General features: G+C 35.5%; 1 protein-coding gene and 1 long non-coding RNA gene across 7 annotated transcripts in view; both read left to right on the plus strand.

The window, feature by feature from the left end:
- The first annotated feature begins 3,272 nt into the window (after positions 1-3,272).
- Positions 3,273-53,187, plus strand: TTC6 (tetratricopeptide repeat domain 6). 5 transcript variants are annotated; one of them, XM_015865044.2, is made up of 33 exons: positions 3,273-3,388; positions 3,742-4,614; positions 4,783-4,839; positions 10,386-10,466; positions 11,282-11,359; positions 13,687-13,826; positions 17,157-17,366; positions 23,153-23,309; positions 23,786-23,890; positions 24,861-24,959; positions 25,746-25,808; positions 27,253-27,662; positions 29,085-29,565; positions 30,865-30,994; positions 33,631-33,806; positions 34,188-34,324; positions 35,491-35,660; positions 36,148-36,268; positions 37,479-37,629; positions 38,874-38,956; positions 39,369-39,445; positions 40,244-40,404; positions 41,385-41,519; positions 42,765-42,914; positions 43,134-43,274; positions 44,053-44,166; positions 44,588-44,707; positions 45,867-45,940; positions 46,355-46,562; positions 48,304-48,456; positions 48,653-48,823; positions 50,615-50,840; positions 52,141-53,187. In XM_015865044.2, the coding sequence occupies exons 2-33, from the start codon at positions 4,057-4,059 to the stop codon at positions 52,314-52,316; spliced, it is 5,313 nt and encodes a 1,770-aa protein (XP_015720530.1). In that variant the 5' UTR covers positions 3,273-3,388; positions 3,742-4,056; the 3' UTR covers positions 52,317-53,187. The 5 variants fall into 5 exon arrangements, with proteins under 5 accessions (XP_015720530.1, XP_032300913.1, XP_015720531.1 ...); XM_032445021.1 differs by having other exon boundaries at positions 3,278-3,371; XM_032445020.1 differs by having other exon boundaries at positions 3,292-3,388; positions 3,735-4,614.
- Positions 53,188-67,741: 14,554 nt separating this feature from the next.
- Positions 67,742-72,089, plus strand: part of LOC107315061 — a 14,301-nt gene continuing 9,953 nt past the window's right edge. For both annotated transcript variants that reach the window (XR_001555778.2, XR_004307606.1), the window contains exons 1-2: positions 67,742-67,787; positions 71,058-71,179. This is a non-coding gene — a long non-coding RNA (uncharacterized LOC107315061). The remainder of the gene's footprint in view (positions 67,788-71,057; positions 71,180-72,089) is intronic.

The raw sequence follows: 72,089 nt of genomic DNA on the forward strand, positions 1-72,089 counted from the left end.
CAAAGCTCAAAAGCATAGGAGGAAGAAAAAAATTAACTACTTCTGCTGGCATAGTACCAGCAAGTACAGATATCACACAATCACAATGGAGATTAGCAAGGGCTGGGTGTGCGTATTTGTAATGCGTCAAAGAGAGGATATAGTGATTAGAAGCATGACGATGCTTTCAACACTCACAGAGGGACTGAATGTATGATTTATAATACTAATTCTGCAAAACCTTTCTATGCTTGTGCTTACTGCTCAAGGGATTCAGCATGGATTGATCAATGAAAAAAAAAAAAGAGGTGTTTTCTTCGGCTCAGCTGGATCAAACTCTTGAAACTAATCAAAAACCTTTTCAGTATTGACACTGTCTGATCTAGGAGATTATTTGCCACCTACCTGTTTACTCCATTGTTCTGCTGCAGATTACCGTTCCCACAGTGTAATTGTCAGAAAAGTTTGTTCTGTGTCCTCAATGGCAATACTTCACAGATCGCCATTTTAGGTGATAATTATTTGATTTTCTCGGAGTATTTATGTCTGTTTTATACATACATGTGGTAAAAACTTTAAAACAAAGATGCTGATGCCCTTAAAGAGCAAGCAGTAACCCATATTCCTAGGATACATATATTTGATTTACCAGTTACTGAAAATCAAAAACATACTCAGTTATGGCTCAGCCACCATTTCTATAAAGGAACTTTGGAAAGTCATTCAGATTCTACATGCTCTATTTCCTGGTCTCTGAAATGGTATACTGGACACTGATAAATAGCCCTGAATGAGTGCATCCCATTTTGAGGCAGGGCAGTGCTTTGGTTGTACCAAAGGGATATCAGGAGCACTCAGCCGGGCTGCTGAGGATTTATACTTTTTCAGGTGAAAAGGTTTTCACAGCCAGCTGCAGCTGGATGCTAAGGTGAGGCTCAGCCTCTAGTGGCTATGTAGGTGTAAGCCACAGAGTTAGCAATCTAGTTCTGCCCTTACTTGTCTTTCCTTTAAGTGATTCCTGTTTAGCTTCACAGGGACTCTTTCTGGTATTGCTGGGCAACCCGTACTGGGTTGTGCATATTTTATATGCTCTCTGCTGCTCTGGTTCACAACTGCCTAGATCAAGATGGCTCCCAGAGAGCACAGTGCTTACTCCTGACAGTATGCTTGCGTCCTTCCAAAGCTTATGTCATCGGTGTCTCACTCCAGCATGAAACTTTATCATGGCAAATGTATGCACCAGGGTGTGGACTCATGATTAATGAGAAAAGAAGTTGCACTTTCTGACCTTTTTCCAACCAAGAAAACCATTTTTTAATAGCTGCTTTTCTTTCTAGAAAGAAAAACAAACAAACAAACAAACCTTCCCTGTAACATTTATGGACAAATAACCTAGATGGTAAAATTTACGTGATATTAGAAAGCTTAGAGATCTGGTGAGGCCTAATTAAAATAAATAACAATTGTGTGTACCAAAGGAATAAAATTGCACAAGGTTTTCCAAAGCTAGATCCATTTGCTCAGTATAAGGATTCATCTGCTCATTAAATTTTGGATTTTTCATGCTACATAGGTGAGGCTTAACCTGTTTAAATGAATACTTCACGTTAATAATAATAAAAAAAGAGAACCTGCAGGCCTCGGGCAGCACTGTGATTATGAAAGGAGGGGCACATACAAATAATACCTGGGAAAATAGGAGAATTTCCATGTATTCCTGTGTAGCAGAGCCCATTGCCATCTCCAGAGTTCAAGCTCAGGATCTAGAGGATATATTTACTTCTGGGTTGAATGCTAAGCAATGCATGGGACTTAGTAGGTGAAATACATCACATTTTGGATTTAACTTGTCATCAGCTACCCTTGGGTGCTAATTCCCTTTGCTACAAAACTGAGAACCTCAATGCTGTAGCACAGGAAACATTTTTGAACTACTGCTTGAACCTTTCATGCAGCTTAACTGCATTCTCCTGGAGCCAGTCCATGCTTTACTACAAGCAGAACCGACGAATAACAGACACAGTAAGACAACACAGCGTACTTGTTTTCCAGCAGGACATGACCATTTTACTACAGCTATTAACCTAAAGAAGAAATCCATGTCTAGGAAGGATCTTTTCTTCTTCCTAACATTTCTTTTGATGCAAATACTTCTTGCCATTCAGCAGCTCCTTACTGGAACTTCCTGATGCAAATACCTCTTCACATGCAGGGCTTTTCCTTCCATGTCCCACTGTGACTCCTGCAGAGAGGAGCTGCTCTCAGTAAGCCAAATTGCTGGGGCTTCACTGGCTGTGTAACTAGCTTGGAATTGATCTTCTCTCCCGACTCAGAACTACATTAAACTGCTGACTGGATTTATTTTCGATGAGGGAATTAAACACTTTCATTCCTGTTTAGGAACTGCTCCAATGGCTTGGACAGGCAGTGGGAATCCTTCCACACAGAACAACTGCTGTCTATTCCACCTACTACTCCTCCTGCTATTCTGGTATTGCTGCTAGAGAGCAGGAAAAGCTAAGTAATACTAAATAGACAGTGTTCCAAGGGTGTGTTACATGGCTTTTATCAGTTATCTACAAATAGTAAGAAGAAAGCCTACTTTTAATTTGGTTTTAATGTGACTGGCTAATAAGTTTTTAATCTTAACAAGTCCTTAGTCACCTCAGAAAGCCAAAATTTGGTCACCAAACCTGGCGCAAGGCATGTTGTCCACAGGAAGTGCACTGGCCACCCCCTTAGGCTCCAGGAATGCATTTAAGAAGGAAAGAAGCTACAAAGCTGTAGCTGAAAGCCACAAAGAAAAGACAATGAAAGGCATCCATGGCTCTGTGAAGCCCACTTTCCCTTTTTACAGCTACAAGCTGCCTCAGGGCCTTTGTGTGGACCTTGTAGGCCTGTACTTTTCACACTTTAATTTACGTTTTGCTTTTTTTGTTGTTTTTCTGTCTCTTTTTTACCTGGTGATTTTTGACACGGGCCATCATTCCCACAATTCCTCTAAGATAGTTGTTTCAGCCTTCCAGACACATTAACGCTTCATGAGATCTGCACGGAGCCTATCCCGCTAATAACTGACAAAGCTATCGGTGATGGTTAACCAGGCACACGCAGCTGGGTTTATCTTTTATGCCCCAGCTGAGCCTCTGACAGCAGGAGCGCACCTGCAACTGCGTGGCGCACGCAGGTGTCCTCCCCTCCGGCAGGGGGCGCTCGCCCCCCGCTGGCCCCCGTGCCTCCCGGTTGCTCGGTTACGGAGCGCGTCCTTCCGTGCGGCTGATGCGGCGTGGCTCCGTCCGCGGCGCTGGGCGGGGAGAGGCGAGCGGCGGAATTTAAAGGGCTCGGGGGCTGCGCTGTGTTTGCTGGATGTGTTTGTGGTGTCGTGACTGCTGGTGTGTCCTCGTGGGAGGTACTTTTCCTGCTGTGGGAGGAGAAGGGGGTGTTGTCGGGCCTGAGGTCACTTGTATTTGTAGGTGGAAAGCCTTTGTAGTTACTTTAGTAAGTGCAGAGCTTCAGCCTGCCTCGTTTCTTACTCTGCTGGGAGTTTCTGTGCGACTTATGATTTATGCTCCCAAAGGTAGCAGTACTTCAGTTGTTTCCCTAGGTGGAATGGTAATAACGGTCACTGGTGCTGGGTTATATGCATCCATGGTGGTCTTGATGAAATCCATGGGGACCTCAGCAAAACGTGGACCACTTAAAAGGATTGGTTTCTGCATTAGTATATAAAGTATAAAAACTCATTTCTGTTTGAGTTTACAGGGTGCATGCTGCAGGAGAGAACTGCTGGAAAACATGAGCACTTTGAACTGAGTTATCTGGAAGAGCTGGCTGTGGTTACAGGACACCAGGCTGTATGCAGGGGATCTCAGTGGGACAGCCTGAAGATCAAATTAGCTGTAGTAATGCTCCTAGAAATGTGAGCATGTGCAAGATTTAACACCTGGTCAATTGCACTGTTTAAAAATATTATCCTCTCCAGAGGTCAAAGAGTTCACATAAGCCTGTCATGAATATACATAAAAATATACCTGATTAATTCATTGCTGTGAAAGTAAGGATATCCTCTAAAGAAAAATGAAAAAACAAGCTTCTGGTCGCAGGGTAATGAATCATAGAAACAGGACTCTGGGAGAAGACAGCGATGACAAAAATGAAAGTTACTCTAAAGTTAACAGTGAAAATGTCACTCATAGCCAAGAAGGTTGCATTATAAAGCTGCCAGTAATAGCATCATTTGCAGGTACTGTTAAAAAAATTCCACCTCAGGAGCCAAGGTATTGCAGGTCAAGTTTTCACACCAATAACTCCCCGATCTTGTTAGAAAAGACAAAAGCTGTTAGTAAAGTAAAGGATAGAGACTATATGCTAGAGATGATTCCCTACAACTTAAGGAGTGATAAAACAGAGAAAATAGGTCCTGTGATTAAAGATAGTGATGAGTTTGGCTCTGCAGATTTAGAGAGAAATGAAAACATTCCCAGGAAGGAAAAATTAACCAGGGAAAGCTGTAAGAAGAGAAGCAAAGAGATTTCAAAACTAAAGCAGCAAGATTTACATGTTGAATTGGAACGAGTGCTGAGAAATGGAAGCAAGCAGCCAAGTGTGAGGTCTGCTCGGGAACAGTTGGAAGAGGTAAGAGATGTGACTAGACTAGACACTTGGAAAATATATGAGAACTTCCAGCAGAGCAAACCTGAAGAGCCTACTTCCACAGCAGCATTGCCTGTGAAAGTGGTTGCAAGGTCTGTTGATGAAATAATTGCTTCCCTGCAGTCTACTTCTCCATCTTCCTCAGAACAGATGATCAAAGAACTCCCGGAGAGTGTTCTTGGCCAGAAATACAACATAAAAATGGAAGTAGGTGAACCAGAACAAGAGCAATATTTTTGTCTTAGGTAAATATTACTTTTATAGGAGTCGTATATTTTTTTTTTCCAGCTTCTACAACACAAAAGCCAGACAAAACAAATAGACAAAAATGCTAATGTACCATAGAATATTCTTCTCTGTTTCTTCTGCCAGATCTTTAATTTCCTTAAAAAGTGAAAATGAGTCAACATTAAAATCTATTAAAGCATAAACCCTTTGGTTTGAGAGTTGTATTAGTGTATGCAGTGTCCCATATACAGCTTTTTCTTTATGTTCTCCTCCCCTCCCCCCTTTTAAGATGGCATATTCCAGTCTAAGAGATGAAGAAGTGCACTAAGTATACTTGAAGCATCTTTCAGTTTGGCATAGGAAATGTCAAGAAAACAATTTCATTGCTGTAGTTAGGTAGATTGTATCAGCTGTTGTAAGATTACAATCAGAGGCACCAGTACTACACCGGTAACATCAACATCACAGAAGACTTTTCTGGGTTTTCACCAGATAGCCTCTTTTGTTATTGCTGGTTTATTTGTTAACTAGTAACTTAGACTCGCTAGTAATTTACTCTCGGATAGCTCTTTGTCTTCTCTGAGCAAGAGTAATGGTTTTGTTAGAATGAACTATTTCACAAGGGCTGAAGCTCATGTTATGAAAATGGCTATCGTACTTTGTGCATTTGTTGTGATGGGTGCTGTAGAATGAATACACCCATATAGGATCAACTACTTTTAAGCAGGAGCTGCCACTGCAAGGAATTACGAAAGACTGATGTGTCTGTTTTAGGAAATGTTTGTGATGAAAATTGTTTCCTACAGCTATTAAAATGCTACCTTTTATGATCACAGAGTATCTCAAATGGAATGCAAGTTTAGTACCTTAATGTTCCTTAGTGTGAGACTGGTTAGGTAAAAATAAAATCAGGACAAAAAGGAATGCAGAACTGGTTTAATTCAATTGTGTCTGTGAGCAGCAATAGTCTGAAACTGCATTTCTAATAGATTTATGTCCTGTGATTTGATTTACTTTTGTTCTCAGAGCTGTTTGTGTGTCTCAGGTACTCAGAATGTCTGTTACTATGTGTATTTTCTGGTGTGTATTTGGGGCTGAAATCAGGGAAGCCTTTTTTTAGCATGGCAGCACTGATATGATCCTTCTTCATTGCTTTACTCTGCTTTTAGGAGCGTAATAATTTGAGACTGTTCTCTTAAGTCTGGTTGAAGTTTGCCATCTGTTTTGGCTACAAAAACACATCAGAGGACGCTGGGAAATAAGGAAGACTAAAGAAAATCCCAGACATGGAAAACCATTAGTAATTAGTAATGCATTGCTTGTCCTGTCTTACTAATTTATAAACATGTTTTCTGTGTTATAGTAAGATTTTAAAAATCTGGCCTCTGGTGGGTCCTACTGTTCTTGATCTGAAGTTGTTTTCTGTTGCTTGTATTCAGAGCTTCTGTGCTCTGAGCTTTGAAAGTGACCTCTGGAGTACTGTGATATCTGAACATATCAATCAAACTCCAAGTAAAACAGAAGTTTAAGCTTGGTGATGACTTTCTGGTCCAGTTGTTAGTTGTTTAATGTTTGGGTTTTTTTAGATATGGATTTATGGAAAATGAAGATGAATGACACTGATACTGATTGTGCTTTTTTAATCAAAGGCATTTACACCTGGCATCTTTTTGAACTGAAGTGACCTTACAAATAGGATGAAGACTCTAGCAATTCTTTATTATTATTATGCGTGGTTTGTTTGCTTTAAATTGAGCTTCAGGACTTGTCTTCTCTAATGAAGTAAGGAATATATTATATTAAATGAAATAGAACAGAACTACTAAAATGAAAACAAGCTCTCAGAATTAAATGTGATTTTCATTCCCTAAAAAAAAAGTATTCATCTTATTTTTCATTTTGAATTAATGACTGGTTAGTATTGGTAGCTTATGCTGTTGCTGTGGAGTCTGAGCATTGTTTGTTTTTTTTCTCCACAGTGTTACAAAGAACATTACCTGGGAAATAGGATGCCAGCTTGGTGGGACATTAGTATTAGTATCCAGGAAATAGTAGCCCTATTTCCCTGGAGGAAATTGGTTATAAATAATTATTCCTACCATGTTTTCTGTTAAAAAGTGAAATGCTTATTATAATCAGAATATCATTTCCAATGCCTGGAGTCACTTTGTTGTTTTGGGGCATTTTGCTACCCATGAAGTATCTTGTTGTCAAGTTATATGTTGGATTTAGTAGCCATAGGAGGGTGTTTATATTCATTCCAGAAATACATTTTCTTGGTGTTCAGCTTTCTTAGTGATGAGTTTGCAACTCATCTTTAGCTGGCATGTTGTTTTCAGCAGATCAATTCTTTGGTATCTCAGATGAGCATGTGAAGGTGGTAACTAAAAGAAAATACATTTTCTTCTTTTCCCCTCTGGAAAAATAGAATCAGATTTGAATGCTTCTATTAAAGGATGACTATACAGTGTACTGTGCCATCAAAGAACAAACATAAAATAGACTTCTGCTTTGGTATATGTCTCTAGCTCTGCCACTACTCAACACAAAGTGAGGCCTGGTGGGGGCTTTCTCTGTAAAGTATTGGTACTCTCCCAAAAGTACAGTTTTGTTTGCTTTAGCTACAAGCAAATATAAACAAGTATTTGCTCATCACTTTATAACATCTTAAGTATTTACTGTATATGTTCTTTGTATTTCAGTTGACATGAAAATTATATGTCAGATCATGTATTTTTACTTTTTTTACTAAAACAGTAGGCAGCTGACTGCAAATATTTTTCTGAAGTGCTGAAAGGTGTCTTCTGACTTTCTTGGAAATGATTGAGACTTCAGTTGGTTTCATTTAGCTGTGTAAAAAGGTCATGAATCATGACAGTGAAGCTTTATGCTATGATTTTTTCTACTGTATTATTAATTCTGTAACTGCATATTACTGATTATACTCAATAAGATTAATCATGGAAGAGCAAATGCAGTGGTATTGTCTACCCTTGCTTAAGGGAGTCGGTCTTTGGGAGTAGACATTACCAATTCTGGATTTATGTTTGATTTTTCTTCTTTTTTCTTTTTTCCTATATTACTTCAAGTGTTGTATAACATCCTTTTTAAAAGATATACAGGTGTTTTTTTTTTTAAAGATATGAGAATTAGAAATGCTTAGTATATGATATACGTTTGGGAACTTCTGGAATCTAATCTGTTTATCTCTCCAGAGCTGCCAATACAAGTAACTAATTAGAGATAATCCAATTGTGCAGTTTGTGAGATTTGTATCAACAGTCACTTTCCCGTATCCCGGTTCTTTATGCTTATTAGCATAATTACCACATAATCACCTCTGTTTGTAAGAAATGCTGCAGGCTTCATGGACTGTCTTTTTACTCTGAAGTGTAACAAAGGAGAGGATACTCCTGATTAGATTGGTGGGATGCTGTTATGAGAACAAACTGATTTTAATCTGATAGACTGTAATTTCATAAGTGTTTCAAGATTTATCAAAGGGATACAGGATGATTACCAATGCCTGTATTAATAATCTGTGCAAGTTCACCAACCTAAAAGAGTATTTTAGAATATTTGTATGATCACACATTTAGACTATATTTATTCTCCTGTTTATCAGGATCTTTTCTACAGTAGTGCTTGCCTAGAGAGCAATCAATTGCAGTGAATGCGGAACAGGGCTATCAAAGATGTTGGAGCACCTCTCCTGTGAAGGCAGGCTCAGGGAGCTGAGGTTATTTGGCCTAGAAAAGGCACTGGGGAGACCTCATTGCAGTTTTGCAGTACTGAAAGGGAGTCTACAGAAAGTATGGGGGGGAACTCCTTATCAGAGAGTGTAGTGACAGGACAAGGGGTAATAGTTTTAAACCAAAAGAGGGTAAGTTTAGGTTAAATATAAATAAATTAGTAATGGTGCTGAGACACTGGCATAGGCTGCCTAGAAAAGCTGCAGATGTCCCTAGAGGTGAGGGACTTTGAGCAACCTGCTCTAGTGGAAGATGTTCCTACCCATGGCAGGGGGATTGGAACAAGATGGTCTTTTAGGTTCTTTCCAACCCAAACTGTCATAGAATTCTATGAAAATAATTTATTTTAAAAGCATTTAACTATTAAATGGGAAGCTGAAAAATTTTAGTTAGATGAATTTAGAGATAATTATTAAAAACACTAAAGAGTCTTAATTTTCTATATGTGAAGATTTTCAAAGTGTCTTCAGCAACTGAGGTTACCAAAGACATATCAAAATGACTAAAAATGTTGCAATGGTTTCCAGTGAATTATGAAGGTGCTTAGATCCATAAATAATTTTTTTACAATGAGGAAGAAGGCTATGGCTAGTAAAACAGTGTTATATTTTAAGGCACAATAAAATTTTCTGTCACAAATTGTCAGTGTGGAAAGAATCAGCAGAATGCTTGAGAATGGAACCACAGGAATTAAGAGTTGCCATTGTCTCAACACTGTTATTTCTGAATAGAATTGGCTAATATAAACACAAATATAAAAATATAAACACACAACCCATAGCACATATATACACAGTACACGTTATATTAAAATACCAGAACAACATTGTGACTGAAATTCTCCCATGGTGACTGAACAAAAGAGAACACCACACCCAGCAAAGAAAAGCAGTCACGTGGCATGTACAGGAGTCTAAAAGAACATGAAGATACTGCTTTTTCATATAGTTTTGATGGTTTTGATGAGGAAATTAACATGTAAAACTAATCTACTTATTCTGTCAGTTTTGATCCAGTCTGTTTGAGTGAAAGGGTATATGAAAAATTCTCTGAATCCATGCATTAGATAATAAATTGTGTAGGGAAAGAATTCCATATAGGTGAGATGAAGTCTAGTTGATTGTCTTTTGTAGTCACTGTGTCTGAAAATGTTCACATTGCAAAGAAAAGGAAGATTATTTGATGTAGTTTGGAAAGATATTGCTGGATCTGTATTTTAATCTAGAATGTTTCATTTCTTTGTTTTTCCTTACCCTCACAGTTATGAAAAGTATATGTAATAGGATCTTGTTAAAAAAATTATGCTCTGACTTTTCTGTCAAAAGTAGCTAATTCCTAGGGCTTTGGGTGAAAATCAAATCACCAATGTGTGCAATATTCTGCAATGAAGATTTTTTTCCCATTTATTTATTTTGCTTAAGAACTCCTTTTGTATCTTCTTCATTTTCTAATATGTGAGCAAAACAATGTTGCAACTCAGACTACACTTATTACATGTTTTGTTAAAATTAAATTGAGTATGGCATGCAAAAAAATAAATTTTAGATTACTGGCTGGACAATGCACAAAATAAGGAATGAAATGTGTATAAGTCTTTTCAAAAGCCTAAGTTTGTTTCTGCATGTGTATGTTGATTTCAAGTATTTTTTAAAATATATATAAATAATAAAGACCCAGCCTTTAATTTTTGCATGAATATTGATTGATATTGTTTTATTATTTTAGGTAGTATGAATTGCACTATGTTTTCTTTCCCTCTGGTTTGTGCTGCAGGTCCCAGTTGAATGTAAGGAAATAAAAACTGATTCTCAAGCTAGCCAGGAAGTCCTGCCAAGTTTTCACCAAGCAAGCCTGGTAACATTCTACATTATCTAGGAATGTTGAAATATAATAAGTTAATTGTACTTCTATTTGCTTGTGGAGTTGTTAAGATAGGTAGATCATATTTTAAACTGATAAAACAGGGAAGGAAAGGAAATAATGCTTGAAAACATTTTGGAACTTCATAAATCATAAACATACTTTTTATGTCTATCCCTTTTGTGTCTTTTCCTTTTTTTTGAGGGTTTGGTTCTTCAGCTTCTGGATATGCAGATTTTCCCTTTTATTAAGCAGCACAAGGATTAGAACAGTGAACTTACAAAATATTCATTGATATTCATATGTATTAATGCCCATCACTGTATGTCTTGCATTCAAATGGTTTTTAAATTTTTACTTGTAAGCTTAGATGTTTTTGGAGATGTTGCTTAATGTTTAGAGTTGTTAACAATTTATTTGCTTTAAAGGATCTATACATATTGATATACATTTCTGATGTATGTTAATTGATATATTTTTGAAGTATAATTTGTACAAGAGACTTTTTAGAAGAAATCTCTATACATATTATTATTTAGTGTCAACCATTGTTAACCTTTTCCCTATTCGTATATTAATTGTGTAAATCCAGTTCTCGATCGAAGAAATATTTGGCTTAAGGTAAAATAGGTACAGTGATCCTTGTGCTTCATAAAATGCATGTATGATGAAAGAATAATTGAACATTTGATTAATGAATTAATGAATGTAATGTAATTATTATGAATTATTTGTCAGGGAGCATAAAAGTGTCTTTTAAGAAAATACTGTATGTTCATCTCTTATGGATTTTCCCTTTCCCTTGAAAGACACCAGTTCAAAAAGATTCTCGAGCAGCAGAAAATGAATCTCAGCCTACAGATGAGCTGTTAACGTATAATAAGCAGGTAAGCAGGCTTAGTACTAGTGTGACATATGATTAGTTTTCTCATGCTTGAGGTTTTGATGTTTTAGAGCATACAGAGTTTTGTAAGCTGTTTTATTTATTTATTTATTACCACCTGCCACTTAAAAAAGCTCTTTTATAATACAGACCTCCATACTGGTCTTGTAGCTTAATGTTAGAGGAAAAAATAAATTAAGGTTCATTCGGTCATATGTTGGGTTAGGCTTTTCATTATGAGATTGGAAAGATTAGGAATGAAACAGTGTATAAATAGAATCCTCATTTACATTTAACAACTGTGTGCCTTCTTGGAAAATGGCACAATGATCAACATCCTTTCGGTTATGTGATGTTTCACAAATGACAAAAGCCTTCATTTAGTATCAACTTCTTAAAGCTTTTCTAGTAAAGAACATATACCAAGTTTTCAGAGGCAGGACAAATTTGTTACAAAGACCAAAAAATGTCTTTGGCCGTATGTTGCCAGTTTTAATAATTCTGGTATCTTGAGGATACAACCTTCATGTGCTTCCTTGTGCTTCCTTCTGCTACTTCTATGTGAATGATTACTTTGCCTTAAAATTACTACATTTGGTTGTTCTTCACATAACACATTTAGCAAGAGTGGGGGATGTTTCCACTAGACAGTTTTATATGCAAATAATACTGAGTAGCCTTGGCCTAAACTCAAATAGAGGTGAATGCAAAGTTTGGTAGGGTACATTAAGACAGACAGAGGTATTGAAATGGAGAAAATAAAAGGGAACAGAATGAAAAGGGGATGAGAGACAGATATTGGTATCAACAAGAAATTGGAGATATTGGATATATTGGAGATACTCCATATTATTGGAGAGCAGATTGTTTCTAGGTGTAATCATAATAAGACAGATCTAATCAAAATGAGAATTTTTCTAGATGTGTAATGCCTTATGTCAGCTGCTTCTTCAGCTCCTTCCACTGACTGTAGATTAGCTCTGATTGTGTCTTCTCAAAAGGCATGGAGAAAGGCAGAGAGAGAGAGTGGTAGTCATACCCTTAGCAGCCCAGAACAGTAGCGACCAATTTTCCTCATCAGTTTTAGGATAACTAAGAACCTGTTCTGAAGTGCTGAAGGATGTGGGGTACTCTGAGAGTGAGTTACAGGAAGATAACAAACTCCACATCATTCCTGGTGCTGCGTTTTGTGTTGGAGCTACAGTGAATGTGAAGTAAAACCCTTGATGGTCTGAGCAGTTCCAGTTGACAGGCATTCTTCTACAGCCAAGGATTTGCTTGTGGAAGCATAATAATTTCTGTTAGATTAGATTGCTACTGCTGAAGAGCATGAATGAAAACAGTAAATTAAAAGAATTGTTCTAAATTAGAAACAATGTTCTTTTGATGTTGTCCTTCCAATATTTGTCTGTCAATAGGTCAAAATATTTTCTGATCATTCATACTGTCTGTTCTTGACTTTATATAATTAACAATGATGCTTGCCATAGGTAGCTGTAAGAAATTTATCTGCAATCATACCCTTGTATGTATAGAACTGTTGGTTACAGAAATAGGTGCTAAATGATGTGTAAACAATATACAATACAATGTCAATGTTATGTCATGTAATTTCTATACTATCTGAAAATATACTAAAATTACATATTCTAAGATGTACTGTTGGCCAACAGAGCACTGCCCCAGTTAGTCAAACAGCACTGGGGTACTGTGGTGGTTTTTAGACAGTATTATTTTGGGCAACATGCCACTCCTGTAATGCTCTAGCAGTGCTGTTGTAACAACATCCATCAAATGTATGTTTAGTTCACTTTCCAAGATAGGCACCTGGGAAGATAAACATCATTTGGTTCTACTTAATGTAAGTACTGCAGAATTTAAATGTGTTTTCCACAGTGTTCTGTTTCTGTCTTTCATTGTTATGATTATAGCTTTTAATTTTCTTGAACTTGCTTTGCTGCATTATGTATGGTAACTTTTCAGTGAAGTTCAGATGAATCCTTTTTACTGGTTGCAGTCAGTATGTTTTATGAAGATGTTTAACAGCATGCAGGAAACAGAGTTGTCAAATGCTTGAGGCTGGAAGGGACTTCTGTTTCTTCTATACTCTGATGGCTCCCAGCATATTCTGAAGTTTTTGAAGCTCAACTTTATGAATCTGCTCAGTGACAGTAGTTATATGCTACTCTTGTTTAACTGAATTTTGTTTTCTGTTAGTCAGGGTTTCTTGTGTACCGTTGCTTCTTGTTCTTCTCTGGAGTGGGTATGAAAATATCTGTATAGCTTACAGTCTATAACACTGTGTTTATCTTTTGCTTGTGAACATCTTAGGCTTCATCCACAGATGTGCTATGGGTGGAAGGAAAAGCGATATCAAAAATTAAACCAGATGAGATTCAGAAAGATCTACGAGAGGAACGCAACTTGCAACAGTGTTTGTCTTTCCTGCCCACTCAAGCTTCAAATGTCAAGTAATACTTTAATCTTACTTCATTATAATGAAATTGATATTGGAAATGTGTTGAGTTATAAATATATACAATGGCAGATAAGTTTGGAGAGGAAATAATGCCATCTCCCAAAGTCTGGATCTGAAACATCCAATTCTGAGCAAGTTATCATCTAACTATCAAGTTTAGTGTAGTGGTTTGTTTGCTACTTATCTCCTTGCAGTGGATCTGGTTTACAGTTTTTAAAATCTAGAGGGCCTGCTCTTTCTTGCTGTATGCAGATGGAACTTCTCTTGACTGCAGCAGAGACTGAAGTTGCTTATTCAGGGGTTGAATTTGTCCATACAATTCCAAGCGTAATCTAATCAAAATAATTAAAAACAAACAATGGAAAATACCACAAATTTAATATAAGCAATGCCAGCTGTAAGTCATCATCTTTAAATAGAGAAGATGTATTAAAAATTCATTATCTTGAATTTGTATTACAGTCAGTGCTTGTCAGAAATTCAGGAGATTTTACACAGAGCAGTAATTTAAGGACAACTGCTTATTACCTTGCTGTTGTCATAGGTGGCATCTGTCATTCTCTAGTAGGAGTGCAGATTACAAAAGTAGTATAGCCTGTGTCCTGATTTAACTGATTCTCTCTGTCCCATGTTGAGTGAGACTCCTCAATTTTATGGCGTTCACTACTAATAAGATCTTTATGGCTAGCTTTGCTTAGATACTATAAGTTGCTTCTTCACTTCTTTCTTTTTTGAGGTTTAAAAAAAAAAAAAAGAGCTAGAGAAGCAGCTTTAATTATTAGCTTTTGTTGTTCTTAAGGTCCTGAATGGTCTATTGGATACAGAAGAGAGCCTTTTTATGGGAGGTCTGAAGTTTGTAAATGGATAATACTTTCAATTAAGTAGCTGAGAATAGTCATGGGAAAAGAATGCTTAAGTTTATGAAACAGTCAAATTGGCATTTAAGTGACCCTTTGCATGCCATTGCTTATCTGCATTGCTTAAAGATCATTTGGTTAGCAAGATTATATATTAAAACAAATAGTGACAACAGACAATGAGTGTTTTACCTTCAATAAATACTTACTGTCAGATTATCAATGGTGCAGAAACTGCGTGATTTTCTAAAAAACCTGTATTTAGTGCATTAAATGAAGGGTAATGTAGGCCACACACGTAGTATTGTTTCTTCATGTCCACTTTTTCAAAGAATGATAAATAGTCTGTTTTAAGAGTGTGCGTTGTAAAAACACTCACCTTTACCTGCAGCATGCCCCGAATATTTTAGTTTACATTCATAAAGCATTCAGTTAGTTAATTCAATGAAATGATCCACTTCTGTAAAAGAAAATTAATTATACTGCCATTAAGATATTAAAAATTAAGATATTGGAAATTAAAACCTGTTTGAATGATAAATTTCAGAATTTATGTGAAAGGGTTCCCAGATGACTTTAATTTTGCTTACTTTTGTTTACATATTTTACTCCAACTGTTCAAAGTTGAATTGTTTGCCGACTTTTATTTTTAAATGCACATGTATTGATTTGCAGAGAAAGTGAACTGTTAGGGAATCTTGAAGTAAAATATTTCATCTTAGGTCTTCTTTCTTCAGTTAAAAAGTATAGTGAAATATTTCTTTTTTATTTTAAATTAGCATGATCTACTTCTTAAAGCATTGATCTGTTTTTACACACTGAAACAATTGCTTGTTTTCATTTGTGCTGTGAAATGTATGAATTTAGCTTCAAAAATAAAACAAAACCCAAACACACTAATCATTTTCACAATATGGAATTGCTGTAAGTCTTAAATTCTAATTAGTATTATTATTATTCTGTATTGCTTTTCCAACTGGATATTTCATTTTAAATATTTAACCTTAAAATTGTATTCAATTCCTGTTCCCATTTAGGAAAAAGAATCACAAATTTGAGCGGAGGCTTTGGATTATAGTTTATGGTGTAAATGTCCTGTTGAAGCATGAAGTGGCTTTATTCAATACATTATTTCTATATGTTACATATATTGCATTAAACGAATAATGGCTTGACAAAAAATATTTTAAAATTTTAATTAAAACTAAAAGGTTATTTCATTGCTACTCGTTTATATTTTGCTGTCATGTGCCTGTAAATATCAGGACTCAGATGATTGTAATATAACTGATATGGTGATCTCTTAATTGCAAGTCAAATTGCTGTTCTATTGTGCTATTTTTTGTCCATTTTCTTTATGTATTGTTTCTTTAAACTTTTTTTTACTGTTGTTGCTCTTCAGGAACGGTAAGTACATTAAAAAAGAATTTATATTAACTTGAGTATATGTTGCAAGATTCAATTGGTCTTGTATGAACTACAAAGTAGAGGAAAAATACTAATTCCCCTTTCATAATCTCTTTATTAAAAAAAGACAGTTATTAATAAAATAGACAAGATGTTGGAGGACTTAAGGGAAAGAAAATAGAAAAAAGTTGTAGCTGAAAGCTAATCGGTATAATTTCAAAGTGGATTTTTAACCGTTTTCATTAAAGATTTTCTGTTAAATATGCTGCTATTTATGAACTTTAAAGTAGTGTGTATTTGGGGAGGCATTTCAAGGCTTGGATATTTTTTCTATTCTGTTTTTCACATTGTAGCTGTCTGCACCTTTAGATACTTATTAACTTTGTAGAGTTCATACAGTAGCTGCAGACTGTTTTTAGAGCTTGATCCATGGCCTGTAGAAGTCAATAGACTTTCATCACTTTTAGCACAACTTAGATTGGTGGGTTAAATAGTAGATTTTTTAAGTTATTAACTTTTTAAAGATATCAAAGGTACTGTGTTTCCTCTAAAATCAACAGCTGAATTGAATCATTAGTGATAGCATATATAAAAAAAACCCTACAACTCTTAATTCCTAGATTTAAGAGTATTTATGTGGTATTCAGTCATGAGAGAGAACGCACAGATGAATGTACGTGTTACACTTAATGTTCATTCAAATACCCAGTTTAAGCTGGAAATGTATGCTACTTAGATAATTTAAGATTTCAAGGCTGACAGCATGAAAGCTCTACTTCGGGAAATTAATGTTGACTACTGCAGTTATTCTTTAAAGTTAAGATTATCATTTACGTTTTTGCTTTTACGTGTGGGTCCCCTCACTGCAACCCCTACTCCAGATGATATTAACTCTGTTTTCAGTAGAAGTCACCTGGATTACCAGGTAACTTATGCCAAGTATTTATTTTAGCAATTTATATCCTATGGTCTGTGATGTCACACTGTAATGTTTAGATAAGTTGCATACTTTTACAGTTCAGAGAATGGTTATTAAGGCTTTTTTCCCCCCTTTGCAGACATCAAAATAATCGAAGCATTCATCATCTGTGTACGGCTTTTCCTGGTTTTATGTTGCCTCCGTATCTACAAATGGCTTCGAGAATTTATCATACTTCAGACAGAAGAGGTCACAATATCTTGTTTACGGCAGAGGATATAGATAACAGGCAGAAAGAATCAATATATTCTGAATATATTTACTTGAAAGAACTAGCTGAATGGAAAAGGTATGAACTTATTATTGATGTTACTATGATTTAATTTTGTAAATTAAGGGATTATATTTTGAAAAATAACTTAGTGGTGTTTAGTATTTAGTAGTTTTGCAGAAGTGGCAAATAAAAAGGCTTATTTTTTTCTTAACCTTGTTTGTAAGATATGCTTTAAATTATACAGCTGAAAGGTCTTAAGTCTTATCCTGCATGGAAAATAAAAGGTGGTGTTAATTTTTAAGAATAAAGGTCACTTTATACATAAACTTTAATGTGTTGCAGTTTGTTATTAATCTGAGCTTTTATATTTAGCTCTACTAAAGAGAGGTCCCACTGAAATCATAAGCAGTGTTGAGCAAATGAAGTAGGTTTCCTATGAATGTAAAATACTGCAAGAGTAGAAGGTATGAAATATACAGTCACTAACCTTTTATCATATGGATAATCTTACTGATCCTGATTCTTCAAGCACTTAGCATTAGCATCAAGCATAACTTTAATGTAGTTTTTCTGTGTTCAACACACACAAAGTTAAGCACATATTATACTACTTGGATAGGCCTGTGGTCAACAATACTAATTGCATATGTAGGAGGTACTCATGATAACTGCATTACCTTATATTTGACTGAATTCCTAAATCCTTATTTCTTTTCTTAACATATTTTATGCTAAAATAATGTGAAATAAGACTAAATAACACAAAGAATATTCATTTTTCACCCCATATTATTTCAATTACCTTTTTTCCTTTTTCTGTGTCTTTCTGGACAAAGATCTTAAATCTAGAACCTTTACACTCAAATTTTTCCTGAAGATTTTTGACTGACAATTTGCAACCAAAGGTTTCTATACTGCACCAGCTCCAGAAATATAAAATCATTGCTTGTAAAGTCTGTAGTGATCTAAAGAACGATAGAGAGGTAAATAAGGATAAGAACAGGTCAGTTTTACAGGGCAATTTGTGTAGCTTGTTAACTTGGTCTCCCTTGAAAAGCGTGCATTTTAGTGCAGCCAAATGCAAGGTCATAAGGCTAGGAATAGGGAATAGGAGTCATTGTTTATAGGAGCGGAGATTGTATACTGAAAAGCAGTAATTTTGAGAAGAGCTTTGCACTCTTGAAAGGTAAGTAACTGAAGATGGCTACGTAATAGTCTCAAGCCTTCAAGTATGTACATCAAAATGTGTCTCCTCCATTTTAAATAACATAGAAAATGTTTTGGGGTTGGAAATGTTGTTCCAGGTAAGTGCTCTTACAACTGAGGCAATCATGCCACCACTTGTTTTTTCTCCTGGCTACATGATTTTTGCATTCTTTTCTGCTCAGCAGCACAACTTCCTGCACCCAGAACATTCAAATCATGTCATGGTGAGTAAGGTCTGAATCCTCAGATAAGCAATGAATTCTCATATCCGGGCTCTGTGCTTCAATAGCAAATTGTCAAAATTGTCACAAAGAGATTGAAATTGTCAATTGTTACTTTTTTCTTTTTTTTTTTTTTTTTTTTTTCCTTTCCCATTGACTGTCTTAGAAAAGGAAAATGAAATGGTGAGAAATTTCTGCCTGCAGTCTCTAAGGAGTCTAAGTTTAGGAAAGGGGCTATAGATTTCCTGTAGGTGCCTGCCATTCTTCCATGTGCAGGTTTGTAGGAATGCTGTGCACTTAGCAGAGACTTCCAAATGCTGTTCTTGGGGAGTAAGCAGAAATCTGGGTTCCTGTCTGTGGCCTCTCTTTTACTTGGATGCCTGTTCTGTATGAAGACACTTAAAAGATCATTGTGTTGGTCTTAATGTAAGAAATAAGAGATGCTTTTAATTTATTGCCTATGTGGCATAGTTTCTGTTGCAAGAGAATTTGCTAAGTGAAAACTTAACAGGCTCAGTAGCTGAGGCTTAATTCTAGACAAATTTGAGAGTAGCTGTAAGATTTCAGTGTACAGCAGTGGAAAAAGTACCTTTTGAACTATTCAGTAATTGCAGCTTTTAAATTGAGACTTAATTTCTTTGAGTCATATCCCGAGTTTCCTTGAGTGAACTGAGTTTTTAATGCAGGAACACTAATGAAATTGTCTTATTGCTGTTGTTTAGAGGATGGCTTTGTCATAATGTTTCTTTTACCATAAAATCTGAATCCATAAAACTGTTGTATGAAAGCTTTTAGATCTTAAATTCTTTTGATGCAGTCAAGATTGTCCCAATCATCAAGCACAGCATTATTTCATATTAGGCCCTGATCTTTCCAATTGGTTTGTGTCAGCTTTTCCTGGAGTGGCCAGTAGCCTGGCCATTAATTGTTCTGCAGGTCATGGGGAAATAGCCTTTAAGGAAATTCTGAGAAAATAAACTGATGTCTGTAGTGATCTGTTGTGAGGCATGGGAGGCAATTTAATTGTGGGCAAAAAGGTGTTCATAAAGGGAGAAAATAAAACCCTTAGGAAGGCAGTGATAGAGTCAGAAGTTGTGTAGAAACAGCAGTTGGCACAGCTTTACTAATTTAGAGATAACAGATGAAGGAAGATCTTTGAGAGCTTTGAAAGCAGAGGAGCATCTCTTGTTTGAATTAGCACTCTTGTTTTGTTACTTCAAAGAATAGCATTCAAAGCAAGGAGCTATAACCTTTGCAGTAGCACTTTGAATGAACAAGAACAGAACAACAAAATGAGTGAATAGAACAAGGTGGTGCTTATCTGTGTTATACAGATGCTGCAGAACTGAGATATGATATTAGATACTGCCTTCTAGCTTTTTAGGGAGATTAAAAGAAGACTTTAACTTTGGAATGTTGTGAATGTTACCTGTTGTGTGATGGGGCTGCTCATCATAATGATGAAAGCAAGTAGTGGGGAAAACATGAGAATTGCAAAGGCTCATATGATCCTTGAACTTCAGGTTTGTTGAGCTAACATTGGCATAGGTTGAGCTACCTAGGAAGTAGGTAGTCTGATATTTTTGTTGGGGCAGAATAGTTATGAATCATACTGATTCATTACTTTGGAGAGGCAACTTGTACAAGGTGTTTATTTGTACATTTGATTGGGAATAGAGGAAGTGGGTAGAGGATAGGATACTTTAATGTAAAGAGATGGGAATGAAACTAAGAACTGCGGAAGCTATAGGAAGATGGGGGCTTGAAGGAGAAAATGGTTTTGTTTTCAAGGGGTAGGTGATTAGTGAAGGATGAACCTGAGCCTTGTGTGTCAGAAGAAAGGTTTCAGTGGAGATCTACATTCCCACAGATGAGAAGTTTTAAAAGATGCCTGTTTTCTTTAAAAAAAACAAAAATCAAGTCCTTACTCAAATTTGTTTGATCCAGAAAAACTAGAAAACTAAACTCTTTGGAGCGCTGCCATCTAGTGGCATAATCTGCCACAAACTATTACTATTCTTAAGAACTGTTTCATTTATGTGAGCTTTGCATGTAACAGGTATAATTTATACGGTAATAATTTGAGTTTATTTATACTGTTCTCATCTATTGCTGATCAATTCTTGGCACTTGTCTAATTTCATGAATACAAATAACCTAATTGGGAGTAAGCATGATTTCTATGTGTTTGATAGTAAAATTCAAATGACTTTGTCAAGCAAGCTTACAATGGTAAGATTTTTTTTTTAGTGGATCAGATTAATAAAGCAATAGTTAGTTTGCTTTCAAGCCTTATCTTCATTGTGGAAAAACATCTGGAGGCTTAAAAAACAACAAACTTTTCATTCACTAATTCATTCATGCTACTATTCAAGCTACATGCTACTAGAAAGCCATGAAGACTTAAGAGTGAGAATATATGTTTATGAATATCATATATGGATGGTCAAATCTATTCCTAGCAGAAATCTTGCCAATATTTTAACATGATTTTTAGTTTCACCTTATCTTTGTTAAAATCCCTTCAGGCAGGAATGCTTCGATATCCTAGAAATGTTATGATTGAATTTTTATTTATTAACCAACAGGTGGAATAGGAGTATTATTAGAATTTATTATTAGTGCATTGTGCTTTCCCTCATGTTGTTTCTGTCTTCTAGAAATGAGAAGCCTGAATATTGTTTCACGTTAACTCACATTTTATTACTTGATAGAAACTCAGTGAATTGAGAACTTTTTATGACAAGTGCCTTAATAGAGTGACAACTCTTACCTTGTTCATTTAAGATGGTCAAATGCTGAAGAATCTTTTGATTTGTTTTATACCTTTCTCTATCTTGTATTACATCTTGACATACCTTTTATACAGACTCTCACCTTGAAGAGTCAGAACCACCAAGTACTTAAATGTAAACAAAAACTAGGAAGGCCAGACACTTGCCAAAAGTTAGGCTTTCAGTTCATAGTTTACAAGAAATGGGTCTTTTTTCAAAGCTTCCACTTCAAGAGAGGAACATTCCAGAAAGAGTTCGAGAAGTACTTTCAGGTCTACAGTCTTTCTCTGCACTCGTACTGCATTTTAAAGATTCCTTTTCAACATGGGGTTGTACTTCACAGGCATTTTGTTTGCTAAATCAAATGGCTGGTTCTGAGTTATACTGAGACCTCCCTGCCACTCCCTTTTACAGTGTTTTGATAAGTCCTAGATTAAATGCAGCACATTTCTATTTTAAGTGAGAATGAAGCCCACTGCAGCAGATATACACCTGACAGTGGCATTACAAGTAGCAGGAATCAAACAGTTTAATTCCACAAAAATACAAGGAAACTTCATTATTTAGTGTTTATAAAGTACCCCAAGCCTGATTAACACCAGTAGATGTCAGTGTTGGCATATGCCAACATGTTAAGAAAAATTGTATTTATATCATAAGCACTTTATTATATACAGTTTTCATACATATACTTAATTATATTTTCTTGTACCTCTGTACATATAATAATAGGTGAAATGTTTAATATATTTTGTGTTTGTAAGAACTATATAAGTGACAACAGAAGTAATTCTTGTACTGTCAAACAACAAGAATAGCTAAATATGCAGATGTATTTTCTACTATCTGATAGGTAAATATATTTGTTGTCATTTTTTACATAAATCCTGTAAAAGACATGTTTAATTGATGAATGGCATTAGATCTGGAATAATGATTACTGCTGTTCTCTAAAATAGTTTTACTAGTTTGTTAGGAGCAATAAGTTCTTCAGATCTAAATTTGGCTTTTCAGGTGCCAGGAGCAAAGGAAATAAAGATAAGTTATAGGATTATATACGCTTATGGACATATGTAAATAAATGAGTTACTTTGTGTTGTTTAAGTGTTCACTATTTTTGAAACTGAAGCATTGATAGGAAATTAAGATGTGTAATTTCTTACTGCAGTGACTTTCTAAAGTGAAATCTTTTTTTTCAAGGTGATTGCCACAGGTAAGTTTATTTAAAATAATAAAGGGCAAGCAAACAGTCAGAATCCTGTCCCTAAGTAATCACAAAAAATACTGCTCAAAACCAGCACAACATTCCTGCTGAAATAATTTCTCTTGGGCATTCAAGTACTGTGGTTATGGTCAGATATACTTAAATTGTGTATTTGTCATAGGTGAAAATGCACTTCATACTCAGAGGTTACTGTTAAATTGTGACTTCATTTACAAGTAATGTACACCATAGACCTAATTATGAATGTCTTAAATTAGAGGCCTAGCAGCAGGTTCCTTGCATATGTTATTTCAACCTTCAGTTCTTTTCTTTTGAAAAAATAAAAGCTTTTCTAGTTTGATTAGAAATTACCTACTTTTCTGTTTTACCATTTTCAAACCTGACAGCATCCAAATAATTTAAATAATCTTATATTAATCTTATATGTTGCTGCAGAATTTGTTTTGAAGGAGTTCCTGCTTCAGAACTGTTTCAGAATAATCAGAAAGATGGGATTCATTTTCTTCCACGTCATACATCAGTAGCTCTAGCTGAGTGCCAAAAAGCTGATTATAGTCTTAATAAAGCACAACTTCAACTGGTAGGAGAGAAAGTAAGAAATAATTTTAATTATTATGTCACATAGTTATGCAATTCTGTAAGTGAAGCACAATATTTTGGAAATATTTTTTAGTTATTCTGATGCGTGAAACATCTACAAAAAAACCCATAAACTTTACATTTGACAAGATGCAGTATAATGATGTTTAAGGCCTTTATTGATTGAGAGTGTTATTCTAAAATCTCATGACTCAGTTCTTAATTTGTCCTCTAATAATATTTTGCTAGTGTGCTATTAACAAATAAAACTACTAAAACTACAAACCATGTCATTCTTTCAGGTGGCAGAGCCCTGTAACTCACTAAATTTCATTGTATTTGATGCACTTTAAAGTGTTTTCTATTACAAAATAATGTACAAGACCATATTTTATTACCTAATAGAATTATTAGGTGATAAGGACTCAATACTGACAGTAATAAACTTGATTTTTATCAGTTGATAACTGATTTCCATTTGTTCTGAAGGTTTCTCTTTATCCAGAAGCACTGAAAATGTTTTGGGCTCCCATTCCACCAAAGTTCTTTGCTCCTATTTCTTCTATGAAGGATATTTTATTTCCTAAATATGAGGTAAATATTCTAAAAACATACCTTTTTTTAAAAATATTTGATTTTCTAATGGTATATTTAATAAATGTAGTAGTTATGTATTGTACTGCTACTTTAGTAATGCTTCACTATTTATAAGTATGGTATGTAACTCAATGTACAGTTTGTATTAATATACACTAAATAGTATTTAATTTCCATTTTGACAATAAGAAAGTTTTTGGTAGTAGTTAAGAATAACTACTGATTGCTACTCTATATTGCTTATTAGCATTCAACATAAATGTAAGGGTATTTTTACACAGGCTTTCTTCTGCTGTACTGGCTCTGATATGTATCAAAATTTAATAACATTACAGTATCTAACAAAGTCTATTTTATAAGTTGCCAATGTTTTTGAAGTTTGAAATTTCTTGAATGTAAAATCTTCTGTCTGGTTATGTTCAGCCATTCATATGAAAGCCCATGCCTACTGGATGCTCATATTCATGGTACACTGCAACTTCCAATGGCAAAGGTTACAGAAAAAACTGTCTCTCACAACCAATTCACACCCCCGTGCAAGATGTATAGCACATCTATGTCTGGATTAATTAACAGCAGGAATAAACCTGATAATTTCCTATTTCCTAGCCTTACTGCTACCTGAAATGAAAGCTGTGTTAATGTTATTATACGGACTGCCATGAGCTGACATAAATTATCAAGGCTACAGATAAAAACTTTAGAGAATGAGGTAGCAATAACTGTTTGTTTCAGGTTATATGCCCCTTTTGCACCATGTCATTCTTAATCATATTAAATAATGTTCCACTGCCTGTCCTTCAGAAACTTAAGATAAATGGCTTCTGTGATGTTGATCTTGACCATCATATCTCTTTAGCTTAAATATGCAATAGGCTTGAATTCTCTGTTACTATCGTATGGTTTCTGTAGCTGACAAATAATAATGATTTATGTACTTAAACATGCAAATATATTCATATTTCAGAGCAATGTTATTGAAGATATAACTTATGAAGACTTTTTAATTTCTGATGAAGAAGAGTTGGAAACTCAGCGAGCTGATCTTGATTTCTGTGATTTACTGGTGTGTGTCGCGTTATTTTTTTTTGAGTGCAGTTAAGCTTAGCAAAACAATTCTGAGTTTGATGTCATAAAGCAATATATTATTACATATAGTTGACTGCTAAAAACTATGCAAATGAACAGTATTTAAATTTGATTCATTTTTGAGTATATGGCAAATACTAAATTTCATGTTTTAGAACCCAAGATGGTTCTTAGTTGCATTTGGGGTAGGAGTTATAATGTAAATATAATGTAAATAAGAGATTTCCGGGGTGCACAACAGGAAAGATTACTGGATGTTCCACTAGATACAGCCATCTAAAAACCAGCAAGAGTCAAGGAGGAGAACAGGGGAAGAAGAATATTTCCAAGTATGCAAATTTTTTAATGTAGAATTTCTCCAAAGGTACTATTAATGTTAAAGGATAGTCAAGAAATTCTGTGGTGGTTTGTAGGTAAGAACTACAAATGTAAGTTGTAGTGAGAGTCTGTCCGTTTATAAAATTGTGATAATCTTAAATGCATTTGGTCTTTAGAGGCAATGCTATAATGAGAGACATAGGTTTCACAGAGAGCCTGAAGCATCAGACAATGCTATTCACTTCAAAGTGCTAACTCTTTGTGAACATTTAAATAAATGAATCTGAGAGACAGAAGTAGGTAAAAGCTAACCCAGATCCCACAGGACAGTCTTTCCTTACCAAAGGATGTGAGATTCAACTGAGTATTTGTATATCTGAAACAACTAAAACTTGGTTTATTATATTATGATACAATTTAATTTCATTTCTTGTTTTACTTATAGGAAGAAAGTGTGCTGAGAAGATGCCAGTCCTTCTCACATTTTTCTGACAGTGAAAACTCAAAGGTATTTTATATTTACTTTTATTTGTTCCCAAACTGTGGTTTTCTATTCGTAGAAAAAATTCTTACACTGAACTAAACTGAACTTAATATTTTCATATTCAATGCAAAAACGAGCACTTCAAATATCTTTTTCAAGTGGATTGGTTAAATTAAGCCTTTCAGTTTCCCAATTGGAGGACATAGCTTTGTAATGAGAACCTTAAATTAACTTTGCAGTTGGAAAACAGTAAGTGAGAAGAGTCTTATCATACTGAAGTTTGGTGAACCAGTAAAGATTTGCAGTATCTGGTCCTTGGATTTCAGATGTACAATGGTGTCAACATTAAGTTTACAATCAAGTGATGTGTTCTTCTAAAATGTTTATTGAAGTAATGTTAGATGTTTCATGAAATATATAAAACTGCAATAAATTGCACACATTTTACACCTCTGTGACAAGGACTTTATATAGCTAGTGTTCAATTGAGAAAAGTGGTTTTAAGTAAGAATTTGCAGAGTCTATGTTTAAAACTTCTGTATAGTCCATGAAAACCTGCTTAAGGTGTTATGACCATTTTATTTTTAAGAGGAATAGGAAGCATGGTAGCAGTTCAAACTGTGTGCAAAATAATAGATTGAGTAACTTAAACACGGTGTCTGCAGTTTGAACTGAGCACTGATGATTTTTAAAACATCAGAGTTTCCTGTTCAAATACAAGTAGTCTTGTTGAATGCTTCATTTGTTTTTTCAGATTGTCGAATGCTTTCTTTCCTCTCTAACTTTCAGGCAGTGAATGTGAAATTGCATTTCAATTTCTTTGATGAATTTATGTTATGCCTCATTATATAGAGTAATGAGATTAACTAAAAGAGTAGGATGCAATACGCTTTTAAATTGCAGGTGTTAAGTAATGACTAATTACAAGTTAAACACCAGATCATAACAATTATTCTTTTTTTTTTTTTTTTTTTTGTCAGATGATTTGGGTACTGGGACACAAAATATAAGGGCACCTAATTCAACTCAGATCATAACTGTGCTTCTAGGCAGTACAATTGTATTTCTGAACATTATGGTTGTCCCATCTTTTGTTCTGATGTTACGAATATCTCTGTTCATCTATTAATGTCACCATCAGAGGTGTACATTTTTCATTTTAAAATTTCTGTTCCTACAGGGAAGGGGGTATCTACTTCAAATTTCTCATGATAGCATTCTAGAGAAAATTAAACTTAGACCTACATGAGCTTAATGCTCATGTCTTTGTTTTGATGCATATCTGAAGGTGTGTAGCTCTTTTGTCTCATTCAATACTATGCCTTTTTCAAGCATAGTACCCCTGTTGCTTTTTTCTTTATAATTCCATTCAAAATGAAATCCAGTCTATTCAAACAAAGTAAATGTGGTACATAAATATTAATTCAAATGAACATTTAAATGTTTATTATTATTTATTTATTTAAAGGAGATAAATTTGATTAAAAGATCAGCCTCTGCTCCAGAGATAACTGCTTTCAAACATGAAACTACATTAAAGATGCCAGCTAACTTCAAAACCAGCATGGCGGAGTTGGAGTTTATGAAGCAACAAATAGCTAAGCCAAAAGTTGAGATAAAGACTGCAAAACGCTCCCCTGCCAAGCATCCTTTGAATCAAATCTGTGATGATTGCCACTCAAAGAAGACAAATGCACCAGTGGAAAAAATGCCTACTTTGACTGGACAAGAGGATAGTGAGAATGCTGAAGTTGCAAAGAGAGCTGAAAAGGCTGAAAATAAAAATGAAAAGAAGAAGAAATCAAAGAAAGCAATAAATCCTAGAAAATTAGAAGCTGTGATTAAGAAATTAAATCAACCTTCAAGAATCCTCAAAAGGTTTTCTTTAATGTTTTGCCATTTTAAAGAATGCATTTTAATTTATATTATCTACTTACAGGTTCTATCTATTTGCATATAAACTATTCTCTAAAACATTGCTCTAGTGAATGCTTTTTTATTTGGTTATTCATTTATTATTATTTATTTAGTTATGTTACTTTAGTTACGTTTAGTTATTTAGTTATTATATGGGTTACCTTAAAAAATGTACAAGCTGTAGTTTTGTTTTTAGCAGAATGATACTTTTAAAATACAGATGTTTAAAATGTAAGCTCAAAAAACCTCCCAAAGGTTTTTTCATTTTGTGTGCAGTCATGCTATGTGTTCCCAGTGTAACTTATATTGATGCTGAGGCCTGGCCCTTCAGGCCAGTTTTCACATTCATGTCCTTTATTTGCCTTTTCATCTTTCTGTATGTTTATTGTTAAGAAAATCAATATACTGAAACTACTGCAACATATGCTGCTATAATAAGAGGAAAATAAGAGAGATAGTGGCCTTTTTCCAAAGTTCTATTTTAGACAACAACTATACTGTACTAAGTATTTCAGATCAGTTGCTTTAACTCATGGGGGTTTCATTTTTGTATTATTTTATGTATTAATACTCAAGATTGCTTTACTTTTCCTTCAGTTTCCCCTTTTCTCAGTGGGATCTCCAAATTTAAAGTATTACTGCAAATAAATATATCACTTATGTAAAAATTACTTAGTAGTCTTTCCCAGTATTTCATTCTGTGTTAGCAAGGCTAGTGTTCTTTGTGAAAAATATTAAGTGTTTCTGTTAAAGATTTGTTTCTATTACTTTGAGGTCCCAAGCTGATGTTGATTGTGATCCTTTGTGGAGGCTCTTCTTAGCAGAAACAAGTTTTCTCAGCTTATAATTTTGGAATTGTCCTTTCAGGTTCATGTGGTGGTGTTGTAGTTGTTCAACTGTGATAGCTAATTCTTATATTTTCATATCCTTCTTCAAATATCTTCCACATATACATATGATACAATATAACATAGTACATATATTATTATAGGTATTATATACAATACAATATAAAATATAGCTATCTGTATCATATATGTTTATTGTATTCATCCATCTAGGACTTGTAATCAACATATTTAACCAAACTGAAGTATTGTCCTTTCTTAAATTTAGCGTTGTCATTGTAAATTGAAGTTAGAAAGTTTTGGGAGAATTGAGCATGAAATTCCAAATAAGCACTGAACTACTTGGGATCACAAGTTATTCAGGATTCTGCTTACCTCGTAACTTCAACAATATTCTTTATAACTCATTGATGTTAAAAAGTTGTCATTATTTGTTAACATATTGTCAACTCTTGTTAATTGTTGTCTGGCAGAATGTAATTTAATATTGCTAATATAGCTGGAAATATTAATTTTGATACATTTTTTTCCTTAGGTCTGTGTCTCTAGGAAGACTCCTTATTCATAATAAATTCATTATCAAGGTGTCTCCAGCAATCAAACTATATCAGAGCCCAAGCATTCCTTGTTTGTTGGATTTTGAAAAGTTTGCTGAAGTGAGGGGTGGAATTCCAAAAGAAACCTCTGCTCGTGCATGGGTCAGTGGAATCTGGAGATGCTGGCTTGATGAAACATTCCCTGATAGGACTGTTCCTGAGAAGGAAACTGAATTGCTAAAAGGAGCTAAGGCAGTGGGCTCTCAAGTAACAAATCTACAGATAGAATTAGTTGACTCAATGCAGCCTGTTCTGCTTGAGGGTGCAGCATATACTACTGAGGATTTAGAAGAAGAAGTAAGAAGATTGACTGATTTAATAGAAAAGGTTGAGCGTCCTTCAGCTTTTCAGTATTGCAGGCGTGGAGCAATACGAAGAAAGTTAGGCAAGCTAAAATCAGCTATGGATGACTTGGAAAAAGTAAGCTTAATGCCAGGCTTTCCTACTATGTCATACCACCCTGCACCTTCTATATATATCTATATATGTATATATATATGTATATATCTATATATATGTATTTTTTTTTAAACTCATCTTATGACCCTTGCTCAGGATACAGCAGTTTTAAGACCTGAGGTGATATGATACGTGTTGGAGAGAGGATAGATGGAAAGACAGAGGCTACTTTCTTCAAATAATGCTGCTAACAATATATTTTTAATTTCTGCAAAAGCATAGTTAGAAATTTAAATGGAAAGTAATGTATTTTCTTTTTATGATTGAGCTATCATTTAACATTGATGTTTTATACAGTAGTATGGATGGCTTTTTATGCATGTTTATGTAACTTTAAGTTTCCTCTTTAGTGCTACAAAACCTGCTGTTAACTCTGCCTAATATCCTGCATAACTAGTCAGAAGTAATCCAACAGAATAAAAATGCTGCCAAAAAGGAGAGAGGGGAAAAAAAAAATTTTTTTTTACCTTGAGCTTCAGTAATGAGTAGTCAAGAGTATGAAAAGGCTAAGAATTCCGCACTGATAGTGGCCCATTGACCAGAGGGCCCTTATCAACTGCTTGCAAAGCTACTGCATAATTGAGTTAAAACAATGACTGTTATTTTCATGATACCCAAATGCATTCTCTATGTAGTTAATGGATCCTAGAAATGGCTTACGGTCCCAAATCTGAGAATTACTTTTCTAGCAGACTAGTCTCAGATATGTATATGCCTCTATTTCTATATGGCTGTTAAGTTTGTATTATCTGTACAGTGAATATATGTGGAATATATATATGCATAATATCTATCAAATAATAGAATATTAGGAATATAGGAATATTAGGATAAATTAAGAAATGTATAGTGCTTTTATGGGAATCATGACAACACAGTTTGAAAAACAGGTACCTTTTTCATGAAAACATGCTTATTTCTTACTTTCAAATAGATGAGCAATATTGTTTCTAAGCATTCTGAGTTTCTAGAAATAATTCAAGTAACTACTAAAGAAATAAATGTGGTAATGTCACAACTGATCTCTGTTTTATACTGAATTCTGGTAGGCTGTTTTTTGATTATGCGTATTTGTAAGCATGTGTAGCTTTTAAATGGGTGCATCAGTCAAACTTCAGATTTATGGGTTAAATAGAAGTTTGTCGAAGACTTATGGTTTTTACATTTTGGTGCAAAAAGATTTCATTTCCCACATACTATTGTTAGCACATTTGAGAAGTTTGTTCTGCAAAACAAAGTATTATTCTTATTTTGTTGTAGGCTATAAGCTTAGAACCACAACTACTTGATGCTTACTGGCATAGACATTTGATTTACCTCTTTCAAGACAATTTTTCTGCTGCTTTAGATGACCTGAATTTCATAACAGAGTCGAATAAAAATAAAGTAGGTAAGTATCTACTGAAGCATAATCTAACTTTCTAAGCAGCTCACTTTTCATCCAAAGTAGATATTTAACCAACTTCAGGTAGTTTATCCCTATTATAGGAGAACTGTAAAGCTAAAGTATTTGGGGCAGGAAATTGATTTCTAAGACAAAAATAAATACTTAATTTTAGTGTACTTAACAAACAAACAAAAACCCAACTCATTAATTTAATGGGGAAAGCTGATTATCCTATAGTGGGGACAACATGCTATTGTGCATTCAATCAGACCTGTTCTGCTGTGAGCTTTATACTATCAAGGAGGACCTAAAAAGGAAAATGTATCACCTGTTGGCCAGAAGAATGAAGAGAATCAAGTTTGGTCCATGTCTTCTAAAGAACTGGTGTAGGTTTTTTAGGTGCCCGTTATCTGTATGGACTGGAAACTAGTGGCTGAGTATCAGCTCTCCAGAACAAGTTGTAAGTCATCAGAGCAGCCTTGCAGCAGGGGAGGCTAGCTATACTCTGGATGCATTGGGAAGAATGTGGCCCTCCAGGTGGGGTAAGGTGATTCTCCCCTGCCTGACTGTGGTGTTGTATCTCCAATACTGTGCTTGATGTGAGAGCGAAACTGGAGAGAGTCCTTTGGAAATTTTCTAAGATGGTTAGGTGCCTAGAACACATCCTTTTTATAAGGAAAAGTTGAAGGAGCTGATACGGCCTTGAGAACATGAGGCTAATAGGTAAATATGTCGTCACCTACGGGATGCATAGTAGTAGAGAGACAGAATCAGACTTCTTTGCTCTGTCAGATGGGAGGTAATGGACACAAGTTGCAACAACAGAAATCCTTGGGCATGAAAATATTCACTGTAGGAATGCTGGAGTACTGAAGCAGATATTTCTTGGAGATTTAAAATCTGGACAAGACCCTGTGCTACTTGATCTCAGTATTTAGTCCTGATTTAAGCAGGAAGTTCGACTAGATGAGTTGAAAGCTCCTTTGTGATTTTTCCAACCCTTTGTTTTTTCTTTAATACTTATTTAAATAACTTAGGTGATATTAATTTGCTGTAACCATTTCTCTGTGCAGAACATTGAAAGGATAGCTAAGCAAGATACTGAATTTTAAAGTCCCTGTATTGTTGTTTTGAACACAGTACATTCATTATGTGATCTCAGTGTGTAGTTTATATTATAGTTGATCAACAAATGTCTACATTTGATGATAAACATATGTTTATAGTGCAAGTATGTGTGGGAAGTATTTTTCACAAGGAGAAAAATTTTGAATTGAAGGATGACAGTGCAAGATGGGTAATTGTATGCTTTTTCATGGATAGATGCTGAGTTATAAACTAAAGGGGATTTATAACCATTTTAGGAGTGAAGCCCTGGAGTGGCTTTCTGAATTGAGTAATGTAGCTAAGTGAGGTGTTTAAAGCAGATTGAAATTAGTTTTATAACAGTATTTGTGGGCATACAGATTTAAATTCATGATGGTCTTTGGTTGTCATGTCCAGCCGGTAAAGGAATGTGACTTGCTGTCTTTTGTGTGACATTTATTACGTGTTACTTCAGGCTTTGGCTAACCTATCTGTAAGGACCTGGGGGTGAATGTGGTTTTCTTTGTCTTTGGTTTTGTGGTTTTTTTTTTTTTTTCCACCCTTACATTCAAATATCTTACTTTTGCTCTACTTATGATCAGTTTTAACTGATCAGAGGCCAGCTTGAGGCTGGGAGAAACTATTTCACTCCTTCGTCATATTGTCATTGTCTGCTGGAGAGTTCTGGTTTTTTGAATTTGGTATTGCAGTTGAGGCCTGTTACAGGACACAAAAATGAGAACTCCTACTTCTGAGGATCATTTGAAACTTTTGTATCACTTTCTAGTGTGGAGGCTTAAAAGGATATTGGTGCCCTCATCTTCAGCTGTTCTGGTGCCACTGTCCTCTGCTCTATTACATTTTTTTCTTTGAATCTTTTTCACTAGAAGTTTGTTAGAAGGCATTGGGAAGGATTCAGCCATTGTGGAAGTGGATGTGTGGGGTGAGTTGACTCAAGCTAGAGTCTAAGGATCTGTATAGCTGCTCCCTTCCTGTATCCCACCCCTGTCAGGTCAGGGGAAAAAATAGGTAGATCAAAAGTGAGAAAACTTATGGGTTGATGTGCTGAGAGTTTAACAAACAAAAAAGAAAGATACAAAGAAAGGGAAGACAATCAGTCATTGCTTCCCACAAAGCAGTATTACTAACCCTATTTTTCACTCCAAATTCAAAACACAGCACCATATATGCTGTTGGGAAGAAAGCTAGCTCTATTCCAGAAAGGATCAGTAACTACTTATAGGTCCATTTAAACCAAATCTACTTTTTATATTTGTTTGTAGCTAACAGGACTAACTCAAATGGCTTGATGGGACATTACTACTGAGCTCTGCAGAGAATGAAGAGATTTTAGCTTTTGTGGGATTCACGGGTACTATCAGTTTCCATCTGTATGGTCTTGATGACAGCACACAGCTCTAAATTTGAGCTCTGTTGCAACAACTTCCAGACTTTTTGGTTTAACTTCTACTGCTTGTTTCACATACAAAAAGCAGATGATGTTATTTTGGACTGCTAAATACTGCTTTTTATATTTTGTGGGATTATTTCAGATGCATACCTGTCAAAGGCTGAAATTTACAGAAAACTGGGTGATAATACAATGGCAATCAACAATTACAGCTCTGCAATACAGTGCAACTCCACAGATGATGACATTTATTTCAGAAGAGCTGAGTTGTATTTTGAGGAAGATGAGTTGTTATTGGCTGTAGATGATTATGCCAAAGTAAGTTAACTTTTTTGTATTGTTACAATAATGTTGTAGTTCTTGTTAACTTTGAAAGTAAACTGTATGTGGATATATCTGGAAAGCAGCTCCGAGCACAGGTATCCTTTCTAATAAATGATGTTTGGAAAGAAATCAGTGTCATAGAAATTACTTATTTCTGTTGTTCCTGTCTGGTAATTCAGTAAATTACTGATTGCCTACAGATTCTCAGGCACTAATAGAAGCAGTGATGCAAACTATATCTCAGTGTATTGTTAATGGAAATGACAGCAGATGAGAGAATCAGAAGGAAAAAAAAAGGAATGAAGGATGTAGTTTTATAACATTATTTTTATAGCATTATGTAATTCTTTATTTTATTATTTTTTTTTACTACAGTGTTTTCAATATAACCCCAAAAGAACAGATGCACTTATGAAACATGGAATATATTTCTTTGACCATTCAATTTTGACTACAGCTATACGGGATTTTACAGCTGTGATTAGAGAAGACCCTAGCAATGCTCAGGCAAGGTATAACATAGAGTGTGACATAAGTATTTGAATTTTAATTGGATTATTAAAATATTAATATACAGAAGACTAATATGCATTATACAGTAATAAAGCAATTGCACTTTCAAAGAGGTATATATCAGAAACAGAGTAAGACTATTCAGCCACGATATTCATAGGGGAGTCTTTGTATTTCTTTAGTGACTTTGGATTAGTATCTAAACCTTAATTTAACTACAAATCTGAACCATGAGTGTGTGAACCATGAAGTACTGTGAATATAGAGTAGGTTTGATGTGGTTTGCTGTAAAGAACTGGATTTAAATAAATGCTTAAAGTGAAGAGTATATTCAGTATTGCATAGTTCTATGCTTAATTTCAATTGTTTTTTTTTTTTTTTGACAGTCCTTAGCATTATGCTTAGTTAATGTTTTCTGCAGGAAAAAAATAACAATGAATATATGGATGACAATAATCTTTATTTTCAAATTACAATGTTTTTTGACTTTTGACTTCAAGAGACTGATTTTTTTTCTCTAGCTTTTTTTTCATTGGATAACATACCTAATTCTTATTAAAGTTCCTGCAAAGATTTACATTATTTCTATACTATAATCTGTGAAATAAGTAAAAAACAAACAAAAAACAACAACAAAAAAACCCAATACCACACGATGACACTTGAATTTAGATGTAAGTGCTGTTTCCCTGGGATGCAGGATTTTGAATTTCATTGCGGAGTAGTATAACAGGTGACTCTGTAAACCTGGCTGCTTTAAAGAAATATTGAAAAACAGAACAGATGCTTTCAGAAAGCTTTAATAACATAATGAGACTACTTTTATTTCTTATGTACGGTTTGAGGAAAAATTGCATTTTCCATATTCAAACTGTTGTACCAATACACTGTGGAACTTGGAGAGTCTCCCATTCAACTCGTCTCCAAGCTGGCACTGCTGTGTTATACTGAGCTTGAATTATGGAAGTGCTAAAACCTACCTATATGTTATAGTTGTAGGACTTTGTTCCTTTAAACTTTCTTCAATGCACTGAGAAATAGAATAAGCATTTGGTTTTATCTTCAACTTTTTTTCCCCCCTAAATAACTGCTTCAAATTTGCATGTTATTAAGAGAGGAAGAATGCTTGGTATTAAGTTGACTCAAATTGTTTCTTCTGTATTAGGCTATATCGAGGAAGAGCATATACTAAACAGAAGCGGTATAAAAATGCAATACATGACTTAGCAGCAGCAATTCGTCTAGATCCCTCTTGCTGGTTGGCATTCTACAATAGAGGTTACATCTTACGGGAGATTGATCCAAAAAGAGCTCTGCAGGACTTCAGTGTTTCTGGTATTGTTACTTCTAAGGGTGCATGTGTTTGTTAAAAGACAAACGATCACCAGCCATTAATTATTATAGTACAGCAAAATTATTTCCTGTTTAGTTTCTGAAAAATATAGTTGTTTTTCAGTATTTGCTAACAATTCGTTCCCTTTCATTTCTATTAAGTTCACTACATCGACTGTTGCTGCCGTTGCTACTCCTCAGGAATTTTCACTCTGAAAATAGCCTCTTTGATTTCACTTCTAACAATTTGAATGAATGTAACTGAGAATTCTATACATCTTGAAGATATTTGAAGCCACATTGAAACCACTTGTGTTATCATACAATATGTTATGTTACAATGCTGTTAAACAATTATATTTTATAAAGCTCTAGGAAAGCTTGAGTAAAGAGTGAACTGCAGATAAGGTGAGTAGAGTAACAGAAATACATGAGAATATTTGAAGTACTGATTTTTTTATTTTTGTTTTTCATTCCTTCTTTCTCACAGTTCTCATCAATGACACTCAGGAGAATTTTTCTTCTTTTCTTTATCGTGGGGTCATTTACTCAAATCAACAGCAATGGTTACTTGCAATCTGTGACTTTGAAAGCCTCATAGCTTTGGACAGGTAACTGGACTTTACCTGAAAGCATAAAAATACTAAAAAAAAAAAAAAAAGTAAATAAGATAAGTACTAATAAAGGAATAAAGGAAAGTTGAGTCACTACTTACTCAAAAAATAGATTGGAATTAAATATAATGTTAAATATAATGTTGTCTTCTCAAAAAAAGTATCTTTCATCTCTTTTGCCACAGTACAAATATATTAAAAATAAATAATTATTTGTTTTTGATTAAATTTTATTTAACCTTATATGGCAACTTGGCAAATAAATTGCTATTTGGCAAATGAAAGATGAAACTGAAAATCCTAATTACAGGTGATCATTCATGCTGTAATTATTTCAGAGGTCTTCTGAAAGGAAGTTTGTGTACAATGCAGGTGAAAGCACTTTTTTTGCCAAAAGAATTATGCCACAATATTTTGCTTAGCAAAGTCACTAAATAGTATCCATGAAATAAATTAAAACAAAAACAAACAAACAAAAAAATCCAGATAACACAAAATAAAACAAAACTGCCTGTGATTTGTTACAGTTGGTGACTGAAGCTCATGCTCTTTCTGCAAATTGGACTTCTTGCTGCCACTTAGTACTCTATAAGCAGACTGTTTACATGGTAGGGCTTCTAGAGACAGTCTTGCAAATTGAAAAAGCTTCCTATTCCAGTTATTAGTTACCCATGCTTTTAAAATAGAGTTCTTTCAGTCTCAAAAAAGTATTGTCTTGAGCAAAGGCTTCCATTCCAGTCTGTGGCAGATGTACAACCCCCTCAGCACTCCCTTTTTCCTGTCTCTTTGGCTGGAAATCTAGAACTTGCCTAGTAACTTTCTCCAAGAGATGGCTGCATGACATACTGCAAATCCTGGAAACTCTGGTCTCTCACACTGCTAGCCTAAAAAGTAAAGGAGCAGGCTAGGTGAGAGACATGTATGTTTTTTTTTTTTGGAGTCTTTTATAAGCAGACCATGCCTCTAGATTGGAAAATTCAGTGTTCCTTTGTTTATTCAGTGTATGTGAATTACCCTCTAGGTCTATTGCTAATCTATTCTGTGCATAGAAGCTATTTCCTCAGCTGGAAATTATTACTATTTTGCTCATTGTGACCACAAAATATGTTATAAATGTCATAAAAGCAAATTAAGCCTGTTGCATAATTTATAAAGTTATGTTATTTCATGCAGTAACAAAAAAAAAAATATATATATTTCTTTTTAGCTGTATCATCTTTGCTTACCTAAATATTGGTTTGATACTGCTGTTGCATCTGGATCAATACTATGAAGCTATTCGGCAGTTTACTAATGCCATAAAAATTGATCCTCTCAATGTTCAAGCCTACTTGTGTAGAGCACAAGCATATCACAAGGTAATACTCCCCTTTAGTTTTTTATTGTCACTTAAACAGCTTTGTATTCAGTGTGATTGCAAGTATTTTAATATTTACACATTGATACTACATTGTTAGAATCTGTTTATAGCTACACACTTCAAGTAGTTGTCATCATCACCATAATAGTATTTGAAATGTATGTAATTGTATAAAACAAAGTTGGCATGTGATGAAGCAACATAAAATATTTCAAATTTCATGTGATTTTTTTTTTAACATCAGCATTCATCTATTCTGGGACTTAATAAGATATACTTGAAATAAATTAAAAGAAATTGAAACACTTTTTTTTTGTTCTAGACATAACATTTAGTTTCCCATTAAAATGTTTTACATCTGCATAGATGAGAGAATAGCTTCTGCCAGCAGATGTTTTTTGTGAACTCAGGATTGTGAGGAACATAGTCTTCAGTGTGACTTAATTTCTGAGAACTGTCATTGGAAAGATGGAAATATTTATTTCCCATAGTGTTTAATTCACTTACTAAGTGTTTTGAGTAATTATTTAACTGTGTTCATTTTATTTGACTAAAGGAAACCTTTTAACTCATCAGTTCACTTGGATGGGCTCTTATATCTTTAAGTTTTATTTTTTTTATTGATACTGACTTTAAGAACTTCTCTGATAGTCCATATTGGATGTCTTCTACCAATCCTCAGGTGCTTCTGTAGTTTGTTTGAAATATAACTGAGATATGTAGAGTAGCTAAATTAAGATTAGTGTGTGCATTCCAGAAATATTCTGTGATGACAGTTCCAGCTGGTACCTAGCCACCTGGTTGGATCAGTCCTTGACATCTTCACTGCAATGATTCCTTCCATTTCTGTTCCCCTTCTGAAAAGCAGTGAATGGGACCACAGATGCAGCCTTGAAAAATCATTGCTGTAATGATTTGCAGTTAAAATTAATCAGGACATTTATGCAGGTAGATCTAATGTCCCACTCTTCTTTGCAGTAGTCCAGAATCTTATTTGGATTTCAGAAAAGAAAATATCTGTTGTTCAAGTCTACCCTGTGGGAAAGTATGGAAATCTGCAGGTGACAAGCCTTTTAATTAGAAAGTGTTGAGCTCTTGCTTTAGAGGACATTTGCCTCATGAATTATGATTATGTGTTTATTATGTCCTGTAGGGCCACATTTACAGACATAATTGTCTCCAAATTGTGTACATAATATCAGATAAATAGTAGTTTTTTTTTTGTTTTGTTTTAAATTACAGATTCATAATTTATCAAATGCTGTGAAAGATATAAATCGAGCCATTCATCTTTATCCAGATAAGACAGATCTACTGAAACTGAGGTAGGAAAGTATTTAGTGGAAGCCTTCACGTGTACCTTACTCTTAACAGCATTTCCCACTGGAAATATTTTTGTAGACACTTTGTATGCTTTGAACCCTGCTCTCAAAGGTTAAAAATCCTGCTAATGTAATCTCAAAGGAAATGTAGTTTTTTAATTCTTATAGTCTCCAAAGAAGAAAACATGTTGTATCTTGGTGCTTTTATGTTAAAGAGAAAAATTAAAATTTGATATATAATTCTGATGGGCATAAAAAGGAAATAATTCAAATGTTTTTACTGGAATACGCTGTTATTCATTTTTTCCCCCCCATCTTTTTTATAAAAGAAAATAAATTGCAGCACTGTTTGCATTTTGACAGAAATACATGAGAAGAGCTTTACTAATTGTATCCAACAAATATTTCCTTACAGGGGACAGTATTTAATGGAGATGAAGAAATATGAACTGGCAAGCTTATGTATTCACCAAATTGCAAAAATGAATGAAGGTAATGTCAGTTTGCTTTTCTTGTTGTGTGATCTCTAATCAAGGAATTATGAGTTTACATTTTAAAAAAAGAAAAGCTGAAGCACTCTAATGAGTTAGTTACTGTGAATCAGCTAAAATACAGGATAATGTTTAAAGACAGTAAGTGTACATTATTTCCTGATTACCACTTATGATTTCAGAATTTCCTTATTTGAGTTCTTGTTGTTTTGTTGTTGTTTGTTTTGTGGTGCTTTTTTTTCCTTTTCAATTTTGATTTCTGCTCTAAAAGCAATACAGAGTAAAGATTCTGTGCTGTACTTATTTACAGTGCTTCCTAATAAAATACTGCATAGCTCCAGGACTCAACCTTCACAATGCATTTGAACAGTAAAAATGTTGCAGTATAGAAATTCCTTTTTATGTGATGAGCATAAAGTGGCAGTTTACAGTGTATCCTTACGGTTACTCATGAATCCATATGAATACCTATTCTGCTCAAGATGAATGATCTGTCTCTCCTAGGGATTAATTTTGGGTGTGCGGAGTGTAGCAATATAAAAACAATGCAAGCATATGGTGATTCTTCAACATAGCACAGACTTAGATGTGGGAAGAGGAGGGTTTGTGGGTGTATAGCCATTGAGCAACACTTGTTGATAATTGTTCGGCTTGAGATTTTTATGTGGAATTATTTTTACCTTACTGAAACAAAATATTTTAACAGCATTCAGAAATTGGCATATTATTAAGAGATTTTATAATGGAAAACACATGTTGAAGTAAAAGATTATCATTTTCTGTGCTGTTTTTCTTCCAGTGTCCTTGGAGTTTCAGCCTGTTCAGCAAGCACTCATTCAGTCATTTTGTCAAAACCACAGTGAAGCCATAGAGTGCTTACGTAAAGCTGCTACAACTCAACCTGAGCCTTCAATGTTTGTCCTCTTAGGAAAAATACAAATGAAAGCTGCGAAAACAGAGGTTAGAAACATCTACGTTATACATCTATGCCAAGCAAGATGATGTTTTTTCTTAATCTTGTAATATTTTATATCTTTCAGTATATAAGTACATCTTTGGTGCACCTTACTGCTTAAAATTCAAGGAGACCTGTGTCAGACATTTCAACAACAGCAAAACTGCAGTTCTGCAGTTTTGAACTTTAATACATTTTCATTGGGAGGGAAAAAAGATTAAGATATAACTGATATTAGTCTAGTGAAATAAAACTATAATGTCTAGTGTTCTTTTTCTAATTACTGTACAAGTATGTCATTAATGTACATGAAGTGAATATATATTGTAGCAAGTATTTTTCAAGTTTTTGAATACTTCTGTCATAGGATTTAACTAATACCGTCACTTCTCTGGCTCATGCAGTTAGCTAATGCCTGAGGCCTGCAGAATTGTTGAAATTGCCAGTATAGATATGTAATTTCTTTTTGTGCAGTACTATTTATTTATGCAAAAATGTAGATAGTCTCGTTTAATAATGTTTAATAACAGCAGCAAGCAACAAGTAGATCAGGAATAACTTGAATCTCCCTATCTATCAAGTTCTCTATTTCACACGCATGTTCTTTCTGTTTGTGCATAAATACTTAAATATTAAATATATTTAATATATATATTTAAGTGAATTTTAGGTATATTCTGTGCAAAAACCATACTCCTGCTCTCTGTACGTGTACCAACTGACACATCTCAGTTGTCACAGTTAAGAGGGGTGTATTAAAGTCCTGCCCTGATTCTTCAGAGATTTAGTCCCAGTGAGGGGGCCTCACTGCTGGCAAGGATTTAGACAATTCTTCTAACTTGAGTAAATGACCAGAAATCAGGCTATGCTGCTCCAGAATTAAGGAACTCTGTACTTGTCATTTTTACATTTATGTTCCAAAGACTAAAACATTTTAAAATTTCACTTAAGTGCTTTAAAATTCTTGATATTCCCTGTATTGTAGGATGCTGTGGAAAGTTTTAAGAAAGCTATAAATCTCCTGATGACCTCAGATAAAACCCTGCCTCATACATTTGAGGCTGCAGAAATGCATTATCTTCTGGGCCTGTGTTATATGGAACAAGTAAATTTATCAGAGGTTGGTATTAGTTACATATATTTGACTCCTTTGACTCCAGTGCCTACAGATAAAAGTGATAACCAAATGAATAATGTCACTATTTTCAACAACTTTAACTGCCTTAACAATTCTTTTTAACTTATGACGTATGCCAGATTGTCTTTCAAGTTTGTGAACCATTTTTCAGTGTTAATGTTCTGATTTTAATGCATGAAAATAATTCCTATTCTGATATCATTAGAAAATGGCACAATTTCTTACCTTCTTATCAATACTTTCACAGATCTTACAAATACTCATGTAGCAATCAGTGGCTTTGTTGATTTCTACTGAACTTAGACAAAGGAAATCCTAGATTATTGTATTAAATATGGAGTTTGCATTTGAAGTGTTTTTTTTGTGTGTGTGTGTGGGTTTTTTTTTTTTGTATTACTATAGCTCAAAACACCCCCTTGATGATTCTGTTTGGCACTTTGTTTATATGCATTATCCATTAGTAATAATAACGTTTTTTTCAATAAAATGAATATTTCAGATTTGAGGTAGTGGAAAAAAAATTAAAGTCTTCCTGAAAAAAAAGTATTAAAGTTGACCTGTGAGCTTTTGTGGCAGGCCGAGGATGCTTTCTATGTTGATATTTTAGTAAACATGTGTCATTTGCTGATTTACTAAAGGCTCAAGACTGCAATTAGAATCATGTGAAATGGCAAACTTTCACAGAGCACAATGTTATTTCACACCTGCCTCTGATCTGCACTGTCATAAGTCAAAGTGGATATTCTTTTGGAAGAAGGCTTTCAAAGTTGTTATGTGTTACCATACCAGATAATTCAGACAACTGATGAAGTTATGCATGCCATTGCACACCTGATATTATAGCTCTACATCCTGAAAGAGCCCATGACTGTGTAATGAGCAATGTGGAAGAAAAAAATGCCTGGATGAATTATGAAGGAGTTTCATGTCAACCACTGTAACAAATAACTGCACAGTTTCAGCTTTTATAGACAGAAGACCATGTGCTTTATAAGTTTCACTGAAGATCATAAAATGAGTTAGGTTGTACGTTCCTGTGGTTATGATTGTACTATTAGGGCATTTTAAGTCACAGTGGACAAAAGCAATAGAAAAGTGGATACATATTATATTCAAAATGCATAAATAACTTATATCTCCCTGTTTAAATGAATCTATGAATTTGACAGCCTGTGGTTTCAGCTGTACAAACAAACTGTTTAACCCAGATGACTGTAATACTTTTAGGCCTGTGATGCTTTTAGTAAGGCTGTAAGACTACATTCAAGATACCCTGATGCTTTTTATCAACGAGGGCTGTGTCAAATGCAACTCAGTGAAACAAAGTGCATCCAAGACTTCAATCATACACTTCTCCTTTGTCCATCACATTTCCAGGTAATATTAAAAACACCTGATAGTTTGTTTCCTTGAGGCATGTTAGGATGGGTTTAGAATATGACTAGTTCTGCGTTTATGGATATTTTGCCTTGTAACCTGCCAGCAAGCACAATGATCTATATTTTTATAAAGCTTGTTATTTCTTTTATTTAAACCTTGTCTTAAATAAGCAGCTTTATTTTTTCTTTTAGCATTATTCTGTCTTCAACTCTGTAGGCTTATATGGGTCGTGCTGCTTACTATGAAAGTGAAGGCAGATACTCGAAGGCAATTATGAATTGTAATGAGGCAATCAAAATTCATCCTGACAATGTACACGCTTATTTTTACCGAGGAATACTGAAGTATCAAAATAAGGTAGTTATCTCTTGTTGTTGTACTGCTGCTTTCTCCCTTAGAACCTAATGCACGAGGGTCATGCTGATAGTAATCCTTCCTATTTTATTATGGTGGGCCACAACATCAGAGGCAGCTGCTTGTGGTATAGCAGCAGAGGCTGAACTTTCTGCCAGTATTCCGTTACGTGTTGCTGCCGTGTGTGACAGGTGGCAGCAGAGCAGTCTGACAAAATGGTGTCTGACATGGAAGTGTGTATGAAGCAAAAGTGAGGAACTGAATACTTCAGTGTGGAAATTATTTGTGTCTGACATCCACCAATTCTTGTTGATGAGACCAAACAGTTGATGTGTACAGTGCAGGAGTAGGTGGTGCGTTTCAGCAGAGGTGATGTCCAGAAAATGAGTTTCACATGGACAGGCAGTCAGGCAGACTTCTGTGAGTGTGACATACAAACTCTTGTACACTGCTGGGAAAAAAATGCACAGTTAATGGAGGTGATTATGTTGAAAAAAAAAGTGTTTTGTAAATGAGATTTGTTTTTAAATCAAATAGCTCCAGAGAGCACTATAACACTAATGTAATTTTCATGGAAATAAATACTGACTGTCCTAATAGAGCTTTTGAAAAAAGTACTCCCTCTACAGTAACTAGTTTTTAGTGAAATGATACCTTCGAGTACTCATGAAGAAATAAGAATGGAAAGCTATGCAACTAAATTTTACAGTATGCTGTAATTTCAGGAGTAATATATGATGTTGTGAATTATAACTTCTATGTAATGTTTTTTCATTTCCAGACGTTTATAGCTGCAATTGAAGATTTCTCAAAAACTATTGATCTTGACAATACCTGTATTTTGGCATATTATAACAGAGCAATCTGTTATCATCAAATAAAGAACTTCAGAAAGGTACAGTTCATAATTTTACAACATCACGCTGTTGTTAATACCTGCTCATAACACTAACTTCACAAAATTTAAAGGAAAATTCAGTTAATACAAGTAGTGCTTAATCTTTTCAGTAAAAATAAAATATATTTGTAAAAAGTTTAACAAATAGTTTATTTCAATGATAAATGCATAATCATTTATGACATCATTAGAAATAAGAATATGGACAAAAATTTTAGAAGAAGAAGCCATTATAAATTTTGGTTGGTTAAAAAAAATAAAATTTAAATAACAAAATGAGTTTTAATGAAGTCAGTTTAATATATTTGTATTAACTTTGATTTTGTACTCTGGGATTAGATATGTACATAATTATGGAAGTCAATGTATATTTCTCTCTGAATAAATAGTTGTGTAAAATGCCTTTTTTTTTTAACAGGCTTTGAAAGATTATGGAATTTTTCTTCTACATGAGATGAGTAAGGAAATAGTTCTAAAAGTGTTCATCAATCGTGGATTACTCTACCTGGAACTTGGTGATGACGCTACTGCCTGTGAGGTAAAAATAAATAATCCTTATCTGTGTAGAGCAAATCTAGGTTTTTCTCTTAATGGTGTAGTTTCTAAATGGTTTCTAAATGGTAGTTAAGGCTCACTTTTAATTTGCTCTGCATCTAATACCAAACTGGGCAGTGAATCTGCAATTAAAAGACAGTTCTGGTCATTTTTCAATTTTATACAGCTGGAGTTAAGTACAAGAATTGAACAAAATTCAATTAATGAGAACTGTCTTGTCCTTCTTTTTGTAAAAAACAAAACAAAAACAAAAACAAAAAAAAAAAAGAAAGAAAAAGAAAAAAAGAAAACCAAAAACCCCCACAAAAATAAAGCACTTTTTTTTTGGTAAACTTTGTCATTTATTTTGGGTCTAAATGAATACTGATTCATTGCAGAATCCTAAGTAAATGGAGGGATCTGATTGCGTGAGCTTGTTTTCTCTTCCTCTGTGTGTGTGACTTTTATTGAAAGACAGGGAGGGTCAGATCTCAAGAAAGAAAGAAATGTCTGACGCAATGCAAATGCCTCATTCAGAGTGTTTAAGTAGCAGGCTTAAAACCTAGGTATTAAAAACTACTCTTTCAAACACAAGGTTTTTATTGAAAAACCACAAACGTTTTGACAGTGTTGTGTGTGTTAGTAAAAAGGAAAAGTTAAAAGCCCTGAAACGGTGATTTATAATAACAATGGGATATCCTTCACTAGAACATTGTGCATTGTGAGCAGAGTTATAATGCAAATATGAATTTGGTTTACTGTAACTTTTAAACAGTAGTAATTAAAATAATTTGCTTACTGGAAGAGTTCTGTTGAAATTGCATGTAGCAAAACATGCTTTCAATATATATGCATTTAACAATAGTTATCGTTTCTGTTAAAAACAACACCACTCTGGGAAGCTTTTTTTTTTTTTTGTCCTGGAAAAATTACTTCTAGCTTTGTGAGAAATACTGTGGTATCACATAGCTTTCTATCAGATCATAGGTCATAGAATATGACAACAGTTAAATAGTTATGGAGTACTTCTGATATGCACCAACATCAGAAATTATCTCCCTTTTCTTGTGGAGGTGTAGAACTGTTCAGCAGAAACCACAGTTCTAGTGAACTACCTAGAAGTGAAACAATGTCAATTCTCATTTGGGGTTTGTTCATTTCAGGATTTTAAAGAAGCAGCGCTGCTTAGTCCAGGTGATAGCCAGATCTTTCAAGCTATTGGAACCTGCCATTCTCGGTATGATGTAACTTTGGTATGGAGTACAAAAATGAAATATTTCCTAGAATTTGTTTTTTCCATGTACTTTTTCATATTGAGAGTACTGAGGATGGAGAGAGGGAAAAGCGGTAGACAGGACTGCTTATTGTAGTGACACATGGAGTCAGTCATTCCCATTTCAGACAAATATCACCTAGGATAAAAAGGGAATGAATTTTGCTGCTTTCTTCTTCAGATCAAGGAATTTAAACTGATGTCTGACTATCTTCTTTTTATAATAACCATCAAGATGTACATAGAAAGCAAAGTTAAGAAATGGACTATTCCCTTCAGTCAGAACTGAACTACTTTTTGAGAGCAATCTTGTTATTGAAGCATTAAACAGAAGTAATGTTAATCTCTTCTTTTTTTATTTTTTTTAATTTTTTTTAGACTAAATGAGTTTGAAGAAGCTGCGAGGTCATTGACTCAGGTTCTCAAACTAGAACCCATTTCTGTGGAAGCCTATATTGGACGAGGAAATTCATATATGAAAAATGGTCAGGCTGGTCTTGAACAAGCACAGAAAGATTTCTTGAAAGCTATTCACCTGAATCCAATGTGTACAGAAGCCAGAATTTGCTTAGGATACATCTTGCAGGTAAGACACCAAATCTCATTGTCATTACAGTGTATAATCTAACATAATAAGGTTTATACAATGTGTGTATTTCTATGGAATCATAGAATGGCTTATGTTGAAGGGGACCTTTAAATATCATCTAGTTCCAACTCCCTGCCATGGGCGGAGCTGCTGGCTGCTAGACTGGCATCCCTGTCCATGCAAAATACAAAATATAGAACAGTGTGTGTACTTAAGATAGAGTGTAGTCTGTTTTCTTTTTAAGTCAATGAATAGACCACTCTTTTCCCCACACTTCTACACAGTTGTCTTGTAAATCTGTTTTTAAAGAAATAGCAAGTAACTTTACCTTTGGTTTGTATATTTGATTATCAGATAAATGAAAATTAAGAACTTGTATATTTATGTGTATGAGCTGTTTACAAATTTAAGAAGTGGCAAAAAATGGAAAATTGCTGTGAAACAATTTCATTTGTTCCAATTACCTATAATAGAGTTAGCAAATCTGCTAATATCCCTTGGAAAAGAGCTTATGATTACTGAAAAATACTTAACTACATAGAAAATGTAATTCTATATTAGCAAAGGGATATAAAATATGACTTGACAGCTTTCCTTCCTCTGTTTCTAATTCCTATGATTTACTTTGATTTATTATATCCATTTACCTGAAATTTCTTGAGTTGTCATGAATTTTGCTGGGAGTTATTTTTACAAAGTGTGGCTGAGGGACTAATGTCAGTAACTTGGGTCAGATCTTTTGGCACAGGTGTCAAAAATTTCCTTAAGCTTACAGATTTACCAGTATAGTTGATTTCTTACTAGTGCTTGGAGGGAATACATAGAAATTAGACATCTCAGAGGCAGAAACAAGCCTTGAAAATTCACGTAATGGCACGTGCTTAATTTCAAGAGGCCTAAATCTCACTAAATGCCTTTTCTTCAGCCTGATCATACCTTTAGGGCTTAAAGATACATGTGCGTATTTTTTTAGGGAATTAGATATTTAGCTTTCTACCTTTACATAATTAGTCCACATGTATTGCTGCAGGGAAAGGGAGATTGGAATGTATAAGGGGGAATTTTTATCAGTGTGTATAAATACATAGTGCTGTAGGGAACCTGCTTTGGCAGCGGGGTTGGACTTGATGATCTCTAGAGGTCCCTTCCTACCCCTACAATTCTGTGATTCTGTGATAGTGGAGGAGCACAGAGGAAAAAGGAACCAGGCTTTCTTAATGGTGCCTAGTGGTAGGACAGGACTAAAAGAGCAGTAACTAAAATACAGTAAATTCAATTGAAAAATTCAAATTATCATTATTTTTACTGCGAGAATGACCAAACACCAAGAGCAATTACACACATAGGTTGTGAAATCTCCATCCTTGGAGTTGTTCAGAACCCAGCTGGACACAAAGCTGAGTGATCTGCTGTAGATGATCCTGCTTACAGCAAGGAGTTACAATAGACAGTTCTCAGAAATGCCTTCCAACCTCAACTATTTGGTTAATTCTACGATAAAAATGGGAAATACTTTCAGGTAAAACATTTGTGGTGGATATATTTCATGGTTATAAGGACAATAAGTATTGCATAATTAACAAAACCATTTTAATATTTTTTTTTCTGTAATTTAGGTAACTGCATTAGTAAATATAAGGATGCTTCCTTATTCTACTTTAGCTTTCTTAAGTTTGTCAATTGGGGTTTTTGATATTGTGTGGATTTCTTTTTGTGTGCATATTGCAATTCATTTTAGGCCCTTGGAAAGCTTCAGAGTGCTTGGAAACAGTTAACAGCTGTCATTGCTATTGATTCAAAATGTGACACTGCATATGAAGGGCGAGCTTCAGTCTCTCTTCAGATGGGTGGAATTTTTTCTGCATTTCAAGACGTAAATGCTGCATTAAAGGTAAGTGTGAGATTAAAGTGGTTTTTACTAAGATTAACCTGTTTCTATGAAGCTAGCCAACGTTATACATGAACAATTGATGATTTGGATTCTTAAGTGCTATTCTATTTTAACTATATGTATTTTTGAAAAACAATGAATTACTACGTAAGGGTAAATTTTCCCTAATAAGGATGCCTCTGCTAACTCCTTCTAGCTCACTACCACTGCTCAGCTGCTAACAAATCGAGGTATCATCAATCAGTTAATGGGGTATTTATCCTGTGCCATGAAGGACTATCAACAAGCAATTTCTGTTGACCCCAACTGTGCATTAGCTTATTTCAGTGCAGCAAACATCTACTTCAATAATCATCAATTTTCACAGGTAAGTCTTCAGAAAATTTATATTGTCTCTATGCTGTCTTCAAAAAAATCTTTATACTTATTAATAAATACCAATGGTACAAAGATGTCTTCTAATATGCTTAACTTGAAGCTTTTTTAGATTAATTTTCTGATCCTCTAACAGAAAATTAAACTATAGTAGTTAGTAATAAGTAATTACCATATATGGTAGCATTGGCATGAATTGAGATTCATAGCAGTTAAGATACTCATCACAAAAACCTGTAACAGAGCATGGTACCAAAATCTCACTGATGCTAAGTAAGCTCCCTGAAGCCTAATTGCTGTGTGTTAAATAACTTGCCAGTTTCACCATAACACCATTAGAAGGGAAATGAATAGAATCTTCTGTTGATGGGCTTTAAGAAATTAGATATTACATCTGTAACTACAGTATCTTAAGAACTTTAAATTTCCTAATTCTGCTATAATACAGTATGCATCGTCCAAATACAGAATACTTCAATTCCTCTTAAGAGTATTCAAAACATTTATTTTTCTCCCTGTGAGGAGGGCCCTTATGCTGATATTCCCCCCCAGCTTCCTGTCATGCTTTTTGTCACATTTTATGGGCAAAGTTAGGCTTTTGATTAGAACTTTATGGTCCAGAACCTGTAGGAATGCAGAACCAGTAAAGATGCTTCAGCACTTTTGATCAACTTGAATTAATCCCCTACTAGAATTGTATCTGTAAACAGCCTGGCTTGCAATTCGCTTGTTGAGAAATTCATCATGTATAATACAGACTTGACATATGGTTTTAAGCTGAGATTGTACTTCATACAGCACAAGAAGTCAGTGATGTCAGAAAGCAATTTCATGTTCCTGTTTGTCTCTCAGATTTAGACTCCTTGTTGCTCGTGTGAATTAGTCAGACTTGGATCATAAATTCCTTAAGACTACAAGGCCAGTGGCATGTAGCTTCTGTGATCTTGTACTCTTTTTATCTGCATCTGAAGTCATTCATCAAGACTGGTCTTGGAAAGGTTGCTCTTAATCTTTGCTATTGCTGTGATTCCTTATTCTGTCTTCTAGAAGCTGTTTCTTTATGGGTAAAAGTTCAAGAATGGAAGTTGGACTATAAACTATTTTGTATGTTAATCCAAATTGTCCCTAGTGAGTGGTTCATTTATTCTGTGCTGTGATTATAACTCAGTGAAGCCAGCTGTTCCTTTTTCAGAAGTCTGTCTGGATGGTTATTGACCCCATTTTGAATGTTCTGGGTTAACTCTAGTAGGCAGCTAAGCTCCATGTAGCCATTCACTCTCTCCCTACCAGTGTGATGGGGAAGAGAACTGAAAGGGTAAAAGTGAGAAAACTTGTGAGTTGAGATAAAGACAGTTTAATATGTAAACCAAAGGCTATATGTACAAGCAAAGCAGGGAATTCATTCACTACTTACCAACAGCATGCAGATATTTAACCATTTTCAGGGAAACAGGCCTTTGTACATTATGGTTACTTGACAAGACAGACACAATAAGTCTAAATTAATCCTCCCTCTCCTTCCTTCTCCCGGATTTTGATCATGTTCTATAGGGTAATTAAGGCTGGAGTAGACCACTATGCACCTAGTCCAGCCATCAGCTCATCGCCACTGTGCCAACCATGGTGTGGAATATCACTTTGATCAGTTAGGGCCAGCTGCTCTGGCCATGTGCGTGCTGTGCATGCCTCTGCTATGCACAAATAATGCTAAACAGAATATTAAAATTTGAGGGATGTTTATTCAGTCTATCTTACCTCCAATAATTAATTTTTTTTTTTTTAGGCTTATTGCTATTATTCAGAGGTACTAAAGCTTGAACCAAGAAATGAATCTGCTATTATGAATCGTGCTGTTACAAATACAATATTAAAAAATTTTGAAGAGGCAAAAGAAGACTTTGAGAAGGCAATTTGCCTCTGCCCATTCTCTGCAGCAGTGTATTTTAACAGGGCAAATTTCTATAATGCATTAAATCAATATGAACTGGCTGAGAGAGACATTTCAACAGGTAATCTTTTTTTACCTACTGTAGAGTAGCATAATAAATTATGATAGCAACTTGTTTTTATTTCATAACTCAGCAACTGTGTATGTATTTTTGCTAATGCTTCCTAACTAGTTTGATCAGAGATCAGAGTTCGAATGCCCCCTGTGGCACAAGTGGTAGAAGTGCCGCTCTGCTACACAGAGGCTTGAATACCGGGGGTTGGACTCGATGATCTTTAAGGTCCCTTCCAACCCGCACGAGACTATGATACTATGATGATATTATGACGTGAGTAATAGAGGATGACTGATTAATTTTAGTCTTTCTTCCATTCTTATACCTAAAAGGATTATACAAATTAGAAGAAACTGTTTCATACCGTGTCATAGCAGCTGAACTAGTTTAGAACCAGGTTCCAAACAAAATTGCTGCAAGAAGTGCAGGAAAATACTATACATACCAAAATTGTTGCATGTGGTGAAGAATTTAGGTGACATACAAAAGGGTTTCATGTAGCTTATTTCATGTATTAGCAAGAGATTTAGTGTGTGCTTATCCTAGAACAAGTGTTGAAATGGTTTTAGTCTTCCATTAGCTTTTGTGGGGTAATTGCACGTTTCATAGAGAAGAGGATCTGAATCAAGCTTTTATCAAGGTCCAGCACCTGGGTTGGGGCAATTTCAAGCACAGATACAAATTAGGTGGAGAATGGCTTGAGAGCAGCCCTGAGAAGAAGGATTTGGGAGTGTTGGTTGATGAAAGATTCAACATGAACCAGCAATATGTGCTTGCAGCCCAGAAAGCCAACTGCGTCCTGGGATGCAGCAAGAGAAGCATCAATTGACTAGACTACAAGTTTTCTCTCCAAAGCAGAATTTTAAAACAGCAGATTAAACTTCCCATCAGTTTTCTAAATATTACTTATATAATAGAGAAACTGAGGAGAATATTGGTTTCCTTGCCATGTAGTAGAATGTGGATAGTGAGAGTTTTCCTCTTTTAGATTTTGCTCATTTTACATAGCACAGCAAAGTTTCTGCTGTTCAGTGTTGAAGGTGAAATGCATAAATTGTATCAAAAAGATAACAAAATCTAAGAAATAAGTGTTGTGACAAAGTTGCCTACCTTTTCATGGAACATTAGTAAGTAACGTTTTCTCTTATGGAAAAAATGCTTGGAGAAGAATTAGAACGCAGACTTTTTGACAATGCTTTTTTGACTGCTTTAGCAGGGCAGCTGGACTCAGTGATCTCGAGATCCCTTCCAACCCCTGCAATTGTGTGATTCTCTTTACCTAACATTCTATTTCTGATTTTTACAGCATTGTCGATTCAGCCTAATGATGCCATGATGTACAGACTTAGAGCCGATATTCGTGCTAAATTGGGTTTCAGTAGAGAAGCTTTAGAAGACTACAAGCGAGCAGTCAGCATAAAAGAAGAGACTGATTACACGCAAAAAGATATTGGTTTTACTTACCCATTTCTCACACTTTAATTAAAAATGTCCAGCGTGCAAGAAATATCTAAATATACTTTATACACATTGTATTTTCCTAACTAATATAATTACTTTGTTTCAGCTCTAAACTAGCCACAGTTATGAGAACAGAATGAAATATTTTAATTATGAGTTTATATATAGTTCTTTATTTCTTAGTGTTGAAAAATAACTGATTCAATTGTTTGGTAAATGAAAGAAGTAGTAACTATAAACAAAAGGCTTGAAAGACACTGGTGATAAAAGGATGTGTGCTACCAACCAGTATAAATGCTTACAGTGATGGTGGTTTTATGTTGCCTGGAGCACCTGAGAAGTAATAGTTTTAAGGTGGATGGCTATCAGATGCTGGTAACTGCTAACAAGGTCTCACTTTTTACTTCTACTCCTCTTTGTAAGACTCCCTGTTCCTTGCCACTGGCAGTAGACAATGTGCAACATAAGCTATTGCAGTGCATGAAAACTACTCCAAGAACTTGAATTTGAGAGGGCCATGTAATTCAGACTGAGAGAAAATGTTGAGGTCATTTTCTTCCATGTAAATGTGTTGCTGTATCACCTTTGAAGAGGCATGTGAAAAGCCTGAGTAATAGATTATGATTTTTGTTCTAAGTTTCTATGAATTGCCTCATCTGACCATGGAGATATAAGTATGAATCAGTGTGATCAAAATAAACTGTCAGGCTCTACCTATGCACTAAATTAACCGCCCAGCTGCAGCATACCATGGAGAAGACGGTGAAAGGAAGGAGCTAAATAGTTGTCTTTGCCTCAGAAAAGAGAAGAACTGACTTTCTTCTTGTGCACTCCAAAATGATTTTTGTTAGGTTGTATTGTTGAGATGAAAATAAAAAATGTTGCCATTGTCTTTGTTGTCTTTGCAGTCACACTTTATTTTTTGAGTACTTAACACAATACTTTAAGCTCTTTTTCTATAGCCCCTGTTCGTGCATACCTATGTGGTAATTGTGTAGCCTGTGTAATAGACAAGAAGTTTAGCTTTGTTCTAGCAAATAAATTTTGCATTTGTAGCATCACGTTATATTGTAAACATTTCTATGCTTGTTATACTTACATTAAGGCTGGGGAAAAAAAAAAAAAAAAAAAAAAAAGAATGGAAATTGAATATCACAACTAGTGACTTAATTCAGAAAAGCATTTGACTCTATCCCTGCTCTCCTGGATTGCCTTCTTTCCTTTTAATACCTACAGCGATGAGACTTTGCACTTCTAAGATATGTTATGGTTGACTGGTGTAAGATAGGAAATAATACAAGAATGGTAGAAATAGATAGCCAAAGGTTATCTATAAGAAAAACTCACCAATGTTGATGCCTTCAGTCTAGCTGGAAAATGCTGAGGCTGATCACCCAATCTCCATGAAGGAGTGATCTCCAACAGAGACGCTGCCTAGTCAGCCCTTAAATGAAGTCTAGGAGAGGTGGAGTCAAGCTCCATTGCTTCCGGGAGCACAGTTGAATTACCTTCACCTGTGCTCCCACAGCTGACCCATCACTTGCCTCAGCTGATTAGTCAGAGGTTCAGGCTGTGATTACCAGTTTCCCATACAACTGGAATAAATGAAGTGAAATTAAAATGCATAAAAGTTAAGAAAAAAAGAATCCCTAAGTATTCTATATTTAATCGTGATTAGTCTTTGTTTAAAAATGGATGTTTATAAACTAAATTAAAATAGGTCTAGATGTTCTATGGTGATACATTAATATTTCTATTTGTATTATAATATGCATTAGTGTGTTACTGGAAATCTGTTTGAAATGGTAGTTTTTCTGGAAATGAAATTAAAATGTGACCATAGGATGATTAGAAAGCAATTTCTGATTTCCTGCTTTGCAGTAATTTGAAAAATGAATTGTTAATAACTTTAAAAAATACTAGTTTTACCATGCTTAATAACTACAATTAAAATAACAACAAACAAACAAAAGAGGTAGTATGCTGCAAAATACAACACAGAGAAATTCTTTGACTAATGTTGAATTCAAGAATCAGAATAATTATGCCAGGCTTTACCAGATCATAGCAACTACATGCTATGGTGTCCTGAGAGGTGTTTACTTACTGATGTTTCTAATGCTGATTCTTCTGTTACTAAAACTAAGTTTGTGAAGCCTGAGGTGATTAAGCAGTTGTTTACTGCCTTTTCCATTTTGTTCTACTTCCATCTTTTCTTTTTTTCCTTATTTTTGGGGTACTGTGACCTACACAAGTGCATCAAGTATAATTTACTATAGTGTATACTTTTACATGCGGCTACGTTTAAGTGCGTGATTATCATGGTGGTTGATGCAAACTGGGAAAATATTTACTTGATTTCCTGTATGTGCACAAATCCAAAGTTTCCATGCAGAGTGGTGTCAGTGTGATGCAAAAATGGGGTATTTTTCCCCTTTCTCTTTCTCCACATTTCTCTTTCAGTGCACTTTATTATCTAAAGAATTGTTTATTGATGAAATTGTTAAATTATGCATGCCTCTATGGCATTTTCCTTCTTTGATCCCTTTATGAATTACCTGCTGATGGGTTGTGAGATAGCAGTACCCTCATCATGTATAGAACATCATCAAAGTTAAATCAGAATGAAGAGAGGTTAAACTTTTCCCTCAGATCCTTTTTTTTTTTTTTCAGTATTCAGTGCTGATTTTCTTTAGCTTAACCCCTCTTGAATGTCAAACATAAATGGACATTTATAAGATTTTTATCTTCACATTTAAAACTCAAAACCAAGGACAATCAGTTATGACTCACTGTTGGCAGAACATCTTAAGTGACACGGACTATTGTTTTCTCTCTTCTGCTTGTACTAATTTTATATTCTGGATGGTATCTCTAATTTGTAAAAATATTGTTTAATTCTGTGGTTGGCTGCATGGAGGTTTATTTTTTTAGAGCTTTTCATCTGTTGCACAATACTCAGTGGTGACCCACTTTATTTCTGATTTCATAATTTAGCATCACACTCGTTCACAATTGAGGGAGCCATGCTAGATGCTTTTGAAAAGAAATGGGCTATGGATGAAGAATATATTTACACAGTATAACAAGAAGACTTCAGGTTGCATGATTGAAAAATTAATTTATTTGAAGCAATATATTATCATCTCTTTTCTTCAAATGTTTCTTCTAAATTGAATTTATAACATAAAAAAACATTTCCTAAACTTTTCTAAAGACAGTGAAAATGTTTTGCGTAATAGTACTTCCTTGTCATTTGGAATGAAGTTGCTAATAAGGATGCTAGTGATTCTAAGGACCACTGTTCCACTAAATTACAATAGTATTTTTCAGGCTGAACAGTAACACTTGAACTTATCTGAAAGGCACTGTGGTAGGATTGCTACAGCCTAGACTTTGCCCAGTTCAAAGTGGGATGGTTACTAAAGTCTGAGATTTCTTCCACTAACAATAACAGATCCAGGGAATTTTAATACTTGTTACTACCAAAGTGATTTTGCTTTCCAAACTCATTTTAAGAGGAGCTCTTGTCCCTTGTTATATAATAGTAGTAGTTATTTCTGTATTTATAATACTTAGAGTGGAGCATTATTATTATTATTTTCTGTATTTTTTATTTTCTCTAAAACAAGTCCATTTAAACATAGAATCTTTACTTGGAAGGGACACTTAAAGGCCATCTTGTCCATCTCCCTGCTATGAACAGGGGACATGTGGTGCCTTGTCTCTGGAGACACTGAAGACCTGGTTGGATGGGACCCCAGGCAGCCTGAGCTGGTGGGGGGCAGCTCTGCCTTCAGAGCAGGTTTGGACTGGGTGGGCTCTACGGTCACTTCCAGCCCAAGCCTTTCTTTCAGAGCATATTGGATCACAGAAACAGTGCGAAAAATACGATGTCTTAAGAATTTTTTGAAAAGAATTTAAGTAAGAGCACCAGCAGATGGCAGCCTGTAATCACTAGTGGGGGAACTGCTGCTTGAGGGCAGATAAGCCATACCGGCATCTGCTGTTCCTTGTTCACAGGAGGGATTGCTGTATAACTGTTTGGTGTGTGCTGGTTAATTGGTAGTATTGTTCTCTTCATTTTTTATATGCTATATACAATTGTTTTACAATAAAATAATTACTTCACAAGATTTTAAGTATTATACAGTAGTGAAGAGTGAGCAAAGCCTCAAAATGGTGGTAAGGTAACACTTTGCTATAGAAAGGGAAAGGGGAACTTCACAGAAACCAAGACAAAGGGTAACTGTAGATTGTTTACATTTAAAAGGGCAGGAAAAAGGGGAATTACAGACACTTAGTCAAAAGAAAATCAGAGAAGAGGGCAATAAAGATAAGAAGAAACTGTCCGGAGACCTCTGACAAGAAGAAGGATTAGATATTTCCTGGCAAGATGATACTGACGTGGGAGAACGATACTAGCAGATAACACCAAGAAGAAAACAGAAGAAGAATTTCACCCTAAAACAACAGCAAGGGTTGCAGGGAATGGTGTCAGGGGGAATGAGGGAATGTAATGAATATGTAATCAAACTGAGGAGGAAACTATTGATTATGTATTAGCTTGACCTATATCTGTAACACACTTTTCTCCTTACGGTGTGCAAGTTTGGTGGAACTATCCCCCTTGCACCTGGCGCTGCGCAACGCTGGAATAAACATACCTGCTTTATAACCCATCTTTGGATTATAGAGTTTGATTCCGCAAGTCAGTAGTAATGTTCTGTATTAGAGTGTAAACATATATGTAACTAAATATTATAATACATATGTGTATGCATGCTGGTATGCACACATATAGAATAATGCAAGCTATAAACAGCACAAGTCTTGAATAACAGCTCCATTCATGTGCTGCTTTTTTCTCTCCAATTTTGAGGTACGTTTCTACAAAATGAGGCATTCAGAAAAGAAAGGCAAACACTGTGGAAGCTTTTAGCTGCTCCCAGCCATTATATTTTACAGCAGGTTGCTTTGTATTGTATGCCGCTTCATATTTGCTGTACCAAGTCTGTAAGCTAGTTTTGCTGAAAAAAGAAAAGTGACCTTCATCAGACTCTCTTTTTTTCTTTCTTTCTTTCTTTATTTTTTTTTTCCATTCTCAAAATGCACACAGTGTTTCATTTGCAGAAAGTGGGAATGAAGTGCTTTCGCTCTGAAAGAAAAACAAAGCCCAACCAAGCACAAAACAACCAACCAACAAACCAACAACAATGCATCAGACAAGCTTAACAGCACTGTGGCAAACAGCTTACTAACAACTTCTACAATGTAAATTTATAGTGTATAAACAAGTTTATATTGTGCAAAGTGGTTCTATCAAGTAGTGTGTGTAACTTCACTTTGCAGTCTCTTAAGCATACTGTCCACTGACTTTGTTCTCATGGGGACATAAAGTGCACCATCTGCTCTGCAAAAAATGCAATGGAAGTGCGTATGCCGTATTACTTGAGAGTAGCTTCCCCAAACAGACTGCTGTGGCATAACGTATGTCACCATGTGCTGGATTTAACTCTAGTTTTGCCAAAAAGAGAAATCTGATATAAACTGATGAAAAGTATGTCTTGGACATGGCAAAGTGGGCTTCTGCTTCTCTTAGAGATCCCTTTTCCCAAAAAATACCAGATGGTAATTAACATTGGATATATTCTGCATATCCTTTGTCCATATGTCTAGTCATAGACCCTTAACCAGCAATCTTCTATCCTAGCACTGTTAGTCGAATAAGAGTTTGTGTATCCTTAGATATAGCAAGTATGTACGTTTTTCCAGGTTGGGATGACCATCCCTGAAACAGAGAATGTGGTTAACTAGAGGAATCCTTAACTACAGTGCTGTGATTAAGCTTGTCTTTGAAGACAGAAGCATCTTGAAACAACGTGGTTACTTAACATGCCTAGCTGGCCTACAGGTAGGGAGGTGAACCCTGTATTTAACTGACCAGTTGTAGGCTGTACTGGAGAAGTGGTCAGCAAATGAAAGCATGTATTAAAAAGCATTGTGAAAACCTAAGTTTGTGTTAACACTGTGGGAGACAACCTAAAACTGAAACTTGTGCAAATTTGCAGTAAATCAGTACCTCTTTTTGCATGCTGGGTGATGAAACTGCCTTTGGGAGAGCACTAACTGTATACAACAGTGGTACAATTGAGGGATAAAGCTTTTAGAAAATTATTTTTCACAGTGAAGTTACTTATGAAAATCAGTGTAGAGAGCAGTAAGCAGGCTTAGTGTAGCTCATGTGGCTGCATTTTCCCAGACTTCATATCAGAGTTCTTTCCATATAAAGCTTGAGACATTCATCTAATCTTTGTGTTTATAGAGTTGCCCCTTGTGATCTGCTTGTTCATTGTGAGATAAATTATAATTTATTGTTTGCAAAATGTAATCCATAATGTATTCCTCCACTGTCCTTATTTAATAAAACTGGCAGCAACTGTGGAATATTAATCGCACAGGAAGTAGTCTATGTAGTCTTCACAGCCAGTCTCTATCAGGACAGCTCAAAAAATTAACCTAAGTCACATTTTCACTTATTTAAAAAGTGGGAATATTATCTTATTTGTGTGTTTAGTAACGTTTTTGCTTGGCCCTAGTTTTACATGTTGTTGAATCTGAGAAAGCCTGTTCATACAGTTTGTAAGCTGGGTTTTAATGAGAAATGCTTATGCTTGTCTTTAAATAACCAGTTCTCTAGGTAAGTAATTCCCACTTATTTCTTCAGACCCTCCAAATAGTATTTTAACTCTGATTAGTGTTATTCAGAAGCCATGAAGAAAGAAAACCTGCATCACAGAAGATTAGCTCTTTAGACACTATGCTGAGTATCAAGTAGAACCAGTGTGTTAAGGTAGTATCAATAGGGAGCTAATTAGCTCAAGGGCCATTAGCCTCTTTTTCTAATACTAATGTTATCTAATATGCCAGCCTTCTCTCCTTTTTGTTTTCATGAGCTCATGGGGAGAAAGTACATTTTATTTTCTAACAGTGCTGTAAACTTCTGTGTCAGGGGACATTGCCAATTTTCAGGTGTTAAACATATATGTGAAATTTTCGATACGTGCATTTAAAAAGCAACAACAGTAAACAGGATGTGGGTACAGAGAATGGTAGGAGATAGAGAATTGGCTTTTTGGAGATATAAAGCCCATGATCAATTAACCACTCCAATACCCCACATGGGTATGACTGTGCAGTATTTATGCAATAAACCCTTGTTCAGCTGTTGCTCTCAGTCACAGGATGGGGTTCTGGCTTTGAAGCATTTTGTGCAAGAGGACTGGGTCTGTACAAATGAAACCCAGCGGTCCTATTTCTGACTGGGAGAGTCTACCCTTGGCTGCAGATGTAGAGGACAGCTAGTACTATCTTCTAAAGGCTTAAATGGACTGCAGGCCCTGGTGTAGCTGGTGTACTAAGATAAGGAAGTGTTTACATTCAGAGATGGAACTGTGCAGCCCTGTAGACATCACCATGGCAGTTGATGGCCTCTAGATGTTATACACAGCTTTTAATGCCCAACTTATAATTTCTGGCAAACTGTTTTTTCTTGCCTTGTTATATTATTATGTGGGCTTTGGGAGTGTGAGCATCTGCAGTACTGAGCTATAAAGGTGGAGGTGCATTCACAATGCAAGTGCAGTCCTTAGCACATCTTTATCACTCCATCTCCATGAAATAATTCACAGTGCATTCTGTGAAATATTTCAACTGTCCATTGCTAGCCCATTTGCAGAAGTGTTCTTAATTCATGAGTTCAGTAAACAGAAGTCCTTCTGGCATGGCACAGCAAGGCATGGCAATGTGAAGATTCTTCCCCAAGTAGAAGAGATGCACAGAGGACTGCTGGAGACAAAATAGCTTTTATCTTCAGAAAGGCAACTGATTGCCTAGGAAGGAACCCAAGTGCAATGTCATCTTGAGGTGGAAACATTCCTCTGATAAATCCTTGCAGACTCTGTGCAGAAACACTGGGTTACAGTGGCTGGCGTGGGTGTTAATAAGTACATCAGTGTGACTATCTGGAACAAGACCACCCATACTGTGAGGCTGGACAGACCAGCAGAATGAAAAGGAAGGCAATTTTTAGTGAACGTTCTGTATGTATTGTGAGATATACAGTTCAGTGAGGTAATTGTGTGCCTGTTCAGTTGTAGGTGGCTGCTTCTTCATGCAACTTCATTGTAATGGATGCACATGCATCTTCCTTCCTTCCTTCCTTCCTTTCTTTCTTCTTTCCTTCCTTCCTTCCTTCCTTCCTTCCTTCCTTCTTCCTTCCTCCTTCTCCTTCCTTCCTCCTTTCTTCCTTCCTTCCTTCTCTTCCCTTCCTTCCTTCCTTCTTCCTTCCTTCCTTCCTTCCTTCCTTCCTTCCTTCCTTCCTTCCTTCCTTCCTTCCTTCCTTCCTTCCTTCTTCCTTCCTTCCTCCTTCCTTCCTTCCTTCCTCCTTCCTTCCTTTCCTTCCTTCCCTTCCTTCTCCTTCCTTCCTTCCCCCTCCTTCCTTCCTTCCTTCCTTTCCTTCCTTCCCTCCTTCCTTCCTTCCTTCCTTCCTTCTTTCCTTCTTCCTTCCTTCCTTCCTCCTTCCTTCCTTCCTTCCTTCCTTCCTTTCCTTCCTTCCCTTCCCCTTCCTTCCTTCCTTCCTTCCTTCCTTCCTTCCTTCCTCCTTCCTTCCTTCCTCCTTCCTTCCTCCTCTTCCTTCCTTCCTTCCTTCCTTCCTTCCTTCCTTCCTCTTTCTCTTTTTGCTCTTCTGTGCTGGTTTCTCTGATATTCATTCTGCTATAGCAAAGGCTTTACATAAGGTAGCATCCTCTTACAGTGTTCAAAAGTACTGAGGTCATCTCAAACATTGCGGAAATGAGAGCTGGACCTGGATAGATGAACAGAGCTCACTGTTCTAGAAATGCTGGCAGTATCTTCCATCAGTTGCCAGGAATGAGGATGACTTGCAGAGCTGCCAGCTCAGTCCGGTTGGAGGGCTCATGGCTACCGCAGCTCTCAAGTTCCGGTTATTAGTTTCTCCTTTAACTTCTGGAAAATAACAACAGATGGATTACTTGTTTAGAACACACAAGGAAGCCAACAGTAGAGCAGAGCCAACTGTGCTGGTATCCTAATCGTTCCCTAATGATCCATTAGTCCTGCGACTGATGTGACTTTGTGTTGTCGAGCAGGAAATTACAAAACACAGTGCAACATGAATGGTGGAGCTTTCCTGCTGTCTGTTCTAGAGCGCAGAGGCCAGGATTACCCAAAACATTTTTTCTTTAAACAAAATGTAATTACAAAATTAAACAGTTGAGCATAAAATGAATATTTTCTGTATGTTCTCTGAGGGAGAAGGAAAGAAGGGTGATTCAAAATGTGGTAATAAAATTAGATTAAAATCAATTTTTCGAAAATAGCCAAATGTGTTACAATGTTATTTCTCATTTTCAAAAGTGATGTATATATATTCTGGCACTCTAAAATATTCCAGTTGAGGACTATCTGCACATTTATGTGCCCACAAAAATCTGAAAATCACTGATGCTACTTTAACATTTGTTGAAAGACTATATGATCAGGTTTTCTGACAGAAGGTTTTTCTATCAAAACTCAGACATTTTTTGAAAGCAAGTCCCTGTCTCAGTATTCTTGTTTAGACAGAAACCCAATGAAATAAAATATCCCACTGGCTTTCTATTTTGATGCTTACAGATCAAAATGCTTTCACTTTTGCTTCCAAATAATGCTTTTCTTTTCTGAAAAGCTGTATCTGCTTTACTAATAAGGTTGAAAGGAACCTAAATGAGTTGATAACATTTTAATTAGCCTAAAGGAAAATCTTAGTCTACCAAAAATGAAATTTCATTTAGAGTATTATTTCCAAAAGGGGCTTAGACTTCCTCTCTGAGCCATATAAAGATTTCAGATTAATTCTACTTCCTGTAAAACCAAGAAGTCTAGTTCTCTCAGTGAATGTGAGGATACTATCTTTTGAAAATTTAAACCAAAAGTGAAGTTTTTCTTGTGCTATATTTCCCGTCATTAGCAGAAGGTTTAGGTTTCCTGACTCTGTTTCCTGAATGTTTTTTGTATGCTTTAAAATCTATTAGTAATGATTAAAACTATGTGTTCTTACTATCTCTGTTTTTCTCTGTGCATTTTGTTTCTCTGCATCAGAATGTAGCTATAGTGAAAGAAATTAAAGTAAAACCCTGTGTGAAGTTTCAGAAAGCGCATTGTTTTCCCCTCTCATCGTCATATTCTGTTTCTCTGGACTTGTGAGGCAGATTTTTGTCTTCAACTATGAGCATAAACTGAACTGTAAGCTAACAAGAAGTTGCATTTAGAAGGCAAAAAGAGTTCTTACATTAGTTTTTTTTGAAGGATAAAGAAAAGACATAGTGACAGGAACAAATAAAACAGTGAGAATCTCACTTCATAGGGAGAAATATCCATAGGAGTATGAAAACAAACTAATTAAGTTGAGATAAACGCATTATATTTTATGGTAATGAAAATATTTTTATTTATGAATGTTAGAAAAAAATACTTCCGAATATAGCGTGGCTATTTTCCTTCTTAACTGAATTTTGCATGCTTTATTTCAGTTGCAGTTAATATTAAGAGCTAATTAGGACTTGGCAATGAGCAATTTGAAGGGTAGCTTCAAAAATTTTGTGTAGCTTTTGTTTCCTCAGTGGATGTTATTTTTGTTTAAATTAATGAGAATCTAAGATCATTATAACATAAATGATGGTTGCCAAGATCACCATGTTATTTCATGCTGTAGGTTGCACTGAAGGTTAGTGTTTGCCCCTCGTTTTTCTTGTGCCATACTTTAGTAAGATTTCTAGTATGGAAATAATGCATTCCTATGATACTAAATGATATTGTGTTATTATGATAATGATATTGTATTAAAAGGAGTTAAAAGGAGCCAATTATCTTCAGTACCATAATGATAAATGCATGGCTTTTTTTTTTAAACTGAAGTGAAATCTGGGGAAACAGTAAAATAAATGATAGCAGGACACCAGATGTGGAAAAACAGACATACTGGTTACCACTTGCTTTGGTAAGCTCTTGGACTGAGACCTGTGAAGAAGCAGCATGAAGAACCAGAAGCTTTGAAAGCCACTATGAGTGGTGATGTGGCTGGTTTTGAACCCCAAGCTGACCTTGAGCACCTGATGCTGACCTCCCACACTGTACTTCCCAGCACTACAAGAGCTCTGAGTACTGATCTGCACAGAGTTCCTGGGATCTGCTCTGGCTCTGCTGCTAAATTGGACACAGACAATGTTAAGTAGTCCTTTAATCAAATAACAGTTTTGAGGATGATGTTATGCTACATGAGAGGTCATGTTTTAACCTTTCCTGTAGAATAAAATAAGCCATTATCATTTTTATGTGCTGCTCTTTGCATTTTATGCATTTTGTTAAACAATTGTCCAGGGTAAGGTTTTCAAAGCCATTTAGAACAAATGAAGTGTCTTTATGAGTATTGTTCTTGTCCCGAGTAACAGATCATGGCTGGGAGATTCCTTTTGGGTGCTGTAGTTTTTGTGAGGGGCAGAATGAACAGTGCTTTGGTGACTGCCAGTGATTTGACTTTCTTCTGTAAGCTGGGTGCAGATGTTGGGTACTGGAGATCTATTTGAACTTTTGACCTTGTCTCTGCCATTCATACTGTTTGCTTTTCAACTCGCTTGTAGTTAATATAATATTACCATTTTTGGGTGGTTTCACTCTTCACAACCACTAGCACGGAAATTCATGCCCAAGATACCCCTTCAGCAATTTTTGTAAATGTTTTTATTTCCCAAGTGTTAGTTTTATCAAGGAACTACAAATTGTTTATAGATAAATTAAAAAAAAAAAAAAAGAAAAAGGCTTAGAGCAGAAACAGTTAATAACAGTTAATAACCTATTTTAGGTTGCTTGCAAAATAACTGACCAAATAACATAGCAATTGTCACTCAGATGTTTAACACAATTCTACAAATCAGGTAAGCATCGAGTCTTCTTTCTGAAGTTTCTGAGAATATTTTCTGTCCATCACTCCAGTAAGAACTACTTAATATTCAACACCTATATAACAGAAAAAAAAAAAAAAAAAAAGCTAAAAGAAAGGTCGAAGATGATGACCAAAAGTGTCACAGGTTATAAAGATAATTGTAGCTTTCTTAATAAAAAGTGTTAACGAAAAAAAAAAAAAAAAAAAAAAAAAGCTTTCAGAATTTCTATACCCATTCTAAAGTCTTGCTTGTTTGCATATTCACACTTCAATCTTTATTCCATGAATGGCTTTCACAAAAGACAAAGAAACGAATTTCTCTTACAATACCTAATCGACTTTTTGAAATACATGAAATTAACTTGTACAATCTCTGACAATTCTGCTAAGATAAGAGGGTGATTTTCAGTGGAAAGACAGAGATGCCACAGAGTAGACTGGAAGATTCTTGAAAGTGTAAATTTGCCTGGATGACTCAAAAAGGGCAGGCATACAAAGCCTTAGCATGAGTCAGGACTAATTAATTTACCAAAGCTTTTATCTACTTGTGCTCTTCTTTTCACAAGGTTTTCAGGTTTTTTTTGTTTGTTTGTTTTTGTTTTTATTCCCTACGCTTATACCATGAGATGCAGCTAAAATTCTTCCACAGGTTTAATTTCTATTTTTCATTAAGCTTGTTGCATTACCTGGCAGCTTCCTACATAATAGTGAGGATCTGGGGAAATCCACTAGTGCACTAATTAGGTGGAAATTGGCAGTCTTAGTGCTTAATACATCTTCCATAAGCAGTGTTTAGGGCATTACTGATTCATAGCCTCTGTCTTTTATTTAAATCTTTCCAAGGGAGAGTCACTACCTTTATAGGGAACAAAACGAACTCTGAGGAAGTACAATGTACAATTCAATAAATATTATTTGTGTGATGTGCTGTACAAGAGGAAATCTTGTCTTTGGAAGCTGAATGTGATATTCTTCTAAATCTTCCAAGTTAGAATCATAGAATCATGTGATCGTTTGAGATGGAAGGAACACTTAAAGGTCATCTAGTCCAAATCCCCTGCAATGAACAGGAACATCCGCAAATAGATCAGATTGCTCAGAGACTGGTCCAGACTGGCCTTGACTGTCTCTGGGAATGGAACATCTACCACCTCTCCGGACAACCTGTTCCATACCCTTTGCTAACCTAATTGTAAAATGACTTTTTCCTTATACCCAGTCTAAATCTCCCCTCTTTTAGCTTGAAACAATTTCCCCTTTTCCTATCACAACAGATCCTTCTAAAGAGTCTGCTTCTTACTTATAGCCCCCCTTAGATATTGGGAGGCATATCTCCAGTCTATGCAGAGCCTTTCCTAAATTTTCAGGTGTTATAATTAGACGCACTATAACAGATATTCCTTGAAATGTGGATTTCCTTCCTTTAAAATTTCACTGAGTTACTATGGAATATTTTCTAGTTAAAATTATCTATTGTTAATCATTTCTTTATTTCCATGCTGATAAAAATTTGGCACGTACTTTAGATAAAGGAGGACAACCATCAGAATGATTAAATGAATTTTTTTTCCACTCTTTCACTTCTTTTTTAGTCTAATAGCAATTTCAATCATATTGAAATACTATGAGCAAATTATAGCATGCCAGTGACTGGGAGAATTGATATACTCAGGAGAAAAATAAAACAAGCCAAACAAGACAATGTGAGTGTGTGAGCCTTTCTTCTACCATGCTTTGCTGTTCCTTGCATTTTCCTTCCCCCCATAAACAGGAACTTGTGTGAAGTCCCTTCCAACCCAAATCATTCTGTTATTCTATGAAATTTTGTGTAGCCTGTGTGAAACATATATGACCTGTTTCCCCATGTCACCTCTTCTCCCTGCTGTGTCTGTGTAGAGGACTCCTGTTGCTTGATGCACCCATGGTAGAGCAGAACTGGGGGCCATGCCCTCAGAAATGTGTAGCCACAAACACCACCTGCCACTGCAGAGCCCCTTCAGAAAGATCCTGCTCCAGCTGAAGCCAACAGTCCTTAGTGTAGGATATTTAAAATGGAGTGAAGTTATCATTTTGGACGCAGTAGAAGTATTTGCAAAAGTGTGTGAGCTCCATTAGTCTGTAAGCTTTTGGGCCATAGCTTTTTCTTTTACATGCAATTAATAGGGAAATATAGATAGAACCCTTTGCAACTACTGCCTGGCTGTAGAAGACACTGCAATACAAACAGTAATTATAATATGTCTGCATTAAAAGCTTTGAGTGTGTGCTCCTAACATATGCTATAGGAAGTTACTGTTTTGTTTTGGTGTGTAATTGCTCACTAGATGTCCTCACAGGATCAGGACTCATAGATTATTTTTTATAATCAAGTTTGGAGAGTTGTATTTGCCCAGCGCTGAAAGATTATGAGCTATAAAGAGAAACAGTTAAGTGTGTTTGTCTCTGATTTGATGGGAGATTAAAGCAGACAGATGGAGGTGTCCAAACCTGTGTCCAAACCTAACCAAGAATTAGAAAGCCCACCTGTTTTATATCATCCTGGGGAAGATTGTGTCGAACACAAGAATTACTCAAGTTTCAAGTTAAAATTGTTAGTTCTGCAGGAAAATAATTTATGTTCTGCAGAGGTAAGTGCAGAAGATCTACTTGGCATCAACTGAGCTGTGATTTCTGCGTCTCTCTCTCTTCGTGTTCTCAGTTCCTTGCCATCAGTATGACTGAAACTACTCCCACTGTAAGGCAGACTTTTACTTGGTATTATGTAATTAGTTGTCCTTGAGAAGCCAGTAACTGTCTTTTCTAGGCTAGTTTGATATATAACAGAATTTTCAATTCTAACACCAAAACTGGCATGACATTAGTTAATGTCCTCCATAACACAAACCGTAAATGTTCAGTAAAAGTACATATAAGCAATAATGGACTGTTCCAACTGCACATTTAGAGCTGCTGCCTTTGAAAAGCTTTGACATATAGTAGCCATCCAGAGACTAACTTGCTCCTTCATACAGATCCATGCTGAGCTATTCATTTTTCCCCATACAGGACCTAGGAAAAGGGTTGCTATGGAGTTGCTAGTGTGGCACTGCTCTATACAAGATTAACACACTTTGCCCATTTTATTTTCACTTCGGAAACAGAGACATGAATTGTGCTGTGAAGAACCTTTTACTGTTTACAATTAGGTACCCATAATAGTTTGAGGAGCAGTGTTCTTATTAGTTTTAGTGGTGAAGGAGTTTAGGCAGTTATTCCATAGAAAGGTATATGGAAACTGTTAATCACAGCCTGAACCTCTGATTAACCATCTGAGGCAAGTGATGGGTCAGCTGTGGGAGCACAGGTGAAGGTAATTCAGCTGTGCTCCCGGAAGGGGGTGGAGACTGACTTAACCTCTCCTAGATCCCATTTAAGGGCTAACCACTGCTAAGGTAGCATCTCTTTCTGGAGATTGCTTCTGTGTGGAGTTTCTACAGTGAGCCTCAACATTGGTGAGTCTTTCCTATATAACCTCTGGCTATCCATTTACTTTACCTTTGTATAATTACAACTGTACACCTTTGTATAATTACAACTGTACCCCACAAAAACCTTTTAGTAGAATGTGCTTCTTGTTGTGAGACATCAAATCAATTGGGCCTTCAGCAGATGTAACTATGCCAAGGATGGCTTTTGCTGGGGGGTTTTGGGAGAGGGGGGAAGGACAGACAGGAGAAAAAGTAGGTATTTTGAAACTCAGTAATAAGGCCTAGCTAAGAATAGGGTAAAACTAGTGCTTTACTGGGAGATAAACTAAGATAGATAAACTTAGTGTGTAAAGTACTCTGAAGTGCAGACATTTGCATCAAATGCTTTTACAGTCTGTGACTTTAACCTGCAATGAGCAGCAAAGTGCTTCAATTGCTCACATGGATGTGCTGACCTCCTGCAAAACATGAGTTCCAGCATGGCCTAAAGTGAAAAATCTTTTCAGCTGCTCATTTCCTCATGCACTTTTCTTTGTCTGGAACTTTTAAAATGAAGCTTTGCCCTCAGTTCCATAACCTTTGCCTTTTTAGTGCATTCATTATCTTCACATGGTTTCACTCTTGGATTTTAAGTTGACGTGTTTACCACTTAGTGCCATCTCCATTGTCTGTTGGGTCAGATTTGTGGATGATGGCATCCACCTCAGTGAGATCTACCAAATATGTTGCTATGAGGACTCCACTGCAGGGCACGTAGTTTCAGCTACTTTGTCAGTTTTGATTTAGAATGGCATTGCTTTTTATAGTTGTCTGCAGTCTCTGGTGATGTTTTTCTATTGTATTTCTCATACAACATGAAACCACAAACTAAAAATTTTTACAATTCATACTGCCATAAATTGTTTTGTCCTGTGAAATTCAGCGAGACCCACATAAAGCAGATGGCAGTAAGAGTTTGTGTGAAATGTTATTCAGTGACTGCAAATATTTCCTCAGTATTTCTCATGGCCATGAGCTAGAACTGGGCTAAGGCTCTGCAGCAGGATCTTGAGCTTTCTGAGTAAACATTGGACAAGTTGCCTCGAGGCAACAGTGTACTCTGTTTAGGACAAGAGGCACATGGGTATTTTGTGGCTAAAGTATCCTTCCACTGTGCCTATGCTGNAATATCTTGGGCTATTTAAAGCTTGACTAGTGACACAGGAACTTGTTTGGCATGTTCCTACATACTTGTTTGTAGACGTGTTTATTTGCCATATCCTTCAAGGGTTAAATGTGTTTGCAGATATGCCTTATGCAGAAATATGTAGCAAGTTAGAGCAATTACATAGAGCTTTGTACAGAAATAGAAGTGATAAATGGAAGCACATGCTTCTTGGAAATGATACTCACCAAGAACTATCAGGAAGCAGAGTTAAACAGTACCTGGAAGGCAGGTGTGCTAAAGTAAAACTAAATTTCATCATAGATGATGCTTTAGTCTTAAAAAGGACAAGAAGTGGAAAATCTGAGGTGTAAATACTGAAACATCCTAGCAAAGCCCCAGCTCAGCCAGCATCAACTGCATGGCTCAGAAGTGGTCTGTTGATGCAGTTGAAGTCTATAGAGCAATAGCAGAAAAAGGTCAAAAGGACAAGCAGAGCTGATTTATGTAAGAAATTATATTTTAGATACCCTCATAGTAAGATTTAAGAAATAGGCACTAAATTTAAACTTGTCAGTAAGAATCTTATTCTGTCAAAGAACTTACCACAGTCAAATGAAGGAGCTGAGATCTGGCAGTGCCTGGTTGAGCTATGCTTGTCCCCTATTTACTAGCTTGAACAAGTTTATCTGCATTCACAAGACAGATGTCTTTTCTATTATTTTTGAGTTTCTCTGATTGATGCTAACCGACCTGGAGCATATAAACAAAAATTTATTGTCTAAATGAATGGAGGAGAACATTGTCGCTGAAAATAAACAATTTTAGCATTAAAGAAAACCCAACAGAACTTCAAAATAATTTTGAGTAAGCTACAAAATATAGTATTATATCAACAATGACTGCTTGAAGATGATGCTTTGAGAAGTTAACAGATAAAATTTGTACTTCCTGAAGTGCTTAAAAACTTGTAGTGGGTGTTTTGAGACTGAGCTATAGGGAGATGTCCTGCACTGATCAGAGAACAGACTCACCTGTTGTCTTTTTGACATTCATTCATAAAGTTAATCATATTTAGTGCCACTCAGTGGTACATAAATATACATTAGTACAGAGGAAATCATGTCTTCTAATTAAGTACTTTGGCAAAGACCTATGCTCTCTTCTGATAAATCTTTAAGTCTCTATTAATGTTTCACAACACTTTGAAGTATTGTTAGGCATTTGCGTAGAAGGAATGAGGGTGGCATTTTATTTCATTTCATCTGCTGGACTCCTAAACAGAGCTAGTAATAAGGGAAGCTGTTATCTGTGGAGAAGAATGCAGCCAGCATGGAATGCCCAAATTACTTTAGGAATGAGGACAACAGAATCCTGTTCTAGAGAAAAGACAAAATATTATGTACATGGTCTACCAGAACTGCAGTGTTTTCAAAGCAGAAATAGAAGCAAAAGGAGGCTGTAGGTGCATTAGCAACACTTTGAAATAAGTCATCTGATAAATAAGCATGGAAATTGTACTGATCTCAAAAAGAAATTAGAAGTGGAGAAGCAGAGAAAGGCATCAAAACAGGTGCCTCCAAATGCAGGCTGAAGAAGCAGTGTTTGGCTTGATCAGGAAGGCCAAGCATCAACTGACAGACTTATTAAGAAAGAAGACTGAAAGATTTCCAAAAGTGCTGGGATTGAAAGTGCTTATATTGCTGAGTCAGTAAATGCAGGTAAGAGAAAGAAACAGCAATTACTGGAGCAAATCTGAGAGCCTTAGCAGCATATTGCAGGAAGGCAGATGTAAAAGCATGAATTCTGCCATACTTTCTATATGACTCGGGACTCTAAGAAAGCAAGCACTGAAATCTCTTGCTGGTGCACATCTATGTTCTTCTTTCATGTCAGTGTTTTGTTTGTTTTTATATCTGTTAGTACCTTCATGTAAGTGAAAGCAGAATTTTGCTTAGCTTTGTTGTCTTCATTTTTGTGTGATGCACAAACACTGATGCTCTCAGGCACAGCAGTTCTGTTATCTGCTACAGTGACAGCATGACCCAGTGGCTGCTTTTTCAAACTTGAAACTAATCAAGCAATTTACTTTTTGCAGATAGCAGTACTTGTAGGAAATTGTTTGAAGATAACATATTTTTTTCCTATAGTATTTCTTTTCATGGAAAAGAGGAGATATTTTGATTTCACTAGTGTTTTCTGAATGAGCTGGTCAGAAGAGTTCTACTTAACTGGAATTCTGCGACTAAACCAAATGGTCGGCCATGCAAAGGTAGGTTAAGTCCAATTGTGTTCATGATTGCTGATGCTTCTATGGTGGCCTGGTTAATAGGGAGTGTCTCTGTAGTTTCTCTAAATCACAGATAGCAGTATACCTATATTATAGTGTTATCTTACATCTCTGTGGTGGTCTGTTGGTTTCTGTTCCTGATCAGTGTAGTATCAGCCATGCCCTAACTCAGGCATCCTATGAAATCTTGTGTCAAAACTCAGAAAGTATGAGTTGAGTTCTTGGTCTAATTAGTAGAAATCCTGTTATTTATTATGTGTATGATGTGATATCATCAATCCCTGGCACTGTCTCAGAATGAATTTGGTAGGCAACAGTTCCTGCAAGTAGAAGATTGATAGAGACTTCAGTGAGCAGAAGCAGTTGCAATGAATGCATCTCTGAAAAGATAATGGGGGGGCGAAAAAAAAAAAAGCATCAGATCAGGCAGGACTGTCCTTGTTTTGTGTGGACTGGTGGTTTATTCCAACCCTTCTTTCTTCTGCAGTGTCTTCCTCTTAGCTTTGGAGCATAGCTGGGCTATACCCGAATCTGCTCCTATTTAGCTCACATTGCTTTGGGTAACAAAGGGATTTTGTCAAGTGTGACTTTTATTTTCATCATATTGAGCTCCACCCCTATCTCTGTGTGCAGCCTCTGTTTAGTGCAGGGCTGCAGCTGCCTGTAATTCTGTTAGTATAGTCTCCAGCATTGTGTAAGCAGGCAAGTGGTCAGAAACAGGCTCAATAAATGTAATTATAGCAAATAACAGTGAAATAGAAGAAACTATTGCACATGATTCTGTCAGAAAGGCAGATTTTTTATTTTTTTTATCTTTTTCATACACTTTTTCTTTTCGAAATCAGACCCTGACATTAAAGAAGAAATGATACTTAGTTTTAGCATGATATTA

The sequence above is a fragment of the Coturnix japonica genome, chromosome 5, assembly GCF_001577835.2.
Source record: "Coturnix japonica isolate 7356 chromosome 5, Coturnix japonica 2.1, whole genome shotgun sequence".
NCBI lineage: Eukaryota > Metazoa > Chordata > Aves > Galliformes > Phasianidae > Coturnix > Coturnix japonica.

What these genes read in the sequence shown, in the direction of transcription:
- TTC6 (XM_015865044.2), top strand. Translation starts at nt 4,057, where the DNA reads ATGAAAAAACAAGCTTCTGGTCGCAGGGTAATGAATCATAGAAACAGG. An exon ending in ACTCAAGCTTCAAATGTCAA is followed by an intron (nt 13,827 to 17,156) that starts GTAATACTTTAA and finishes CCCCCTTTGCAG; the next exon opens with ACATCAAAATAATCGAAGCA. An exon ending in ACGTAAATGCTGCATTAAAG is followed by an intron (nt 48,457 to 48,652) that starts GTAAGTGTGAGA and finishes AACTCCTTCTAG; the next exon opens with CTCACTACCACTGCTCAGCT.